Consider the following 53,277-nt stretch of genomic DNA (forward strand, 5'->3'; position numbering starts at 1 on the left):
ACTTGGCAACTCAGTATCTAAAAGATGCCAAGTCATTTGTCTCAGCTTCTACAGCAGCATTTATTTTATGTAATGTACTTTATGCACAGTAACTTACAGATCTACACGGGAAGAAAATTATGATTTTTCTCTCTATGAAGAGAAAGTAAAATATGTATCTCAGGCCAAATATCAGAAAAGTGAAAACTGAGTAACTAATTAAACAAAATGGTCATAGATAGCACACACAGACAAAGGAAACAGTGATATTCTTCTAACTCAATAGCTTCTTGGTTCTCATGTAAGAATTTGACCAGAAATGACTCACCTCTAGTACAGCGCTAGCTGTTGTTGACCAAGACCCAGCAACTGTCTGAAGCCACAGAATGATCACTCACTTCCTTTCAGCCCTGGGCGTAAAATAAATGTGATCTGCTGTGGGAAGAGTGAGATTAAGCATTCATTGACTTCCTTGCCTCTGCATAATCAAACTGAGACAAGCAGCCTTCAGAGGTTGTTCTTTCACTTTTTATTCCTTTCCATACTGCCATTCAAGAGACAGCAACAATACTGAGATTTTACAAGGCCTTTTATTTTCACATGGAGATGAAATGCTTACATCAGATTAACTTTACCTACAGCTACTATGAGGAGTTTTTACAAGATTTTTTTTTTCTTCTGTGCTATCAAACCCTCAGTTCTAGCCTCAGGGATGGAATTTTTGCCAGAGCAGAATCTCAGTAAGAGAGATCTGTCTGTAGGACAGCGCTTTTGATACATCTGTACCCTAACTGCTGTTTTCCTGGCAAAGTGCTGGCCTAATATCTGCACCTGAGTGAGATCACCCTTGGCAGTTGAAAGTTCATGAGGGATAGGTCCTGTTTAACCAACTTAATTTCCTTTTATGATAAGCTCACCTGTCTAGTTGACCAAGAGAAACCAGCTGATTTTTTTTGGATTTCGATAAAGCTTTCATTACTGTTTCTTGTAGTATAATTCTAGAAAAATATCCAGTGTATGGCTAGACAAATATATATGATGGGTTAGCAATTGGCTGATGCATCTGACCCAGAAGTAGATGGTAACAGTGTAGTACAGCGTAGTAAACGGGGGTTACATCAGGCTGGTGGACAGCCACTAGTCAAGTTCCTTAGGACTTTATTTTAGGTTCTTATGAATGTTTTCATAAATAACTTGGATGCAGTACTAAATGTTTTTAACAAGTTTTCTGACAATAGTAAATTGGGAGGAGATGTTGATTCCATCAAGGGTGCTGATGGCTTGCAGAGAGATTCAGGTAAATTAGAGAGTTGGGCGATGACCAGACACATGAAATTTAAAAAGAGTAAGTGCTAGATTCTGTACCTAGGAAGGGGCAACCATGTCTATACTACAGACTGGGGAATGAGAGGATGGATAACTGTCCTGCTGAAAGGGATTTGGGGATCCTAGTTGACAGCAAGTTGAATGTGAGGCAGCAGTGTGCCCTGGCAGCAAAAAGGGCCAAATGTACCCTAGGGTGCATCAAGCATGGCAGAGCTGTATGGGCAGTGGGAGGTGTTGTCCTGCTCTGTACTTCATGGTCTCACCTCCTGCACTGGGTGCAGTTTGGTTGCTACAGTACAAAAAACATAAAACTATTACATAGTGTTCAAAGGAGAGCTACAGGGGGTAGTGAATGTTCTGGAGGGAAGATGTATGAGAACTGGCTGAGGTGCCTTCTTTAGCCCAGAGCAGAGGAGCTGATGGGAGGCTTCTTAATGGCTATGGCTCTAAGAGAGAGTGGAGGGGCAGTGCTGAGCTCTGCACACTGGTGGAAGTGATAGGATAGAGAACAGCAAGGAGCTGTTCAGGGGAGGGTCAGGTTGGATATCAGGAAAAGATTCTTCGCAGAGAGTTCAATTGGGCACTGGAACAGGCTGCCGGAGCAGCGGTCATGGCAATGAGCCTACTGGAGTTCAAGAAGAGTATGGGCAACTTTCTCATTCAGATGGTTTGATTTTTGGGCTATACTGTGTGGGGCCAAGAGTTGGACTTGATGGTCCTCATGAGGCCCTTCCAAATCACGATATTCTATAATTCTCTGATTCTCATCTGGCCATGTAGGCTGTGGCGTAGTCTTCAAAGGCTATACTCTATAGCCATTAACGTATATAGGCCAGAGACTTCATGGACGTAATCTACGTAAAGCAACAGCAATCATAACACTTTCTGCTGTGGGCAAAGGCACTATAATCAGTTACTGACATGGAGCTGAACTGAAACTATGTTACAGATTCTTATTTCCCCTATAAAATATATTCTGGCAGAGTGTTTTAAATTATGTTTTTAAAACAGCTGAAAAATTCTGACTGATCTTCATTAGTTATGGGTAAGAAACAAGATTCATTTCAGCAAAATATTTTTCCTATTTAATTTGTTTGCTCTTTCTGTTTTTTTTAACATAATTGCTCTCACTATGTCTCTTGATGAATTTATCTGAACACAGTTATTTAGTGAAGCAGCAATATTTATGCTACACCTTTTATAGTCTTTATGTGAGGAAAATTAAGTATGTGCCAGACAGCGCTCCAAATTCTTCTCTTGGATCAGAAACTTTTCTAAATAGGTACAGAAGAGATTCCTTTCAAGGGAACTGCAGCTTTACAACATACTAGTTAAAGGGCTTTGACTACCAGGCTGGATGTGCTGAATGTAGCATCCTTGATTTGATTTGGAAAAGTTTCTTTCAGAACGTGACAGCAGTCACAGAATTTCCTTTGGTTCAATGCATTTTTTCCATCATTTATACTTCAATTTTATTTAGAAGGAACAATTTAGAGGAATATGCTGTAAATAACTGAGGCCAAAGATCTATGGAATAGTTTCCCTAGAATTTGTTTTTCATCATTTGTCCTACCCTTTTAAGATTTAGGACTCTTTTGTTGAGCGACAGCTTTTAAAGCTAACTTTAGCTACTCTGACAGCTGTATTATTAAATTCTTATTTCAGCACAATGAAAACTCAAATGTAAAACCTGATGTAATTAGTTTTTAACTGACAGTGACTTCATAAATTACCATGTTTGCATTAATAATTCATTTAAAAAAGAGAATACAGTTGTTTTAAATCAGCATTTATATATTTATATAAATATTTATATATCCATATAGTGTACATATCCAGTGACATCTTGCAGTACTTCAGAAAATTAAGTTCATAAGGGTATTTTGCTTTCTTGTGAAACCATCAAGACTTTCACTATAACAGTAAAGAACTTTCTAAGAAGTACCTTAGCAATTTTCATCTATTTTTTTCAGCTCATTGACATCCTCCTTAATCTACTCTATTGTATTTATTTATTTATTTACATATTATATGCATATATCATTATATTTTATATATTTATATTATTTATATGTATTATTTATATATTTATATTATTGCATTATATTATTTACATATTATATGCAATGGTTATAACCTTAGTATATTAGAGAAGAGGAGAAATCAACTTCCTGAGTTTACTTTCATTCAAAACAAAGGTTGACTTTGGTTTAATCAATTGATATTATAGGGAAAAAAAAAAACACATTTTTACCAGTACAATTCCTGACTCTGATCCTATCTCTTAGCCTGAAATTTGAGAGAAGGTGGGACTTTGAAATTGCGAAGATAAAATGTCTAATACATTGATATTTTAGTATTAAATATTAAATGACAAATAACTGCAAAGTAGTGGTGCTGAATGAAAACAGTGCATTGAAGTTGCAAAAAACTGTCACAAGGACTAGATATGATTAAAAACAAAGGATTTCTTTTTGCTGTTCTATTGTTTTTTTTGCTTCAGTTGTTGTTGCTGCCATTGTTGCTCCATTTTATTAGCTAGACTGGCAACAGAAATATGTCCTTGTTCCAAAGGATTAAGCTGTTATTGTTGTGATTTCATAAAGCTACAAAAACAGTGTCATGCACAAAAACAGAAGCTTTATGTTAACAAAGAAACCCTGACTTTGCACTTCCATATTTAAGTAATTTGGGCAAAGGGAATTGGATCAGATAGGTTTCGAGAAGTCATTATAATAAGACATGAATTCTTTTTGGAGACTAATAGCCAGATAATGGAATTTTATCAGGAAAATGAAATAAGAGTATGACTTTGGAATCCTGCCAGGGATTTGAAATTCTGCCATAAATTAGCAGCATTCCATGTTGTCTCTGCAGAGACCAATGTGAAATGAGTAGTAATACAGATACTTTTTCTTCAGATTTGTTCCAAGGAATCAGTATTGACGAACATGGGAAAACTTGGATTGCTCTGAATTGTTTTGCACTCCTGAAGTGAATTTATTTTTCTCGTCAATGCTGTTAATTTGGCAAATTTGGTGAGTGCTAAATTTGCCATTAAAGCTAAATAGAAAATCAATAGCTGATGGTCAGCAACAATATGATCTACTCACTTTGACTAATGATGTATTTTCCGCTAATATTGTCTGAATGCTGAAGGTCTCAAGGCACTTTCAATAGAAATTGTTCACTGTGGGAGCAAGAATTTCTCTTTGAGTTTCTATTGTTTGTCAGGCAGGAGTCCCTCAATGAGATGGCACATTAGCAAAATTCTGTGCCCTCACAAAATGCCAGAGATATCTGAGAAACTATTTGCAAGTTTTTTGTTGCTAACTGCAGGAGGTGCACTAACTTGAGTCTTCTGTCAAGTCAGCTTATGATGTGGTGAAATGAAATATGTGCTCTGTGTTCCCAGAGAGAGCTTTTATGACAAATGGCGGAATAATAGCCCACTGCTAATTTGTATTGAGGTATACACGCTGCTGGCTTGGTGGCATCACTGCAGCAAGCTGTGAATCATGCGCAAAATGGAAAAATCCCTGTTTTTTCTGTACAAGGACTGAATACAGAAGAAGCTGTTGTCTGCTCTGGGCTGTGGGCACTGGTGCTCCAGATTTAGCTTTTCTTTTTTAACAAAAAAATGCAAGAAACCAAAACTGCCTTGAAGAATAAGAATAAAAGGAAGTTCTGTTCTGTCCTTTATTCTATTCCTTTGTTTATATTTTCAAATACTATCCTAAGACTTAAAAGTTTAAAAATCCTTGTTTCCCATTTCAAACGCTTTAGAAGCTTTAAATACATGTTTGATATGTGGATTCTGCTTTTTATCTGCTCCTGTCTCTCCTTCTTTCCAATCCTGCAAATATCTAGTTCAAAATTTGTATACTTGGTATGGAGAAGAAGCAGTCACCCTCACTTTGAGGGACAGATAGAAAAGGGCTGTCTTCAGCACTTAGGAGCCTCCTAATCACTTTTCTGGGATATGAATCTTCTGTAGTCTTTTATGTAAGAATATTTACCCACAAAGCAGTATTAAAGTACAATGTGTACTTTTGTGTATTCTGAATTAAGAACTATGCAGAAGTGACTTGCACTGGGTATGCAGAGAGGAACATTTCTACGGCAGGGCTGTGTGTAGAGTATGAAATTGTCCTGTGCATTTTTTTAAGTGAGATCAACCATATGGTCTTGGAAAGCAGGCCTGAAACACTCAGCATGAGATCTATTGCACAGGCACAATTTTCTCTTGGGCCACTGTTTCTATAAATCAACAAAATTGATTTCTGGAAGCCTGCAATATTCCAATAATTTCCCTCTCAACTATTATTCTCATTTTGGCCAGCTCACTTAGGTGAAGAAAAAAGGACTTGTGTATAAACTTGGGATAGCAGGAACAGGAGAACTGTTCTAGAGTCATGAATAGAGCTGTATTTTTTTTCATTCAGAAACTTCACCGTGCTGGAAGAGTACTCCTATAGACCAGGCTTCACCCCTGGCCAATTCACGTCATTCAGAAAATGGTCCTTTTGAGTAAGTTTACTGTATTTCTTTTAACTTGGAGGGAAGCAGGTAAGATGAGCCCTTGGGGGTTTCCACCAAAGTCAGATGATGTACAAAAGAATCTGTAGTTTTTAAATAGGTCTTCTGCATTCAAGTTGCCATTTGTCTTTGACTGGAATTATTTTTCAAAAAATACTAAAATTGTCTTAAAATAATACAATTTTTTTTGTAAGTCATTTATTATTGCCATATGATTTTACTGCAACTCATCTTTTTCATTTAAGCTGTTTTATGATCTTCTTTGGACTTTTATTTTGACTTGTTTCACATGTAATTACTTTGGTAAAGCATTTTTATCCTCTCTATTCCTTGAATGAGAATGAACATAAATTATCTTTTCTGCAGTACATCTATACGCTACTTCTTTAGGCATAAAAATTCTGCCTTTGTAAAATATAAGTATTTTTTTTTCTTTCTCTGTTACATGTGTGTAGAATTTCTTTGCAAGATTTCAAATAAAGACCAAATCTCAGGTTATTTCTTCCTGATGAGCCAGTTACTGTGCATGGCTGTAGAGATATGCTGAACATCTGCATTTCTTAGTTTCATCAATAGTGGGGATTTTGTTTTCTATTCTTCATTTCTTTTTCTAGAGGAATAAAGTAGCGGAAAATGATTTTCCAAGTTCCTGGTTAAAAGACTTATTTTTTTCAGTTGAAGCATTTTCAGTTGCATAAGAATCTTAGTTTGATCTTTAGAATATAAATTCTATCAACAAATTCATATGTATTCTCCACATCTTTTTAAGAATGCTTTTTCTTTCAGTATTAATACTCAAGACAAGTTTCTGTTGTATATCTTACAGGGAACCCTGGATCAAAAATTCTCTAAGTTCAGGAATGCTACTTCTGTCTAGATTATAGAACTTTATGAAAAGAATCTCTAGAATTTTAGTTTAAAAAGGTATTGCCACAGAATGTAAACAGGATGTAATCAATGCATTTTTTTCATTTATTTCTTGTTGAACACCTTTGTCACTATGAAGATTTGCTTTTGTTTATTTATACTGACTAAGTAACAGTTTAGAAAAATGGAATCTTTTGAATTTGGTAAGTTATTCTGAAAAGGAAAATATGTGGATGTTTCTTATGTATATTTGCATGTATGCATATGTCTGAGAACTGGTGAGTCACTATTAGAAAAATAAATGAGTGTGTTTCAGCTGATTGTGGAACACTTCTTCTTTCTACTAAAATTGTTCATTACATTTAGGAGTGTCTGTTTTGGTTACTTTAAATAAAAAGTCAGATTCTGGGAATTACTTTTGAGGATTTCCTGGGCATATATTATCCTCTGCTCATTTTCCATTTGCTTTAACATGCATGTTGACATGTAATTTTTAGATTGTCAACTTATAGTTTGTGACCATAGGTGCTCTACAACTGTAAATTTTAAGTGTCAGACCTATCTTTTGAAGTCTAAATGTAAGTGTACAGAAACTTAAAAACACGTCTAACTTAGAATGATTGAATAACTTCTTGCTTACAGAAACACAAAGTTATTTAAAGTATTCTTGAGCTGAACATATATTTTTATAACTATTTTTTCCCCTAGTTTTTTTCTTTTTTTTTGGCTGTTCTTTCATTTTGCACAGGATTACAAAAAGATTCATCCACTCTGCTTCACTGAAAAATTAATTTAGTAGAGTCCTTGCCAAAGTGCTAGGGAATCATTCTCTTCTGGCAGAACACTTCAGGAGTTTTCTGGCCACCTCTTTTTTTTAACTTTTCTTCTTTCCCTGTTCTTATGTGTGGCCATTGCTTATCTTCAGTTTGTCTCTATGGCAGTAGTTGACGCATACGCTATGTACTAGCTGGTATAACAGCTCTCTGACCTGAACTAACCCTTTTCCAACTGTTCTTCACTTACATTGTGGCTATTCTAACTTCTCATCCAAGTGAGGCTTTATGTTTCATCTAGTGAAATACGATGCAGTACCAATGTGCTATTTTTTAAATGCTTTACAGAAGAGCCTGCAAACGAGGCAGAAGTTGTGCAAGAGAGCTGAACTCTGAACTCAGTTCTTATCTAACCATAGAATAACAAACAATCCCTTGCATCTTGTTCAAAAGTTGAAAGAATGAAAGGCTCCTGTTGCTTACTGCAAACAATGTATATGCTGTCTGCCTGTGTTTACATTTAGAATCTAAAGCTCAAATTAAATGGAACAGGGGAAAAATGTGGTTGTCAAGTATTTTTACAGGGGTAAGATAACATGCCAAAAAGCCAACAAGGCATGTCAGCTGATTAGGGAACTGAAACAACAGAAATGGAGTTATTCTCTAAATTAGCTACTGTTTGTTAGGCGTAGAGATTTCTTTTTTTCTTGAAGGTAATATTAAGTATTTTGCCTTTTCAGAACAATGGAAAGATTTCATAATAAAAAGACCACAGAGTATTATTTCTTCTTACTTATGGCTAAATGTTTGCATTAACTCAATTAATGTTTTGTCATGCAATTTGTATGAGCTAAAGAAATTACTGATTCTACTACAGTCCATTTCTACATCTATCCTACTCCATTCTTCCTCCAAAAGGCTGTAAAACAGGAAAATGCTGGTTGTTTTCTTAAAATTCAACCACTGTCTTGTTATGCTACTATTTCTCTGAAGCCTTACTTATAACTCAATATGGTTGGTGCTATAAAAACATTAGAAAAGATGGGATCATTGGGAATGTTTGGTTATGCTTCTTCTAGTTGTTAGGATGATAGTCTAGGGCAGTAAAGTGCAATGAGAGTAGTATCTACCCCTGGAGAGAGAGAGAGAGAGAGAGAGAGAGAGAGAGAGAGAGAGAGAGAGAGAGACACACACACACACACACACACACACACACACACACACACACACACACACACACACACACACACACGGATTTTGGCCTCATGGGATCCAGAGCCCCCATTTAGAAAAATAGGCTCCTCATACTTGTATAAATTTGATATGAACTACAATTAGCCAAATTGTCTGCCAATTTATATAGATCCCAATGAAAATTCCCAGTTATAACATGCATTTTCATTGTTTCTCCTGGATCCACTGGATTTCATCCACTGTTGGTAGTCACAGGGAAGCGGATAGAAAACATATGGATGCCTTTTTCATCCACTCAACATCCAGTCTTGCAGGATGCCAGAGATTATGCAGTTCAGGTAAATTAGAACTGCATTTGTTTGTCTCCTATGAATTTTCTAACAATAAGACTAGAAGTGTAAAGGTCACCATGGCTTCTCCTGATAAGGATATTCTGTGATACTTGTGATAATTGAAGTTCATTGGAAATGTGGTATCTCTGTGATTAGGACATTTTCCCTTACTATGTGGAAGACTCATGCAGTCAATGTCTGATGTAAAATATTTTGTTACTTAAAAATTAATTCCCAGGTGAATACACTAGTTATCAACCACAAAGTCATGTTTCTTCTTGACCAAATGGAACATTTAATTAGACTGAGGGGAATAGTTTTGATAGGAAGGACTGAGACAACACAATGCAGCAATGCATAGCTGGGTAGTTAGAGCATTCCCCAGAGAACTGCAAGCATAGAATAGAAGCATAGAAATGCAAAGTACCTTGTTTCCCTTGATTTTTTTTTTTTTTCTTTTGACTTTTTAAAATTTAAATGCTGGGTTTATCTTGCCTGGTAAGCACTAACGATGCCTATTAGATTGAAAACTCTAAAACATAAAGGCAGAAAAATATATCTGCCAAGAATCTGTGTCCGTGTATTATCCTTACTCGGTTTAAAGAACTGTAGCATACAGTTGTCTGGGCTTTTGAATGATAATTAAGCAGAGTTTTGAAGATGTTATTCACTAAACCAAGTGCAGACCAGGCTGTGTGCATGTACAGTTTAACACAACCACAAAACTGCAGTCAAACTTAACCTGGGATGTGAATGTTATACTGGTAACATTAAGAGCTACGGTGTCTGTCTAGATACAGATCTGAGGAAAATCTGAAATTGCTTTCTTAAAAGATCTTAGGTAAGACAGAATTTAAGCCACAGGAAAATAAGAGAGGAAAAAATAATTAAGGTATAATTAAGGTATTTATTATATACAGAAATCAAATAATCCACAAAACTCTAAGAAGTTAGTCAACATATTTTTAAAAAGATATAAATGTTTTAGGAAATGATTTGTACTGAAATCATATTTCACAACTTGAACAGGTAGTTAAAAAAAAGTCTCATTTGGATCTGCATATATAGGTGCAACAAAAAATTTAGTCATTTTCTGATTGAAAACGAAGCAAGGGGCTCTAGCACATGTGTTCCAGTTTTCCTCCACTTGCGTTTCTAGGTGGACAGTGATATCGTCTAGTTGGGAACTAGAATTTCCCAGGATAGCAGGTCAGGGTGGAAGGCAGCTTTCTCTGTAAGCTTCTGCCCTGACTTTTATTTCTCAAACTGTAAATGCTTTAGACTTTTGAAGGTTTGGATAAGATCTAAGCAGATCTTGATGATATCATGTATGTCATATTTAAACAATTTTCCACTAATGTTCTGATTTTTGAGAAAATTTTTCTACTTTTCCTTTTTTTTTCTTTTTCTTTTTCCGCCCCCTCATCCCCCATGGAACCAGCAAGTACCAGTTCTGTTAATGAAAATGGGGAGACTAATATTCTGTTTTCTATTACTTCATTAACGTAGTTAAAATTTTCCTTTAGATTTTCACTCATTCAGAAGCAAGTGGCAATGTAATATTTCTTATAATGATTTTAGTCAGATAGTTTGTCCTGCCAGAGTAGACACCCAATACAACTCCTCTCCATAAATAATCTTTTTGTCTGTAAAGAGTGAAGTCCTTGATTTATTTTTATATTTTTTTTGTTATGCAACTTTATCTGTTGCAGCAGAGAGGAAAGCTATACCACAAATAGATACAATCATTCTTATAATATGTTGCTTCCCAAAAAGCAAGAAAGTTTTCTGAATTATTCTGGAGTATTAGAAGGTTTTAGCCCAGTAGGAGGCACCCAGCACTTCAGGTTTTGTGATTATCATGGATATGAATGGAATAATTTGGTAGAACTCAACAGTTACTTTCAAAATCAGACAACTGTCTAATGTAAAAGAAAATACGCATTTTATGCGATTCCATTATTATGACAAGTTACCAGATTTAAAAACAGATACAGATATAGAAGAATACTACCTCTTCTTAACCTCTTTGTTCTGTATACTGTTCACAGTTCAAGTGATTTGAATTTGGAGAAAAAGCTCTCATCTTTTCGTTTGGATTGTTTTATATTCAAATCTGTTCTGCAAGAATTCTCAGTTTTTGTAACCTAACGGTAATGATAGGAAATGCTGGTGTCCCTTGGGTACGGATAGCTGGAGCCACCTCCTGTTCAGACAGTAGACAGACTGTACTAATCACCATCATTTTTAACTAAAACTTGATATTTTATTTATTGGTTTGGAGTTGTTACCATCTAATATTGGTGGGGATCCAAACCTTATTGCAGTCTTTTGCATACAAAAGCTGTAATTCAGTAGAGTGTATGTGCTGGTTAAATGCAAGTTTGGTTATACAGATAAATATCCTAAATAAATGCATTTCTGAACCAAAAGTAACAAATTTTTATTCTCTTCAGATTTGTGTTTTTATTTTTTTTAAAGGTGAATTAAAAAATCAGAATTAGGCAAACATGACTTATTTATCTTTTTTCTAAATACCAGATTTCTCCATTAGCATTAAATTAGCTTGATTGAAGTATTTCATTTGTTTATGCAATAAAGTTTCAACTGTCTTGTTTTCCTTGTGCAAGAATGGATTACAATCTGATGAGAGATTCAACGTGAACACTGAGTTCACTGTATCTCATAGCTGGTAGTAACTGAACTATACTTAATTTATGGACGAGAACTCCTAAAGAATTAGGATTTAAAAACTCTTTATGCATGTGATCAGAGTGAAGAAATACTTCACAAATATGAGCTAAGTAAGCGTGTATTCACAGAAAATGATAGAAAGAGCAAGAATAGCTGTTGTCATGGAGTTTAGAAGCAGAACATGAACTTCAGGTCATTAAGGTTAAGAAATTTCCCTGTACAATTCTAGTCCTTCAGCTGCTTCTTAACCATCTAACCTTATCCTGAGGAGCAAAGGGTTTTCATTGTTTCCCAGTGACCATATTTCTTAGGTCAGTTCAAGCAAGTCAGAAGTACAGAAAATAAAGCAACCGTATATGTTCAGAGAAGTGAGGTAAAATGATTAGAAAGAAAATAAAATAAGCTCATACGGAATGAAACCTTAGAGCAGATGACATATTTTCTATGATCACTGAATAGGATTCAATACAACAAAGCAGAATAACCACAGTTCTATTTTCCTTAGACTATAGAACAGGAAACCCTGACATAATTTCAATGCTAACTTTATGTAGCATTGTTTTAGGTGACTCCAGCTGTATTTTAGAGATCCACTGTGTCATCTTACAAATCGGTCTCTGAACGCAGGGAATGGCTTTAACGAATAAGGTTTTGATGTTAGATTTGAATTGTATATATTAACCAAATAACAATACAGTTGGTATAGTTGCTAGAAAAAGTGTATCGCATAATTTGTAGCAGAAATATCATATCATCCATACAAATATCACTCTGACTTGAGACTCACAGGAGAACACTTAGGAAATTCTCAGACTGCGTGCAGCTAGGGACAACAAAAGAAAGAGATTATACAATAATCCTGATTTTTTTTTTTTAATGAATTATGGTTATGAATGAATCTTAAAAGTTAATCAAGACTCTGGGGTTCAGAATTTTACTTCAACTTTGCATAGTTCTGTCTTAATTCTAATAACTTAATTCTAATAACTCTTTCAAATTCATATATTCATCTCCTCCCTTTTACTGTGAGAAGTAAAGAATCATGACTTCACTCTCACTTACAGACAGCATATGGTTGATATTTGGGGGGGGGAAGGCTGTTTAAGGACCAGCCACTAGTGAACGTAACAAATTTCCTATCCACCATGTGTTCCTTTTAATGTAGTCATAGATTTTTTGAAACCTTGACTAATGCTTGCAAAAGATTATTAAAATTGTTGTTTTTGAGATGCTTTAGAAGTATAAAGGAAACGTGGAAGATTATTTTGTTTTCTTGCTTAAGTTGAAGTTATCATTTTTTGAAAAAGTCATTTTTGAGCCAACATCATGTAAAATTTAAAATACTGAGTATATTCTTGTGCATAATACAATGAACATAAAGCTGTGATGGAAATTTGACAACTCTGCGCAGCATTTACTGTTAGTATATTTAAACACGTTTAACAAATCCACTACTAGCTATTGACCAAACTTGTGAGATCACGGGAAAAATTACTTTAAAAATTTCTTATTAAACATGATTTCATTTACACTCTTGTGTAGTGTGAGGCATCTGTACCTGTTAACTGCACTTCAAAAGTAGACTTTACTATGAAGAAGCCTGCAATTCAGAACAGCTTATTGTATCAGTAGCGTGTCCTTACACAGAAACACAGAAACAGTGTATGGGATAGACCGTCCTGAAATGAATCTCTCGCTGCCTCCCCAACAGTAGCAATAACAGGCGCCCCTGCAGGCTGCTCTACTAACTGTCCATAAAGGCATAGGAACTAAAAGCCATTCAGGATACCTTTTTGGAATACTGTTGTCTCACAGACTGGTAAAGGACTTTTCTCTTAATTCTTGGAACTGTTAATTTTTATATGCCTGAACGTACCAGATGCCAGCTGAATTGCATCCTAGCTTAGCAGTAGAATCTGATGAGACCATATCAAAGAAGACTGAGCCTTTAGCCTCATTGATCAGCCTCTGAAAGCTGTCTCATTTACTTCTTGTTTTCCTGTCATCTCCATACACTGTGCAGCTTACTTTTGCTCTGATTTTTTAAAGGAATTACTAATATTGACTTTTATTTCTTCCTTGGGGTGGCTTAAAATTACATGGATCTACTTAAGGAAGGACTATGTGGCTGAAATGAGATGTGATCTATCAGTGTTCTCTTTAATGGACACTTTCAAAGTCTTATGAAGAGACAAGGAGAGATGATGAGGACTTTTGTAAACAAGAACCCATGTCTAAGTTAACTTCTATTTGGTGGCTGTTGGTGAAAGCATGCCAAGAATCACCTTGCTGAGAAGTCTACACTGAATGCCTTGGCTAAATGAGGAGGGGAAAAAAAACGCAATGCAAGAAGATAACATTTAGTATTTGGACAACATTCTCACAACAATTTTACAAGGCAGCACAGCAGTCATTTTGACTCTCTCATAAGGCCACCCCCTGCACCTGCTCAGCTGTATATCTGCTAGAAAATTAAGTGCAGTTAAGAGACTACCAGCACTTTACAGCTATTCTGTTTTACTCATAGGTTTGTGTGCTGTTAATTTGGAAACAAAGCTATTATGCTTCAGGTGGTGTTACAGTTCTGATAAAGAGGCAGTACAGTCGACTAAAATACCCTCCTTTTAGGCATTGCAAATTGCCATAGCAATAGTATTTAGGCTCACTGGGTCATTTATCTTCAAACCACACAGCTGACTCAACACTTGGGTGGGTTGAGAAGTAAGTGGTTTTGACATTTAGCAGCCCAAGGCTTCTTTTCTCCTTGAGAGACTTGCATGTCAGCTCTGTTCGGTTTTTGTCTTCAGTGGCTGTTTTGAAGCAGATGGCAAAACCTCACCTCAGCTGGATGATTGGGACCCTTGCTGCATTTAGCAAAGCTTACCAACTGAATTATAACTGATTGTGCCTTCAGGTGTTGAGTAGCATATGATTTATGGTGTTTTAAATATAGTCTGTGGAAGGTACTATAAGTAGCACTGAATATATTTTGAAAAAATAATACGAGGAAAAACACTCAGAAAATGAAACAAAATAGTCTAGAATAAGATAAACTTCCTTCTGTTAGAAACAACTATACCACAAACTTTTTTTTTTTTTTCCATCTGTAGATGTGCTGCTGCATATATTTAGTCTACAAGCTTGGTATTCTTTGTATCTTGAAATTATTTATACATAAGATTTGCACAGGATGTAGTTCTTCCCTGTAATACACACAGTTCTGAAAATGCAGATTTCAAAGATGGGGTCTGTATAGGTGCTGAAGTGATAAGCCTGAAACAACAGAGTTGACCACTGAAGTGAGGTTGTTGCACTGGCACCTCAGCAAGCTCTTCTGTTCAGCTAGACATAAAGCCTGAGAGTAAAGTAACGACCACTGTGGGATCAGCAGATCTATTTTTAGACTGCTCTTTTCCAAACCTCATCCTCCTGCAGCACAATATTTGGCAAATTGGAAGTAGTGCATCCTAAACAAGCTATGTGGTTAGAGATTCAGAGTATTCATGCCACAGTATAACAGCTATATATGTTCATCTTTTTTAAAAGAATACCGGTTAAAAAATAAGTTAAAATGCTTATTTATAACAAATGTCTTCAGGTAAAAGCCTAGCAAAGAATATCTTATTTTCAACCATTTAGTAACCCTGCTCAGTTATGCCTCTGCTGAAACTGGGAAATATTTGAGAGGAAAGTGATTAGAAGCTGAGTATTTGCTGCAAGCTACTATAGTGAATACAATCAAAAAAAGCTGCCAGTCTCTCAACAAAGAATTTCTAATAATATACAGGATCTAATCCAAGGTGTACCTTGCAAATAGCATTTTGACTTGCTATTGACTTGTTCTACATTTCCTTTGCATCAGCAGAAGGCAGCTGAGATCAGTAACAATTAAGCAAGAATAAACTGAATGATTTACTGAAAATAATGTAGAAGACAAGTGTAGCAATTTTTAGTTCCCAGGCAATCGGTGAGTGTGTTGCAAAAAGTGTTATACTGCTGAAAGAGGTACTTAGACTCTCCGGGGGGAGCATGCATTAGCAGAAGATAAATATCCAGTACTTATGATGTGTTATTTGTGAGTGTTCACTATGGGAACTATAGGTTTTATCATATATATTATCTTCTTATTGTTTCTGCTTCTAGGATAACCATAAATCTGAAATTCTTAGGAATATTTTGGGAACATTCAGTTCTTTAACAGCATTTTGTGAAGTCTTCTATCAGTTCAGAATGTCTGTGAATATTTGCTCATTTTAAAATTTGTGAGCAACCAAGTGTTATGTAAACTGTATAGTTTGCAGATATAGGCAGAGCAAACCAAATAAAATATGAACAGATTTTTTTGGCAATACTTTCTCTAATTCCTACATGTATTCTTCTTTAACAATCTGTTCAGATGTGTTTTGTTTCCCTCAGGGTAAAGAAACCAGGCAAGTGCACATATCTTGCTTAGCATGCTATTTGTGCTCTCTGAACACAGATACATACTTTGTGGGGTACTTATATTTCTGTTCTTGGAACAGATTGAAAAATCCCCAGTTTAGTAAATGAAGTCTCAAAAATAGTAACATGTCACAGGCACAGAGGAGGAAATAGAAAGGCAGCCCTTCCCCCTCCTCCAACCTGCCCACAAACTCTATTCATCTGACTAGGCAAAAACCACAGCCTTGTTCTCAGTTTGGTCCTGAATGTGTGGTAACTGTGCCCTGCAAATTACCCAGTTTCTTGCTACCAAAAGAGAGCAAAAATCTCATCTGTAATTATGTCATGTCCTCAACACTCTACTACAACAGGAGCTGGCCTGAGCTGCTTACTCAGATCCAGAGTCCTCACAACAGTGACTGTAGTTCAATTTTTGGTTTTGATCTTCCAAGAATAATAGAGAAAACAGACAGATTCCCAAAGAACATGCCGCACAATGGCATCTTACTGGCTTAAATAACAGTATTTCTTCTGATGGAAACATTCCATAGACAGAAGTCAGCTATTTGCAGTGATCAAAGAACACATTTTGCGGTTGCATCTAAACAAATGTTTTCTCTAAGAAGCAAACTGCTTGCATGTTACAGGAGGTGAGCAGAGACTGTATAAATGAAACAAAATGTATTTGCTTATATTTCTAGAGTACTAAGCAGCCCTTCCTGTGAACAGTGGAATTTCATTTTTGAGAACTGAATTATTGAACTTTCTAATTCTCTAAGCTGTCGGTTTCAGAGGCATATTGAAAATACAAATTCAAGAGCTAATTTTAAATTGAAAAGTAATGACGCGGCCCCACATAAAGAGAAGCTGAAAAAGTATTGTAGATTGAAATATACTGGAATTTTCACTAGGTGGAAACTCAGAAGTCTTCAGAGTTCTTTTTGTAGCATCAAACAGATATTCTTTGCAAGGAATTACAGTTTGTTCTGAATTTGAGAAAAGGTCTTAAAGATTTAAATTTATACAGCTGACAATTGATGTGTTTTATGGGCTCTGGTGGATACCTTGCTCCATTTCTATTTACCGTTGTGTGTACTCTTCCTCAAGGAAGGTGTACCATGATATTAATTATGTACACTATATCCATGATTCAGGCAGTGGAACAGTTTTCCCAGAGAACCTGCAGATGCCCCATATCTCGAGGTGTTCCAGGCCAAGTTGAATGGGGCCCTGGGTAGCCTGATCTAGTGTCTGACACCTTTGCCCATGGCAAGGAGGATAGGAGCAAGAGGTCAGTAACAAAACTTTTTTAAGATAAAAAACTTTTTATAATCAGCAGTATAAGGAATTTTATACACATACACATATATAAAGGTTATTGAACTGCAGAACTGTTTTTATTCCTTTCATTTCATCTGTTTTGTCTCTCTCAAGTCACAGTTAGTTTCAAGGGATAACCAGTGCTTTAGTCAAATAACTTCTTCATTTTTGCCAGGAAGTCAAATTTTCATTATTACTTGTGAGTATTTCTGTTTTAGTAGGCTTTGATTTTTGACTCAGTTCTGGAAAGCTGGATCTAGTTCAAGCTTCTACAGTTTGACAGGATAAAAACTCCAAAGACACAGAGCACAAAGGATACAGACATGCTGACCTTGGTAGGATCTTTGTGATGTCATACTTTGAAGGCCTTTGAGAATTATATGACAGGTCATATTTTTTCTGCAGTTGGTGGTGCAGGTAGCCACCGTGTGATGTGGCCTTTGTCCTGTCACTGTCTGCACCTTGGCCCACAGTTATCCTACATCCCACATGCACCCTTTCTGCCTTTGATAGTGGGTGCATATCAGTGTATTGTAGTATTGTACCAGGTCTTTCTGACTTAAAGGCGTCTTTGGAAATAACATGTGACTTGTCCAAATCTGCTGTAATAAACATTTCTAGTCCCATGGAGGATTTTTCAAATAAGAGATTTTATTTCTACATGCAGTTGGATAAAATATCATCATTTTAAGATGCCTCAGTGGAAACAAATAATCCAATAGAATGAGGAGTAGATATTTACTTTCATCAGTGCATTCTTCGGGATAAAATAGAAGATGTTCCAAAAGTATGATGGACAATGATTGAAATCTCTCCTGTTGCTAAATAAGGATTCACAGGAAAAACACATGCACACATGAGCCCTACTCATTTCATCAGGGAGAGAAATATATATCCCAAGATAATAGGGCAAATAGATTTTATGAGAAGCATTTGACCAATGAATCTAAAACAAGCCTCATATTACACTAATCATACCAGATCATATAGGAAATCATTCCTGCTATCTGTCCTTTCCCATGTATATTATTATGCTATAATACAGTGCATGAGAAATAACACTTGCATTAATTGTGAGGAATTCTGCAATAAAATAATGAATTATTAGGCGTTGCATTGTTAAGTGCTAAAGCGCTTGATTTTTTTTTGCTTTTATAAATTGTGGAGATTTTTATTTCTCCTTCAGCTTCTGAAATACCTATGATCTCTCAGTTAATCTATCTGTGTTCTGTATCTTTTTCTTTTCTGCTACTCTTTTCTATCATATTCTTTTTTTGTATCTCACTGCTTATACGCAAGCTGTTTGCCACACCTTTCAAACCAGATGCTTGGTTTGACATACACATTTGTTTAAGTGTAATTTAAAGGACTTGACTAGACTCTGTAAAATCTTCTGAACAAAGAGTTTAGTATGACAACTGAGTAATATAGATATTTGTATTTTAAGTGAATCATATTTTCTTTACTTTAAAAAGTAAGATACTAGTTATTTTCATAGTCCATTTTCATGATCTGAATCTTTTTTTTTTTTGCTACTTCTTAAAGTTAGAAATTAACACTTTTGAAATGTGTTTAACCATGCTCTCAATCCTGATGCTTAAAAACTATGACAATATCCTTCTTTTAAACTACCACTAATATTGAATTTCATTGGTATTCTTCAATCAAATTTTTTCTGAGTCATATGTACATCTGCCTTGTTTCTGGCAACATGATGAGGTTTTAGAGTTTAGAGAGATTTTCTAACTTTTCTTAAATGACCAAAATCTTGCTGGATTTGATCTATTGCTCTAGAATTAAGTCCAATAGTAGAAGTAGGGTCCTAGACTTATGTATAAAATTACAGAATACTGCTCTGGAAGTAAGTGCTGTATGTAACAGTCTTTTGCTCTAGAGTTATTTATTGCCAGTCAAGGGCTAGAAATAAGGTTTTAAAAAGTGTCAGAGGAGTGCTGAGCTGTAATTATGTCTGTGTTTGGAAAGATTTAGAAGGTAGGGATGATCTTTGGCCGCTTCATGTCCAAAACCAAAGTCTATTCTTGAACGCAAAGCTTTGGCTTCAATTGTGAAACCTGACTAGCAGAGAGCACAGTAAGTTCCTAAAGCAATCAGTCTGATAGGTTCAATCTAAAGATCACTAAATTTAATTAAAGCCAGCACTGATTACACTTCAGGCCTTCCTGTTTTTCTGAATCTGAACCCTGACTCTAACCATGAGTTTATACTAGGCTAAGTGATGGCCAATGCATGAAGCTCAGTACAGAATCATGGATCTTTAAACTTACAGTACATTATTCTGGAAATGGAAAATATGTGGACCTCATGTTATTCGCTTGCTTGTAAGGTTAGGTGACTGGACTTTTAGTGAAATTACTCTTAAGTGAAGGTGTAGAAATTTGTTATGACACTGAAATGTACTAAGTTCTGAGTTGTAATCAGTTCCTGATTTAGAAATGTTCACCAGTGTAACTTTAGGGCTTGTCATGCTGTATGTGAAGGGAACTATGTCTGGTAAGTGGCTTCTATTAAATTGCACTTGAGTTAAATCTGAGGCTTGGAGCAAGGAATGCAGAGAGATGAGGGTTTGTTTTAGTGTTGTGCTTAGACAAAATGTCTGGGCTAAACTTAGGAGGAGTGTTATTTGGATCTAAAGGATTTTATTGAGCTTTTTTGGGCTAGTACCAGTGTTATTTAGACCTAAGGGATTATGAGTTTTTTGAGCTAGGCACAATTCTGCTAGGCACCTAACTTTGGTATGTATTCTAAGCCTCAGTGGAACCAGACACAAAGTAGGAGTGCCATAACCCTTCTGATCTCATTATTACCTACATCTTTTAACTCCCTCTATTTTTATGCACTCACTTAGCCATAGGTTGAACCTTAGAGAATATGGTTTTGTTGCCTAAAACTCAGAATTTTTCCATAGACCTCTGAGAAACTAGCTCTGATTCTAAAATGGCAGGCTTACCTAAGGTGATCCTTCATTAACTTCAGTTCACAAGCCTGTTTTGTAACTTAAACCTTAACCTTAATTTTAACCCCTGCCCCAATGTTATATTTAACTACAGAATAATTACCAAAACTCAGCATGCTCCTAATAATCCTGTCATAAATTTAGGTCAGATAACTTTTCCCAAATCAGTATTAAGCATATAACATTAGGCTCTTGTGTTCAAACCCTCAACTCTTATAGTATTTCCAGCCTTACTTCTAATCAAACACTGCAGCCAGTAGTCTTTCTTCTCTAACAATGTTTCAGACCAAGATAATAAATTCCATATATTGAACTCTTATTTTGTTTTCACTCTTATAAAAGGATTCTCATGCAGTTTATGATCAATATCTGGTTCCTTAAAATGATAACTTGCACTCTGTGGATAGCTATTTGGATTTGTGCATGTTTGCTGATGAGCTCAAGTACTCTTTCAAATCTGAACAAATCATTTCTAAGATGGCAGAGAGGAGGAGGAGGAGGAGGAAAAGGAGATGGAGGAGCAGCAGCAGCAGGAGTCCCAGTCAAGCAGAAAGAGCTGTAAACCTATTTGAGTTCTGAGAACTTGATGTACACTGCATTGGCTAGGGGTCTGTAGAGACTGATATCTTTATTTATGATAGTAAATTTGCACCTGAGCACTTACCTTTAATTGTATAAAGTGTTCCTGCATGCATTTACAGGGGAAATATTAACAAGCTATGCTAGTAAATAGGTGCTTTTGTGTGAACATTTATTTTGTGAACTCTTCCTTTGCATGCTCAGAAAAGAAGAAATTCCTTTCCCAAAAGATAATAAATGTTTAAAACATACTGTGGTTCTCTATATGGACCACAATTTTCAATTATCACTAGATTGAGATGCCTTTTTTCCAAAACAATACTAATTCTCTCTGGGACTCTTAATTGAAAAAATAAACCAATTTGTATGTGCAGTGAGCAAGACGGAGTTAACTTTCTTTGAAACAGCCCATATATGTTGTATTTTGGATTTGTGCCCAGAATAGAGTTAATAAAACAGTTTTGGGAAATGTTGAATAGTGCTTGCACAGCACCAGCTCATTTCTCTCTTTATCAATTGAAACTTTCTTCTTCCTCCCATTCCACTCTGTAAGTAGGCTGGTGATGGGCATGAAGCTGGGAGGGAACACAGCTGGGACAGCTGACCCAACTTGGCCAAAGGGATAATTTATACTATGTATAACACCAGGAACAGCAATAATATTGGATTAGAGGGAACATGATGGGGATTGCATTCCAAGATAGCCATTGTTCATGGCTGGGCATCAATCTGCCTGTGGGAAGTGGTAATTGATTCACTTTGAACCATTTGTGATTTGTGGGGTTTTTCTGTGTGCCTTTTCCTTTTCCTTTTCCTTTTCCTTTTCCTTTTCCTTTTCCTTTTCCTTTTCCTTTTCCTTTTCCTTTTCCTTTTCCTTTTCCTTTTCCTTTTCCTTTTCCTTTTTCTTCACCTATTGGACTGTCTTTACCTAAGCCTACCAGTTTTCTCACTTCTGGTCTTCCTTTTCTCTTCCTTATCCTGCTGGAGAAGGACTGATGGATGAGAAGCTGTATGGATGATTGGCTGCTGAGTGTGGCCAACCCACTACATTATTGTATGGGGAAGATGATAAGGTGATTACCTTAAGAATAATAATGACTCAGTATTAAGCAATTGGAAGTATTATCATTTCAGATTTGCCTGGTATATCTACACTGTGGATTGTCTATATTTCATAGACCTCTTAATAATAAGTGTACAGATAACCTTTTTTGAGGATTAGTATATTTTGCTACACATATATGCTAGCATGAGTATTTCTTCCAAAATTATTTGGCATCTGGGTAATTCTTGCAGTCCAGGAATCTAAGTTATGAAGAACATAAACTGCAATTTGTTTTCATTGTAAAATTTTGTTAAGGCATCCTTTTTTTTTTTTTTTTTTCCACATACATCTAATTATATGTGTTTATTTCCAGGCTGCACATAAAGTTCTATTGGATGAACCTTCAGCACTATGCAAAAAAACCCAAATGTGTAGGTATTTTACGTACATGTACAGCTCAGGATATCAGTTGAAAGAATTCTGAATTAGACTCATCCAATGATGTTTCAATTGCATTAGTTTCTAATGACGGGGAAACATCAGATGGAGTCATTAGTTTGGTATAAAATAATTTTCAGGTTACTATGATTTTCTCTTATGCGAAGTTATGAAACCAATCACATAGATATTGTATTACTGCCTTCATAGAAAGCACAATTGGACTGGAATAATATAAAGTAGATGCCACTAAATTCCTTCACTTTTGTTTATCAAGTAACTTAAGTGAGGTGAGGAAGGAGAGAAAGAGGGAGGCTTATTAATAAAGCACCAAATACAGAAATGAAAATGGATGAAGCATTAATAATGTTTCTGAATCTTGTGTTTGCTCTCTCCCACTTAATGGATGGCCAATTCCATGCAAAAAACAGATTAGCATCAGTTTAAATGTCATTTTCTATCCTAATCAACTAAGGTGTGACAATCTCATGCAACGTCTAGGTTTGGTTCATTGCCCCAGATACCTATCACATCTGATGTCAGTAAAATGAATGCTAGGATCAGCAAGGTTCAAAGTGGAGCTGATGTTTGTGCTCTTTCTCTGGGAGTAGTAACTGCCACGATCCTCATCTTCTCAACAGCTCAATACAGTGCATGAGTGTGGGTGGATAACATGTATACAGAATGTGTCAACACTCATTTGGCTAGGGGTACAAAAATAGGTTTGAGAACGCTGAAGCTAGCACCAAATGTCTGGCTTCCAATCTTCATGCATAACACCACCTTCTCTGCTTAGAAAAGCTGAAATATTGTGAGAATACAAATGCGTGCTATTCTTTTCCATACATCAGTACTTCCAAAATCTGCAGAGAGGCCAACTTGAAACAGTACTAACTGAACTATTTAGGGAGAACATGCTACTCTGGACAGAAAAAGTCATTACAGACTTGACAAAATACATCTTTAAGATTAAGATGCTGTGATTTATGAATCACCCTAAAGTTCATTAAACTATAACATAGACACTGCGGTCACCTTCTACGCAAGTGAAAAATGAAAGACAAGGTCATTTCAGCCTTCAAGGCAGCACTGATACAAAGGATTGTGTAAATAAACCAAAGCTCCTAAACTCAGGTTTAATTTAATTCTACAAAAGAATGAACTGCAAAATCACCCGATTGCCATATTTCTCTTTATAGGCACTTCAATTATCATGTTTCTGCTACTATTCAAATGTGCTAAATGACAATTAAGAAAAAAAAATGGCTGTTTATAGTACTGCTGCCCTGTATACATTCGCCTGCATATAAAAGAGAGAAAACAATGGGCAAGCAGGTACTAAAAAGGCAATGAATTCTTTAAAATGTTTGTGAAGAGGACTTACATACATGATAACTTGATGACTATCTCTTCTATAAAGTAAATGAATTCTATGTTTACAGAAGTGAAAGGCATCCTTTGAATGGCTGACCTTGAATTTAGATACAGAAAAGGTAAGTAACTTGTGGAATTCTGAAAATCTATTTATACAGACAACTCTTCTCTAATCTTTTTTTCTAGCCTTCTCCTGCATAGAAATCATGATCCAGAGCAAGTTGTCTTATTTGGCAAGTTGCAAGCAGGAGTAAGTTTTAAACTGGGACTTGAAATTGCAAAAGAAAGTTGAGAAGTGTGTCCAAAGTTGTTATACATAGATTGTCACAGAAGTTCAGAGTGACTGAACATGAAGTTTTCTGATATAAATGATTGAATTGAGTATTTTGCTACAAGTGCATTTATTGGAGAACCTTTTAGTTGCTATCTGAAATGTACATAATCTGCTTTCAGTGAGTTTAGTTAATTTCCCTTTTTTTGGGGGGTGAGGTGTGGGGGCAGGTTCATGGGCTTCATGAATTACATGAAGAAGTTGACCTCTACAATTACTATTACAGAATGCTAGCAAAAAAATACTGGAAAAGATTTGTTTTGATATGCAGAGTTCTTCATGATGTATCCATCATTATTCTTCTCTCAGGGAGTGATGCTTCTGGCTAAGTTCAAAGAAAATGTACATCTGTTGCACTGACCTATTTCCCCCATTTTCTGTAATAAAGTTCAAGTTATGAAAACTTGTAGTTTAAAAGAAAAAAAAAATTGAATCCTGGCTTAAAGAGTAGCAACTAGTGAAACTGATACAAAACTGCGAGTACTGAAGGTTTCCTTGGAATTGCATGCCTCTTGCTTTTTGGTTGTTTTATTTTCTTTCTGGACCATGATATTATAGTTGAAATCATTCACTGTGATAGTGTTCCTGTCAGAGCTGTAACTGGTTTGCTATGCCAGGCTCATTTTGATTAAGTGTGAAACAAATCTCAATGATAGTTCTCACAATGAAGATACATCTCTCACTCAACCTTTCAGGCAAATATTATTTCAGTCTTTTCCTGAATCTTCATTGCTTACAGGTCTGTGTCATTTTGAGCCTTGCTCTGCAATGTGTCACTTTATTTTAAAGAGGTTATTCTTAGAGCTCTGCATTGCATGAAAATTTACTTCCACCTAAGCAAATGCAAGACTAATGTAACAAATATTTAATAGATTTTACTTAACTTAGTTGGAAAACATTGCCATTTGCTTAATTGGGAATGGTAACATAAAATTTATAAAAGCAATCCAAAGAGATTAAGTATAAAATCACCAGATCAAAAAGCTAACTTATAGATATATTCATAGCTGCTCTATTACACTAGAAATTAATATAAAAGTCCTAAACACAAAGAGATCCAACTTTTTATCTTGTATAAATTAACATGTATAGAAAAACTATCTTGGCCAAAATCAATTATCAAAGAAGCTATCTTTGATAAAATAGAAGGAAAATCCAAATCACATAACATTATGTGATACATTTAGGCAGTCAACATTTAACTTTGTTTTAGTACCTAAATATCATTCTACAAACAGGTTTATATTTAAAATTTATAATATCTACCATTTTCCTCAATGCTTTTCTCCTTTCATATCATCTCCATCATTCTGTATAACGAGGTATACATTTACCTTCTCTTTGACACTCTCTTAAAAGAACTTAAAATTATCTTTCCAGAATTTGATTCACAGAATTAATTCACCATTGTTGAGGGTATTCTCAGTTTGGTCAAATCAAGCATTTATAAGAAAATTTAAAACAGGAAAAGGATAAGGATTTTAAGAATTTCCAAGTACAGCTGTCATCTTACGTTGCATCAGAATTCTGAAGGTGTAATGGAGGATTCTGGTGAAACTGCAGATTAACTTTTCGTGCATTGTGCCATTTTTATATTTTGTTTTTCTTTAGTTTTTCCTATTTCTGCTCTTAGATCATTTCTATGAAATTGTTGACATGATTCCCTGAAAGCTGTTTCTATTGCTCCTTCTCAGAAATCATAGCCATTAGTCTCAGTAACTGATAGTATTTGTCACAATATGAGAATAATATTAAACATCATCCTCCACAATAAAAAATGCTCTTGATATGCACTGGAAAAAAAAAAAAAATCAGGTAAAAAAAACAAATGTTCTTAGGTTGATGAAAGGCTTTTCTTTTCCAATCTACTTAAGTTTGTCACTGAACTATTAGTGAGAATGCTTGAACAGATTGAGAGAAGAAAAACTGCTTCTCATTGAATTGAAAGGCTAATAGCATCTCAGATAGGAGAGCTAAGTGTGTAATTATTTACCACAATAATATGTACATTTACAAAAAAAATAACAATAACAATATAAAATCGTTATTTTCATGCTATGCTGAAGTCTTGGATGACTTGCAAATCCTTGCTTAGCAGAAGGTCTTTTCTAGAGGCTCATAACTTTTGGCTGCTGATGGCAGGCTGGCTGCCACCAAAACGCTGCTAGTTTTGATTAAAAGCATTTAATAATGCTGCACATTTTTGTGTTAATTAAACGGAGACGGTCAGATATCTCAGAAGGAAGACATAAGATAAACCCCCCCAAGTCACATGTCAACAGTCAAGTGTGTATGTGACATTCTGTACCAAAACCCAGTAGATTTTGGCAGTTCTCTAGAGACAATTCCAGCCAGACTCAAAAACACAATAGCAAGAGGATATTAGTTATAAACTCTAATTTGATGCAGAACTTCGGTATGTTTCCAGAAACATTCCACAAACCAGAAGCTGGGTTAGACATTTATTTATTTCACTGCCGGACAGTTGCATTTATTTCAGTAATTCTGGTAGGGTTTTTTTTGGTGTAAGAAAGAAATAAATTTGGCCAAAGCTAAGACTGTTATGTAAAGAACTGAGAAAGCAGACATTACCAGTGCTTGTCTGAAAATGAAAAGTTCCCCCCAAGTCCAAAATACTCAATGAGAGGATAATGTAGTTAGACAGCAAGGAATCTGGAATAAGGAAATCAGAATAATGTTATCCACATGACTAATTCTGTTGCGGGCCTAAGTGATGTAGTGGCATTTAACTCAGAATAAATATGATCAATTGTTCTGTGTAAAGTCTGGTTCTCCATAAATTCCCCCCTCTGTAGTGATTTGTCCCCATGAAGATGGTTGTTTATCCAATGGAACTTGTGATTACCATGAAAAATAGATTTTGATTTTACAACATTTTATATTAAATTTATATAGGGAATACCCAAGTTTACTAGTGTTACAGTGAAGCTGTTAAGATTTCTCTGTTGAAATCAAGAAAGGAAGACTAGAAATTTTCTTTATTTTCTCAAGATTATCTTTTAGAATTATCCTAGTAAAAGCTGGGGAAATCCATTGAACAAGATTTTCATCCTACTTTATGAGTGAGCAAGAAAGGATGACTCAGCTTTTGCCTTAAAATGATTCCCAGCTCTCCTGAGAAGAAGCCAAAATGATCAGGCTCTTTTGAATTGCTTGTCATATTGACTTAATTATCACTTCCTGGGCCATGCTGTAGGCTGAAAAACTGAGCTACACAGCTTTGATTCTCACCAGCTCAGCCAATTCAATGTTTTCATTGATTTTGGAACAGTGATGAATGAGCCCCCAACTAAACTGGAGTGTTCTAGTTCTCCTAGGAATATTCTTCTGCCCAGAAATATTACAGTATGTTGTGCAATGCTTTCTCCTTTCTTATGCCATCTGGGGATTCCCAAATGCTAAGTTAATTAGCAGCTGCCTACATACAGCAGGTGTAAAAACTTTCTATACCAATGTAGCAGGAAAAAAAGAAGTAAAACCAGTAATTTTATGGCTTTAAGTTTGTTTGTTCTTGCAAATATCAAATGGGGACTTCAGCTCAAGCTGTGCTTTGGAAAAACAAAACTTTCTCATATTTGTTTCTGGTATTCTGTGTTGAAGTTTTTCAGTTGCTTGGGTCAGATTACCTGACCAATTTCCAACAAAAAATGTCCCATTCAGGCTGGCCCTGTTTATATGAAGAAAAAGGGTGCTTTTTTCTCTGGCCAGGTACAAATGGTTAAACTATATTTACATGTGATAAAAAGGGGAAGCAAAAGGGAGCTCTAATGCTCGAGGTTACAAGTATCCATTCCCATTCACAATCTTGAGGAAATAACTCTAAATTAGAGCAGCTCTAGAGTTACGTTGAGGCCAACGGTAAGCTGCAAAGTAAACTACATGCACTGCATCATGGAAAAAGTTCACAGTCAGAGGTCATGAATTTCTTTTGCAACAATTGGGTATAGGCTGAGGAAAGAATATGAGTCAGAGTATTGCACATTATGGGGCAGCTGTGGCTAGGTACAGCAGTTCACGCCCTTTATCTGTAGAGTTTTTTATGACTAACTTTCATACTGAATTGCTGCAATGTCAGTAGATTTGATTTCCTCACTCTGATACTTCTGATTTTGAAGTCAAATAGCTTGCTCTCATTTCATTAGTTTTAAAAATGAGGAACTACTGCTTTTAATTTCTGGACAATAATCAGTTTCTAACCAGACCCACCATTCTATAAAAATCTGCCATGATACTTCTGGATCAAGTGTTTATGAATATGTAAAATTTAGCTGATTAGGACTCTGGCAGAGATCATGCTGACCTGTCCCTGACAAGTTTGGTCAACTGATCTTCATGTACATTTTTTTATACTTATTAAACTCATTCTGTTTTTACTTCTGATGTATTTTAATTCTCTCTTTCTCCTCCCCTCCCCCTTTTACTTTAAAGTTGGAACATCTGTTTTCATGTTCCTTGTCTTTTCAAATCATCTGTGGCATGAGTATAATGGCAAACTTGTTGCTGGCAAAAGGAAAACCTCCAAACCCCAGAATTTACACAGCTGTGGATTTAATTTATGAAAGAATGACTTTGACGTTTGTAGTTTAGGTTAACTAATGCTTTTTAAATGGTATGTGAATCTTTTATATCTGTAGCCTTACATTTCCTCTTTGGAAATAAAATATTCATTGCAATGGATTACTCTCCTCCATATTAAATTCTCTTGAGTAGCCCTTCACGTTTTCAAGTTGTACTTAAATTATACTACTTTGAAATTAGTAATGCTTTTATTTCCCAGTGGTAACAGTTTCTAGATATTCAATAACCTTAAGAGGAAATGATTGTAAGAAAATTACATAAGCACATACCCTTGATAGCTTAAAATGATTGGGATAATTAGAAAGGAAGGAAGGCTATATAAGAAACCTGAAAAGAATTGCTAATACTGATAGAGGTTTTCTACAGAAATTATTTTAATTTAATCTTATTCAGGGATTTCTTTACAGGTTATGATAATTAAGAGACTAATATATTCATAGAGAGTTTTTTGTTCATTTTTCTTCTGGTGAAGTATATACAACTGATAATAAAGGAAATAAAAGTTGACTACTACTAACTTTGTCTTCATAGCTCTCTCTTGTATGTTTTCCAATCTAGATGAACCATGAGTTGTTTCTCTTGAAATTTACATATGAACACGTTAGCAGTAACTGAATAACAGTTAAGTCTGCTGAAATCAGAAAAATTTGCCTTCAATAGGACTTCAAAAAAACTTCCAGCAGCAGTTTACACTGTATTTGTGCCTCTTTCTGTGCTAATGCTTTGATAAGTGAATCCAATTTCTGTTAAATCTACCAGAACAATGACTTGCAAGAAATAATTACAAAATATTTTAATGGGAAGTTATTCTTCATAACAGTAAATATCCATGCTTGATTATGATTAATAAACTCACCCAGCAATGGAGCAGAATCATAACATATGAACTCCGTGCTGAGTCACCTCAGATTTGATTATTATTATTATGGTGGATATTGGTATATTTATATAAAACACTGACTCAGTTGTTTTAAAAAACAAAGTGAATCATTTTTAATGAAGTTTGAGGAACTTACCCTCTATGTTTGAGTTTGTTGGTTTGATTACTGTGGTTTACTTCCTGCATGGAAGAACTTTTCTGAGAAAAGTACATATTTTTCAGATTAGGGATGGATTAGGGACCAAGATAACCAAAAATCTGTAATGAGAAATATTTTCCTACTTATGTTTTTATGAATACACAGAGAACATTGCCCTAGAATCACAGGGTGATTCAGGTCTCTTGTCCAGCCTCCTCCTCAAAGTAGGGCCAGCCCACAGATCAAATCATGTTGTTCCAGGTCTTTGCATGGTCTTTCAGCGCAGTCTCTCTTAATTGGTAAACCTTTTTTTTTTTTTCTTTCTTTTTTTTTTTTCATATGTTATATCTAGACTGAATTGCTCTCTGAATTCTGTCATCTTAAGCACATTGCACCCCAGTCTTCCACTATGCACAAGTATGAAGAGCCTGATCCCATCTTCTCAATAACTTCCTTGTAAGTCCTGCCACAGTTCTGGCAGAACTTCTGAATCTATCTTTTCTCCAGGCTGTAAAAAGACACTTCTCTCAGGACAAATGTCCTGACTCCTCATAATCTTGACCTCTGCTGATCTCATTTTGATCAACAACTTTCTTTTACTGAGGATCACAATACTGGATACAATATCTATATATGGTCTAATGATTATCTGGAGAAGGGGAAGAATCTCTTCCCTCCCCCCACTGGCTCCGCTTCTGAAAGTAAAGCCCACAAACCTGCTAGTTTATATTCAGCCATAAACCACTCCTAGCTCATGTTCATTGTATGTCCACATTCCCAGAGCTGCAAAAGATTAGTTCAACCAAGGTGCAGACTATTAGCATTTGTCCGTCTTGTAATTTAGGTTGGCTTATTCCTCCAGCCTGTCTGGGTCCCTCTGGATGGCAATCTTTCCCTACAGTATGTTAGTTGCTCTCTCCCACTTGGTGTCACCTCCAAAACTGATCAGCAATGGTTAAAGTTGGAACAAACTCTGGATATCCTCTGGCCCAATCCTGCTGTATGTGTACCTAGAGCATGATGGACCATGTCCAGTCAGCTTTTGAAGATCTTCAAGGAGGAATTTCTCTGGGTGACCTATTTCAGTGCTCCATCACTCACATAGGAAAGAAGTGCTTCCTGATATTGAGATGGAACCTCTTGCGTTCCAGTTGTCCATTGCTTCTTGTCCTGTCACTGGATACCACTGAGAAGAGACTGCTTCCACCCACTTTTAGCTCACTCTTATGGCATTTATAGACATTAATAAGATCGCTCCTGAAACTCCTCCATACTGAACAGTTCCAGTTCTCCTTCCTCTTTACTTAGGAGAGATGCTTTGATCATCTCAGAAGCCCTCTGCTGGACTTTTTCCAGTATGTCCAAGACTCTAATATACTAGAGGACCCAGAACTAGACCCAGTATTTCAGGTATGGCCTCATCAATCCTGAATAGAGGAGGAAGATAACCTCTCTCAACCTGCTGGTAATACTTTGTCTCATACAGCCAAGAATACTTTCGGCCTTCTTAGTGGCAAGAGCACTTGCCAACTCATGCTCAACTTGGTGTCTACCAGGACTTCTAGTTTCTTTTCTGCAGAGCTGCTTTCTTAGATGGGTGGATCCCAGAATGTACTAGTGCCTGGGATTTTCCCTTCTCAGCTGAAAGGCTTTGCACTTCTCCTTGATGAACTTCATGAGATTCTTGTCAGCCTACCTCTTCAGTCTGTCATCCTCTGGATGACTGCACAGCCCTCTGGAGAGTCAGTCACTCCTCCCAGTTTTGTGGTCTGATGAGTGCTGGGACAAATAGCCTTGAAGCTGCATTTATGTCTTTGAACTCAGCTGTCCACTCAGTTTTTCACTCACTTAGTTTTCACTTATTTATATTGTAGTGTCCCAACTTGGATACAAGAATATTATCTGAGTTATTGCCAAAGCCTCTCCTAAGCTGAGGTAATTGACATTCAATGTTCTTCATTCATCCAAAAATCCAGTCATACCTACTCAAAGATATACATTTTATTTCAATTCTGTGACATGCATTTAACAAAGGCCAGAGAAAAATCAATTTTATAGATTTAAATTAGAAATAAACCTGTTGAAATAGTATTGAAATGTGGGTCGGCATTTGGTATATATTGACATTTGTGACAGCTGAAACATGAGTTCAAAATATTTGTCAACTCATTGTTAATTACAAACGTTAGTAAGATATTGGTTGCATCTTTCCCTTTTAGTCTGCTTTAATTAAACACTACATGCTTAAGATGTATATTTATCTCATAAGCTCTCAGCAATCAGATGTTGGGTTTCACTAATCTCAGCTGTAATTGAATTAAGATGTGTATCACAAACTGGTGTGATTACATAGACAGTAATGGATTTATGTTAGCAGTGAATTCGATGCAAGTTTTTCCTCTACTTCATTTCATTGTTTTAGATATAATCCATAATCCTTTGTCAATATTTTTGTGTGCTACATATGAAAGACTTCCTGTGCACAAATGCATGTAAGTGTGAAGACATGTATGCAATAGTGTCACTTAAATGAACATGTCCCCACTGTGAAGCTATACTATAAACCTCACTTCAGCTCGAGTTCATCCTTACTTCACATGAAGTTACTATGCACAAAAAACCATACAAAAATATATGTGATGATTTGGGGTTGTGACCTTTAGAGTGATGTTATCAATTATTTCTTAAGTGCATTTCACTATAGCTCAGGATTGATGGATTTAGATACTTTATTAGATGATATTTTATTCAGAGATTTGTTCTTGTACTCAGGTTTTTGCATTCATCAATAAATTAAGTGATCAGGAATTCTTCTGGTGGAGACTACAGCCTCCTCCTTTTTATTCCCTCTCTTATAATTAGAAGCCTTACATTGTTTTATTTTTCTTCCTCAGAGTGCAAAATCTTGTGCTTTTTAGTTTTGTTGACAGATTTGCTGAGCTGAGGGATGTCCTTGGTGATCAAAGTAATGCTACAAGTTTTTGCACTTGAAGAATTGTTTTGTAGTTTGAAAAAGCACAGCTTATGCTGTAGACCCAGTATGAAGTGCTTAGATTATCTATTGATACTTTTGTGATACCAAATAAAAAGTAAAAATGAAGGTGATGTTTACTTCTGCAGGTTATTTTTCATTTATTGCTCTTGAAATTGAGACATTTCTCACCACTTGTGATGTTTTTTTTTTCTTTTTAGATATATTCCTCCTTCACTGTGGGAGATTATGCTGATAATAAATGTTCCCTCTCCAATTCTTGAATGTGAGTAAGACTTTTCAAGAAAAGGACTTTAAAACCAGGCCAATGTGTTGTTCAGCTTGGTCGGTATGGCCTTGCTCCTACCACGTATGGAATCTTGCTCACAAGAATGGCGCTTGAAAGACAGGATTTGAAGAAAGACTGCAGTCATAATTTTTTCTCACTTCCTCAGCAATAAGATGACATTGTTAAAAAACTCATTCAAAACATGTGCTTTTCAAAGTCTGTTGTAGTGGGTGGAATCACCCAGCTGGATTGATGTGGCAGGATATTAGAAAAGAAAATTAAAATATTTTTCTAAAGGATTGGATTGCAGTAGGAATTTAACATTAATTTTTAAGAGGTGACATAATTATTATTCTTTCTGTATTGCAGTGCTACTTGAACTCCTAACAGATGGCCAATAATTTGGCCTCCAATTTATTTTGAGATCATTGAGGATTTGTGGCAGATCTCACAGTAGTTTTTTTGTTGCGTTTTGTTTCAGGTTCACCTCTTATTTGCATAGTCAATACTAGGATATCAATAACTGCTCTGATCCACAGAACAAGAAGAAGCTAGTAAAGAAGTTCTGATGAAGTAGCTTTATTTACCTAGCATTCAAGAGAGCTAAATGCTTCAGAAGAGAGAAAGATTCACATAATATATTTGACTAGATTTCTGTGAATCAGCACAGAGAACTGATTGTTTCTCAGGATGGTCTAAAATAACCAATCTATCTGACTTGTCTCTAGTATTATCTAGACAGATTCTTTCCTGAGGCAAGAAGATGTCCAAGTGTGGTTTATAGACCAGTCTGGCTATCCAGACAGATATTTATTCTCCTGGATAATATAGAAGAAGACCTATCTTCTCTATTCAACTAAACCTCTGCACTGTTAGACTCTGTCCAAAACTCTTTATGGCTTCATCAGATGGAGATGTGAAAACACTCAGCTTTGATCAAGCAGTTCCTCCCACTAAGGCCATTGACATCAAACTAAACCTCTGAAGGAGGAGCTTCTGAAAAAAGCATGTATCTTGTTGTGCTCTGGGCTATAACAGCAGATACTGTAGGTAGATATCAATTTATATCGGTTTAGTATTTGCATTCTAATAGCATCCAAAATATGTCCAGCTGTGCAATACCTCCATGAAGTAAAGGTTGAAAGACTTATTTCCCATTTCGGGCATTGGCTTAGTACCATCAGAATTTCCCACTAAGCCCTTGTTTCAAAGAGTTATCTTCTGCTGTAACAGTAGAAAATTTACTCACTATGTATAAAAAGCCTGTATTATGTTGACAAACTGTATTATGAATTGCAATTTTTTTCAAATTATTTTTATATTCTGACAGTGTGGTTAGGCTCTATTGTTTATGCATTTTAATGAATAAAGAACTGGCAATAAAATTCTATCATTAAATTGAAGAGAAATCATCTTCCCCCACAGACTTTTAGGACTACTATTGTGAAAGTTTTTCTTTTTGTATTAAAGTAAACAGAGGAAAAGTCTACAAAAGTATGTGGCTAGACAAAAAAAAAATAAGTGATTTATTGTGTTAATTCATGCTGATTTAATTAATTTTTAATGTGCATTTTGTAGAACAATGCTCAGTGCAAAATTTGAAACTAGACACCTTCTGTTCGAGAAGGATGATAATAAATGTGATTATTTAAGTAGGCTTGTATTTAAATTAAAAGTTGACCATGAGGAAATACAGTTTCCTTCTCATATTGTCACCTATTTGAAAAATGAATTCTGTCATTGGTATAGATCACTTGTCTAGAAAAGTTAAGCAGATAATACGAAGTTGGTGTTTGGAAATTTCACCAAAATAAACTGTAGGAATATAGTTAAGCTGATTTGAAAGCCAAGCAAATACCCAGAGAAGAGCAGTGATTAAGCTTTAGTGAAGAAAAGAGCACGAAGGTGCTTGTACCTCAGCACAGCTATCACATTACTATTTGATGGGATCGAGACTGAACATGTTGCACCTCTCTGAAGAAGCAGCAAACATCACAAATTCTCTTCCTGTACACATGTTGGATGCTTTGAACTGAACCAACCTGCCCTAAAACACTGATGAGATAATAATTAGTAGAGTAATTAACCATGTTTTTAACCTTATGAAGTGTACACAGCTTCTAATTTACTTAGAGTTTATTTAAGATTTTCCAAAATTAACATTGAGAAATACCAGTGCAGGATGTTCCATTATACATACAGCAATACAATTTTTAATTATCGTAATTAGATAATTGAAGCTCATGTGTATTGAGACATTAAATTGTAGAAAGGAAGAACTAGTTATTAAGAAAAACAAAAAGTTTACACTATTTCACTTTTATTTTTAATGAAGGTAAACCAAAGCACTTTCTTATCATCTTTGAACCTCTTATTTTCTCCCGTCCTTTGTGACTTTATTATTATTTCCAAGTGAGATTTTTATAGTGGGATTCATCTTCCCCTCTTTCCTTGGATTTGTCACCCAGCAGGTCATCACTATGGGGTCTTGCTCATGTGGAACATTATCTGAAATATATATAGGGCCTTATTTTTTAAGATACTTCTTTGTACTCCTGAAATATCCATTATCTAAATAGAGGAACAGGTACTTTCTGCTGCTCCCTGTTCCTTATTCTTTTCTTCCTCCAATAGCCACAGTCACATTGCTGGTATCTCCAGTCCAGAGTAGGGCATCTGGCTTTGTACTTCCTTTTCTCTAGGCATTTTCTATCAATTCCAATATACATTTTCACTGAGGTACCACAAACTCCTCTGACTGGTTTAGAGGAACCACAGATACTATTGATGGACTTACGAAAAATGCATGACAATTTTGATTGTCTGACTGATGTTTTACTCATATATAAAACATAACTTAGAGGGCACATCTTGCCAGAATGTTAGTACTGGCTGGTTCAGTATCTAACAAGGCCTTATGCAGAGTACTAATTTTAATCATTGGCCCTATAGTCCATGAAGAGCTGAGCTTAAGCAGAGGAGTTGGGTTAATGAAGCTGGAGAAATGAGAAGCTCTGCAGAGCTCAAGAGCTGACTCAACTGCAGCAGCGGTAGATGGCTTTTGTTCCCCTTTAGTGTCTGGCAACGTTAAATATACTACTGATCCAAAGATTGCAAAATTCTATGCTTATGTCATTGACAAAGACTGAAGTGTTACAGACAGGACAAACTGGTGCAACCAGTCTCATTATGGTGTGCATGTACATATTTGTGCAAATGATCTGCATTTTTGTAACAGACATGCTGTCAAAATCAACTTACAAGCAGGTACTCATTAGTCCCCTTCAGACACAAAGGATCTCCCACTGGCCAAAACAAGTTAAGTGCAAAAAAATGGAGTACGAGGCCAAGATATGTTTTTTCAACAAGCAGCGAGACAAAGTCTTCACAAGAATAATGAAATAATTAGCAATGTTAGCTATTTTAAACCACAAAGATTCAATCAAGCCTCAAAGATCCAACAAGTCAGTGTACTCCCTGGATAATTAACGGAGTGTAGGTAAATTTAAGGAAATGATTTTTATGAAAACAATGAGAAGGAAAAAACTTGTAGGTTGTTCTCTTTTTTCCACCTTTGTTTCATTCACCCACCCCAGCCACTCAGTCTTCTGAAGGAGCTGAGGCCTCAGCAACAGTCAGTTTGTGGAGCAGCACAGTGTCACTGAAGTGAAGTTTGCATGGGCCATACAGGACATACTGAGAGACAGGACATACCTGTCTGCATGGATGTAATGGAGACCAGAACTGTCCTCTGAAATCTCTTCTCTTTTTCCAAAGGTGCTTTATATTCTAACAGATAAAAAGGAAACTACTACCAGCTCGGGATCTCCCTGTATTAAGGAGTCCTGTGATGGCACAAAAAAAAAACCAACCAACTAATGTGAAATTAAAGGGTCAGTGTGTCTTAAAGATTTTCTTTACAAAGGCTTGTTAATAAGACTTATTAAAAACATTGAGTAAAAAACTATTTCCATTAAAATACATATTTTTAAGTAGCTGATACTGAGTCTCTGTTTAGAAATTTTATTATTCTTCTGCTATGCTTTAGATCAAGGGATTATCTACCTAAAAGTTCTCCTTAAAAATAAATAAATAAATAAATAAATAAATAAATAAATCCTGTACTTTGCAGAATCAGCATATAATGATATAATGCTAATAATAATGCTAATTCCAATGCTATTGCTAATAATAATAATAAATTTGGCTTGCTGATAAATGGGGAGCAGAGTAGGGCTGATCCCTTCACTCTGATGACAGCAACAGGTCTCAAGGGAATAGTATGGAGCTGTGTCAGGAAAGGGACGGGTAGAATCAGGGGGTGGTTGGGCATGGAACAGGCTACCCAGGGCAGCGATCACAGCCCTAGTCTTGCTGGAGTTCATGGACAATGCTCTCAGACATAAGATTTGGCAGACCTGTGTGGAGTCAGGAGTTGGATTCAATGATCCTTATGGGTCTTTTCCAACTCAGGATCTGTATGTGTGTCAATTTCTGCACAAACTTAACTGAAATTTTTAATTTATAACAGTTTTCAACATAATGGAAGTTATGAGAAATATTAAAGAGGAAGATATTCATCTAAATCATTTATTACAATGAGGAAAAGTATGGCTTTGGAAAAGTGCTTTGATGTCACAGAAACAATGAAAGGTTTCTCTTCCCTCTGCATACACAACATACACTTGATGAGGAGCTGTCATGATGAGGATATTTCCCTGCTTCAACTACAAGAGTGCCCTGCTGATCTGGGATCTAGAGTGGAGAATTATTACCACTAGTGAAGGTATAAAAGCATCTTAAATCCATCCTTGTGGTTTTTTTCTCTGCTACTAAATGTTGAGTAATACTTTAGGGAAAAAAATCACAAATTTGCTGGAATAAATACATACTGTATTCTGTGGTAGTTTGTTTTTTTTTCTATCTCTTTCTCTCTCTCTCTTTTTTTTTTTTTTCCCCATGTCAGTGACCACTTCCAAGCATTTTAGAAGTAAATGAGTTTGTAGGACCTTATCTGTAGGAATTTCTGAGGAAATTTTTTAAAGGAATTTTTAAGGAAATTGAAGTCTATCACCAGAAGCAAGATTTTAAGAGGCAATCTGAATTTACCTTTGACAGTAAAACTGTCACTGAAATTATGTGGCAGAAATTATAACTACAAGATATTTACCATAAACTGTTCATAGATTATACATGTAAGAAGAATTATTTTCATAAGCTACACAGGATATAAACTTGAACAGCGAACAAATCAGTTTGTTTGTCCATGACATGTACCATTGAGGTGAGAGGTCTTCATTCCAATTGGTGTCATTTTATAGTCGCTTTTTCTGAGCTTGATGAGTGCAAAGTACTAAAGAATGAGATAGAAGACCTCTGCTGCCAGGCATCAGACTTTACAAGAGACACCAGCTTTGGGAATGCCACATGCCTGTCTAAATAATTGACAACTACAAGGCAGTGAGAGCAAAAGTCATACTCATCCAGACTATATTTAAAAGTGCTAACTTGAGCAGGCTTCATACTTCAGGAAAATTGTCTGAGATTCATTTTAAAAGCCCTGCTGTGTATTTCCAAATTCAGTCATCAATTACAGTATATTTCTAAATGAGAAATTAACTGAGCCAGTTCCTGCACTGGCTGTGTAGAGGAATACACCGTATTAATGAAAACAAAATATCCTGCATAGTATTACAGCAAAGCTAACTTAGAAACTATCTGCTGTCAGCTGGAAGTTGTATGCATTTAAAATAATTAGTTTCATTTATGATCTGAGGTTTGCTTGGAGACTTATCAAGACCTATGGATCTGATGTTAAATTCTTACCTGTGTACAGTTAGAAGGAAGAAGACTTCTATACAAAGGGTCTAAGTGGTTGTGTATCAAACCATCAGTGGGGACCATGCTCAAGGGTCAAATTTTTCATTGAATGAGTATGCCATGCTTCTGCCAAAGTCAGTGGGAACTGGACACCTACATTTCAAGGAAGAGAATTTCACAAAGAAACAAAGATGTATCTCTGCAGAGAAATCTTTCTAAGTTTGCATTCTTTACAAGTACTGTTTGATTTTATTATAAGCCTGAAAAGCTGCAGGATATTGAGAATATAGATAATGGATGAAATCCTAGTTCCATTAAAGTCACTGGGAAAATTCATACTGGCAACTCCTGGATCATCTTCCTTGTACGGCATAGCTCCTCATGTATCCTTTTGTTGTGAAACCCAAATAAAATGTGCTTTGTTTACAAATAAAAACTGGGTGTTTTTTTTTTTTCTTGTTGTTGTTTTGTTTTTTGTTAAACTGCCAGTTCTTTCAGCTCAGCATGGTAGCTGAAATAAAGGCTATGCTCTTCTCTGCATCTTCTATTATTACCTGTCATAAAGAATCCACAATCAGGGTTTAGCTGGCAATTTCATTGCTGATACAAAAAGCAGATGAAAATCCAGATTGTTCCTTTAAAATTGTTTTAGCTGTATGTTGCTGATGTAATAGGTTTTTATATGTGTGTGTGTGGTCTGTTGGAACAATAAGAAGATATGTAACTCTATCCACACTGCCAGATCAGAAGTCCAAGGAAATCAGTGGGATGTGCTCCCACCTAATAGAAAATAAATATACTCCATAATATTGCTATCGTTTGATTTCTACAGTCTTGTAGATGGTTTTGCTGCAGCTGCTATTCCAATGTACCTGATCTCTGTGGAAATTTTTCAAATGACTTGAGAAACAGCAGGACTAACTGCAATACTTGAGGCAGTACCTGGAGACGTATACAGATAGTTTAAAATATTTTTTTTCAAACAAACGATACTTCGAAGCACACAAAGTAAAAGAGAAATATTTACAGACATGAGCATTTCTACAGTACCACTGTTAGCTGAGATACTTCTCTTTCATCTGCTGAACAGTGAGAGAGGGTGATGAGACATGACTAGGAAACATTCTGAGTATAAAGAGAAACTATTTTTCTTTTGTAGATTGACAAATGGAGCAGGAAATGTCCTTGCTCCTGGCTTCTCAGGAGTTTCATCTAGTGAATTTCTTTATACATGGAAAAGATTAGTTTTCAAGTTGCATCAAGTTGCATAGCAGATAAAGTAGTTTAACCATAAGTTAACATCTCCAGATAGTGAAGATGACAACTCATAGAAGGGGTCAGAAAAGTAATTGCTCTTTTTAGGATAAACACTTCCAAATTGATTTATGTCCTATCAGAACAAAGTCAAGTTCAAATGTTTCCATTTGCCGTGGGATGTCAGCATCAAGTTAATAGTTATTATTACACATAGAATAATTTAGCATCAATCAAAAAAAAAAAAAAAAAAAAAAAAAAAAAGGAAAACAAAGTGACTAAGAGGATATAAAGCAAATCTTTCACATTATTAATTTAAAAAAATGCTATTGAAATCAAGATATCCCCATGTAATTCATATTTTCATGAAAGAGCTGTTCTTTTTTAAATTGTTTGACCCAATCTATTTAATAGATATATTTTGTCCTTCTTTCTTTTTTTCTGTATTACTGCTTACATAATTTCAAACTGAGATTCATGCATATGGCAACACAAAGGATTGAAGCCAGTGACATCTATTAAAATAGCTTGTGTCAGAGATTATGCTTTATTTACCTTATCCTGAGGCATTATCCCAAGATCTCTTTGAATTAATTTAATTTGAAGAAATGCTGTTCTGAAGTTAAATACACTGAATAATAGTCGGTTGTTTTGGAAAATGAGCATCAAGAAATAATTTCAGCCTTCTTTTTCAGTCAAGCTACTAATTGTTTTATTTAAATTAAGAAAATTGTATGCCTCCAGGCATATTATGAATTTTTAAGATTATGCAGCATTTTCTCTGCCTAGCAGCAATGATTAAAAAAAAAAATCTGTGGTTCCTTTTTCCATTTGTAGATGGAAAGCAAAAAAGCTGAAACCCAAAAACACTCATTTATTTCCAAACAGTGAAAGGCTCACTTAGTGACACTTCAGTTAATAGGAACCCTGAATAGGAGACTGAAAAGAGAGTGGAAATCAGAACCATTGTCCTCAAAGGCCAAGGTGGCTATCATGAACCCTCTCACAAGGAAACCTTGCTTAGATTCAATAAACACTTGGGGACTTCCCTTTTAAGGAGGATATACTCTTGCTGACATGCTGGAGCATCATCATGTCTGTCCATGAACACAGAATATTATACCTTGAACTGGTATCACAGCACACCTTCACTGATTCAGATCTGAAAGAGCAACATTCACTGCCTCCGTGTCAACAAACTGCACTACAGTAAGCAGAGTACTGACACATAAAAAAACCCTCTGGGAAGGGTTTGCTTTCTAAATTGAATCTGATGAGGAGAAAAGCAAAGATGACTTAGGTTTTACAAGTGGGCAATGAAATCCAAAAATAACTTGCTCACTTTTCTGTGTTGCCCAGTATCAGGACAGGAGGCAATAGACACAAACTGGAACAGAGGAGGTTTCTTCTGACCATAAGGAAGCACTTCTGTGCCGTGTGGGAGCCTGAGCATTAGCATAGGCTGCCCAGCATTGTAGAGTCTTCTGCCTGGAGATCTTCAGAATTCACCTGGACATGGTCCTGGGCTTACTCTGGGTGGCCCTGCTGGGGTTGGACAAAATGACCTTCAGATGTCCCTGTCACTTCAGCTGTGATGGGGTTCTGGGATTCTGTCTCATAAGTAAATCTGGAATGCAATTTTGTCACTCCTTGCCCTTGATGCAATGGCACGCATTGTGTCATTGTAAGCCCTGTGTCACTGAGCTTACACTATCTGTGGAATAATTTTTATGTTATGGGAAAAGAGGTTCTTTTTAATAGACTCAGTGACCTAACGAGAAGCAAAAATTCTGATTCTTATATATAAGTGCTAAGAAATCTTTATCCTGCTCTGGAAATGCAGGGGCTATATATGATCAAAAAAGTAGACAAAGTAGGCCAAAAAAAATGCCTTTTCACAGAAGCATTTTCTTTCTTTTACATCTTTTATTTTTGCTGTTATCAGACTAATTTCAGTTGCATATTCCTTGTTCATAGTAATATAAGGAAATACAAAGTACATAAACATGGATCATTATGTAATTTTAAATGTGATTATGAATTTGTTCTAGTAAACATTTGTATTTCAGTAGATTTCCAGGCTTTATTCTGGTGAATGTTTTCTGAGTTGTTTGGTTTTTGTTTTGTTTCCAAATTGTGATGCACTGTTTTCTTCGTTATCAATTTTATGCACATAGAGCAAAAAGCTTATCTGACTTTGCATACTAGGAGGGTTTCAGAAAAGTCTTTTTTTAGGTTCTAAATAATTAAGAATATATTTGGTTGACGTATATGTCGCTAAATGAAGCAATAGCATTCCCTGTAAGTGGAAATCTTTCTAAATCAGTAGCCAGAAAGAGAAATATTAAATAATTTAAAGCAGTGTTAAAGCAGATATAATATAAAATACAGCCTCCTGCAAACAGTAACATAGTTTTTACTTTAAGGTCTGTAAATTCCTTACTGCTCTTTGTACTCTATACATACCATAAGAGGAATCATGAATGAAGAATGAATGATGATGGGGGTGATGTTCTTCCCTGAGATATTACAACTCAGAGAAACAGCTGAGGAATAAAGAGGTGTATGTGATGCAGTAGGTAAAGTTAAAAACCATAATTATTCTCTAGTTAAAATAAGGGTATGGAAAGCTTTTATTCATATCTATTCCCACAGATTAAATTCTTGGGTAATATTCATTGGTTCAGCCTCATCAGATTTAAAATAGATTCATACACTCAGTACTTAATTTTAAGTCTACTTAATTCTGTACGTGACAGCAATATATTTGTTTGATCTATATTGAATTTGACTTGAAGACATTAGATAGGAACCAATTAAAATACACTTATTTCAGTGACATACTGCCTGTTCTTTACAATTTCCAAATACCATGGAAGAATAATCAGAAATCTATGCAGTTATTTCTAGAATTCTAATGAAGGAAGATATATCATAGCAAGGAGGAAAAGGTATTTTTGGTTAAATATTTTTAGGTGGCCTCTTTCTTTTTTTTCACACACACACACACAAAAATAACTTTTTTTTTTTTAAGTATATATTTCTAAAATATAAACTTTTTTTCACTAGGTATCTATTTATTAATTGCATAATTTTAATTTCATTTTAGAAATAAATTTAGATCATATTTTTAATACTGTGTACATTTAGAATTTATTTTCAGTAGGAAAATATGATTTGGGTATATTTAGTTTATGCAGTTTAGATTACCAACTAAAATTTCAAACAAACCTTTATTTCAACTCTACTAGAAACTATTTCTAATAAACCTGTGGCTATTACAAAAGGCTCACATTTAATGTGCTGAAAGGGAAAAAAACTAAAATGGCAGGCATGTCATAAAAATAGTTTCTACAGTCAAAAGATGCAAAGCACAGTCACTGACTTCTGTGTGCATTGTTTAAACTGAGACCATTCAGAACAATGTTGAGGGAAATCACACTCTTCTAAGAAACTGTCCTTTCAGGCCCAGTGAAATAAAAAATGTAAAAAGTTAATGGGAAATTACTCTCCTAGAGAAGGCTGAGAGCATTCAGTCCAAGGCAGTGAGTGCTCTTGCTCTCCTGACAAACATCTGATAAAAGCACTCTCTCTGAGCAGTCCAGGCATAGTTTTAAAAGAAAATGTCACTTCTATGAAGGGAACACGCTCTGTTCCATTAGGGGCTCCATTGTTCACAGTAGCCTGTTAAAGACATGGTATATTCTAGGAAGGCTCCTTTACTTGGAGTAGTATTTTATTTTAAGATATTTTGGTTTTCTCTCTGCACATAAAGCTCTGAGGCTCCCAGCTCTATCAGCCCCAGCATGAGAGAGAGTGGAGCTGTTGGAGCAAGTCCAGAGGAGAGTCACTAGAATGATCCAAGGGTAGAGAACCTCTCCTATGAAGACAAGCTAAGGGAGTTGAGTTTCAGCCTTGAGAAAAGAAGGCTCCAGAGAGACTTTTTAGTGACCTTCCAGGACATAAAAGGGACCTATAGGAAAGATGGAGAGAGACTCTTTAATAGTGATAGGGCTTTAAAAGAGGATAGATTTAGATTAGAAATTAGGAAAAAATTCTTTACTCAGACAGCAGTGAAGTGCTGGAACAAGCTGCTCACAGAAGCTGTTGATGTCCTTTCCTGGAAGTGTTCAAGGCCACATTGGATGGGGCCTTGATCCAGTGGAAGACATCCCCGCTCATTGCAGGTAGGTTGCAACTAAGTGGGTTTTAAAGTCTCTTCCAACCAAAGTCATTTTTTGATGATATTAAAAAAAAAATTCAAAAATATTCATACATTAACATGCAGTTTTAAAAATAGTTTATTGTAATTATCACAGTGAAATAATATCAAAAGGTATCAAAAAACCTATCAGGAATACGTGTTGAGGAATGAGCTTTGAATCAGAAACCAAAACTCAGATCTGTGATTGCCTTTTCAAGACATAAAACATTAAGCAGAAGTGAAAATTATATTGTTAATATGACTGTTTTACTGTCATATTAACAGCTGATCATTATTCTGCTAGTTGAAAAGGTGAGTTTTTTGTATTTGTCAACTATAGTAATTGCTGCCAGATGGACATAGTTTTAAGATCATTATTTGTAATCCTTCCTGTGCCCTCAGTATTTTGTCTTGAAAGAATTGCAATTAAGATGTTGCTCAGCACTTCTTGCTGAGCTGTATTCTTTTCTTGCTCACACAGGTTAAAATGCTACTAAAGTAATCACTGAATTTAGCTAAGGAATATCGCACTTCCTTTGTTGATGTGTGGTTATTTTTAACATTTAATTAGAAAGAGTCAGAAAGCTGACTAAGAATGCAGTATAACTGTAGAGATCATTCAGTCTCAGATGCAGACCTAAATTAATCTTTTCCCACTACGTTCAGGTGGTGATTTAGCTCTTACCTGTGTAAGCAGAGCTATCCTCAAAGAGCAGCAGCATCCAAGTGAGGGGAGATCTGATTGTAAGACCTGGTTTCTTTCATATGTGTGAATTGATCTGATTGAAATCCATGGGAGACAAATGCATGAAGGACTAACCAACAGTGTGGAGGACTTACGTTGCGTTTCTAGCGATGAGTGTCTCAGATACCATAGAATGACAAAATATCCCAATTTCGAAGGAAATCACAAGGACCATGGAGTCCAACTCCTGGTTCCACACAGAATCACAATTCAAATCCTATGTCTGAGAGCCCTGTCTAAATGCTTCTTGAACTATCAGAATTGGGACTGTGACCACAGTCCTGGGCAGCCTGTTCCATGCCCACCATCCTTTGATGAAGAAACTTTTCCTGATATCCAACCTCTGCCCCTCCTCTGACACAGCTCCATGCCGTTCCCTTGAGCCCTGTCGTTGTCACAGATAGCAGAGCTCAGTGCTTCCCCTCTGCTCCCTGTGAGGGCTGCAGCCACCCTGGGGTCTCCCCTCAGCTCCTCTGCTCTGGGCTGGGCAAACTCAGGGACCTCAGCAGCCTCTCATACACCTTGCCCTTTAGACTCTTCACCACACTTGTAGCCCTCCTGGCTCTCTAATAATTTTATGTCCTTCCTATATGGTGGCACCTAAACTCTATCTATCTGCTGCTGGTAAAATGTCATAATTATAGATTATTCTCCAAAATGGGCTCAGTTTTACAGATAGATTCAGTGGGATTTTAGTCTAGCAAGATACCTTCTGTTGTTTCATCTTTAAAAGCTATTTCCATATATTGATCAAGTGAGAATAAACAGCTACACTCAATTCAACTTGTATTTTCTGCAGTAGAAAGATTTTTATCAACCAGACAAGAAATTGGATCAGATCTATTACGCTTAAATAAAATCAGATGTTACAGAAACTAACAATACACTGGATGTAGTCCAAGAAAAACTGATTTTCAAGCATGTTGAGAAATCACTCCTTCGACTCACTGACCCCTGAGATTTTGACTACTTTCTCACTTTCTCCAAGCTATGTTTCTTATAGAAATGATCATTACAGTTTGGAAAAGAAAAGAGGCCCCTATAGGCATGTCTGATTGAAGGAAAACTTTTTTGTTAACTACTCATTCTCACTTTTGCCCAACATATAAAAAAGTTGAATTTTAGTCACTAAATACTTTCAATTTTAATTTGTATTTATTTTTTAGAATTTTTTTTCTTTACCTTGGTCGCAAAATTTTTCAACTGTTTTGCAAAAGTGTAATGCAATGAAAGAAAATCCAGTTCCAAATCTCCTCAAGTAACAGTCTAGATCCCCCATGCTGAATGACTTTGCTCAATACAATGCATCAGCAGTTAAAAAAAATTACTCAGCAGAAGATATATTCTGATCTAATTAAGAGAGTTGGCATAGGGGAAATAACCACTCTCCTTATTCATCTGCAAAACCATCCTAATGGGCTTCAGGTTAAAGCTCTTAACAAGGTTCTTCCCAGCTGTTATCTCCTTCATGACTCATCCAAAGAATATGAGCAGGCAAAAACTGGAGCTTGGACTCTGCTTATTTCTACACTCTAACAGATGCCAAAAAATGGGAACAGATACTGGGCCTGAGATACTGAAGTGCAACTTTTTGGATTGGCACTATTCCTAATTACTGCAGCAGCGTAAACCCCTATTGTGCAGTCTATTAGGACACTTAACATGTGCAGGTTTGCTCTAGCCTTCATACAGGACATGCTCCCATTTCAGCAAATACGAGCTTTGTGAATCTAGATGATGGAGGCTGTTAAAACTAATTCTGCAAAGCCCTTGAGTGCACATTTAGTTGTACATGTGTTAGATACATTCTCATTCAGGAAACTGTTATTCATAAGGTGAATTTTGAACACACACTTGAGCACTGTACTGTATTAGGGCTGATATTAGTCAGACACTTTCTGACCTTTATTACTTGAATGCACTGCAAGATTCTAAAAAATGATGGGAGTTGTATACTTTACTAAGCTTCTTGTTCAACATTCACTTCTTGACATTTTAGATTTGAGAATGTTTTATTACAGTAAAAAAAAATCTTCACTGTATTCAGATTGGGAGAGTTTAATTAAATCTTGTTTTAATGGCTTCTGTGGGACATGAAACTTACCCCACAAAGTGAAGGCCAGCGACTGAAAAATGGCAGAATGTCAGATGGGTTATGTAAGTCATGTAATTCAAAGAGCACTTTAATTTACTACCCTGCAGAGACTGTTTATAAATTCTGTTTATACAGCAAGACAGTAATGATGGTATCTCACTTCTGCTTTGTTTTGAACACCCAAGGTTAATGTATTTAAAAAAAAAAAAATAAGATTACTATGTCAGGATTTTTCCTGGACATTACATGGAATTAATTATTTCGGATAAAGGTTTGTGTTCCATTTTTATTTTGGATCAGCACATTTAGTGCTTATCCCAATCAACAGAACAAATCTGTGGAGACTTTTAGCAATCAGAATCAGCATAAATGTCATTTAAAAACTGCTCATTCTATCACAGATGACAAGATGAATATAAGATGTGTTCAGGAGATGTCAGTGAGATTCTTGTGGCCTGGTTAGGAGCTGTAGCTGGTAACTTCTGTATGCTCATATTCAGTACAATACTGTATTACATAGCGTACAATAACTTCAAGACTGTATCAACATATTTAATGACTACTGGGCAGTGTATAAGAAGGCACTGCTTGTCAATGGCTTCCTTCTTTGTGGAGTTTCTATGTGCTTCCATAACACCTCTCTACAGTTTCACAGCAATCTCCTAGGCAAAATAAATAGGAGATCCTAAATAGGAGATCTCTTTCTAATGTAATTGGACATGATGTGAATATCCTCTTTTCCCATCCTGACTTTTTCAGAGCATCCTATCCTTTTAAGAAACTTTAAAGATATGAATTGCAAATATACATGTTAAACAGAGAAAATATGGAGAGTTCAACAAGGACTCACTCCTTTGCTTTGAGACCCTGTTCCTGACTTGGTTTCTCAGGAACAACACACGTAATAGCATAAGTCATCAACTTGCTGAGGAGCAGATTTCTTAGTCAGACATATGCCAGATGAAACAGGGACTGAATGTATCAACGTGAATTTCTGTTCCTGCTGATAAACAGATAAGATTGTACAAGGCAGTATTTGCCCCAACACATTTTAACTTATGAGCCTTTGACATCAAAATGAATAGTCCTCAGCAAAGCATTTCTAAGTTCTCTATTCCATTCTAATTCCATATTATTTCTTTTCCCTTCCTGTGGAAAGAGCAGTATCATCTTTTCTTATCCTCACATATTAAAAACATTAATGTGTAAAGGCTTAGCATTGTAGCAAGTTTGTGCATGCTTGCAAGGATAAGCAAGAGACAAGGAGAACCTGAATTACTGTCCAGACACTCTCATTTTCCCTTCATGCTCTACTGAACTGTCCCATTTTCTCTCCCACAGCTCCAGCCAACAAAAATAAACACCAACTCTTCCTACACTCTATGAACACTGGTGATGCTTCACATCATTGTCAGTTTCTGGAAATCCCTCTCTGGCCTTCTTCTCACCCTTTTTCAACAAGATTTGTTTTCATCATCACAAAATTGCATTTGTTATCCCAAAATAAGGACAAAAGTGGGTGGAGAAATGCAATACTTGCCAACACTATTAAGATGATGAGTATTGATTCCATTTTCCCTCCTTCCTCGTGGAAACATACACAAGACATTCCATTACAATGTTCTTCCCTTCTGGTTATTAGCATAAAATAACAGTTCAGCTCCAAATTAGAAGTTACTGGCCTCCAGCCTTGCCAGTCCTCAGTCCTCTCTACTTCTGTCCCCCCAAAGCAGATAGCTAGAAGTTTTTTGTTCTCCACAGCTGAGAGAATTTTTTTCCATTCTTCTTTAATTTTTAATCCTGTGGTGTAGCATGACCATTTTTCCATATATCCAGATGTTATTCAGTAGGATACTATCCTAGATGGATACTAGCTGCAGAAAACCCTCTACCAACAGCTTAAATGAATTCCTCCTACTAAGTAGAGAGTGCTTTTTCTCAAAGGAAACTGTGCTACAAGACCACCACTGGAAAGTGGATACAGCTAAACTTCCCTGTGTCCCTATTCAAAAGCTTATCTGACCTTCCTCAGATGGTAAATGTATTATTAATTACCTCATAAATACTTAGCAACTTTGTATACACAATGCTGGACTGCACAATTCTAAACAGTTCCCAGGGCAACTAGGCTTCCATTTTTCCTCAGATTGCAAAGTTGGTCCTACCTTCTTAAGTGCAACATAAATGAAGGGTCTATAAAAAACAGCCTAATGTCATTACCTAGTATCATTTAACTTTACTTTATGTTGCCCAATTCCCTATGAAAGCCTGTTTAACATGGTGCTTCTGCACTAAGAAATTGATAGGGTTAGTTTTACAATTAATAAATCTGTGTTAGTAACAGAGCACTTGTTCAATCAGAAATTTCTGTCCTGCATATCATACTAACGTTCAGAGATTTTGGGAGAACATGCTTTTGCTGCTTGTAGATGCATCCAGGGGGCTCCACTGGCAGAGTATTATCTGCTGTGGAGCCAAGAAAACACAGTTCTTGAGAAAACAGTAGGCTTTTCTGATTATCATAATTTCTCGCTGTTTCCACAGAAACCATATTAATGTGGCATCTATTTAACAGGATACTGATGTTGTATGAAAGAGATTTTCTCAGCTCAGCTGCAGACTTTAAGCATGCTGTTAGGTAAATCATTTTAAAATCATTTTAAAGATTCATATACTGACACGTAACATGGGTGTAAATAATTTCACATGCACTTGATTACTCCTTCAAGGAGTTGCAGGAGACTTAAAATTTGTGCACAGATTTTTGATCTCTTCTGCTGAAGGACGACCCTTCTCCCTCCTAATCAAACTAGAAAAAGGTGTCTTCAGGAAACAGACATTCTCTTGATTGCAGACCACAGGGAGTAGGTAAGACTAAGTCAGGGAAAAATTAATTCACGCCTGCTTTTAACTTGGACTAGAGATGGACTGGAGAGCCCATCCACGTTTCACTATCCAACCCAGACCTGAAAACAGGTGATTTTTTTCCACCTAACATCAGTGGCTCACAATTCCTCTAATTCCTTTTGACTGAAAACATTGAAAAGTAGTTTTAGGATATGTCATAAGATTTTGTGTGTGTGTATGTGATCCAAGAAAAGCAATTGTGACCTAACAACCTTAGAAGCCATGAAAGCACTAAAGATCCTAGCTTTGCAGGGGTAAGGCTACTTATTCAGCAGGAAGTTTATCTCAATATTGAATTTTAAACAGAAAAAAAATCAATGACAGTCCCTTCTTATCTTCTCCTGTATAAGATTCTGATGGAATTTTGCTTCCCATTTTAGAACATCAGCCATGCTTGTTTTGAGTATGAACAAGTTAAGATATAAAATAAACTACGAGTTAATTTCTCATGAAAATGAAGAGGAATGTTCTAAAGGCTGTTTTGTACACATTCCTATAGATAGGATTCAATTGACAGAACTGGTTTTAGAATGAAATCAATGGCTATCTCTTTGTAGAATACAAAGCAGTTATTACCCCAAATACTTGAAAACTATTAGAGTACAGATTTTCACTGCTTTTGCTTCTGTAAAACTTAATTGAAGAGATCCAGGTGACAAATCGGTGTAAAGAGATGAAATCTTATAAGCCAGGGGAAAGTAGAAAGTGTTTGTCAAAGAAGAGGATTTGAGAGCTGTCCCTGAGGCTGAATTTTTACATTTTGTAAATGATACCTTGGTAGCAGTCATTTAGTCAATGTCATTTATTGCAAGATAGCTCAACTGATATTTCTTAGGATGGGCTAGAAAAGAACATTCAAAAGCTGAAAGAGTAATACAGCTTCAAAAGCCACTCACATCTGTTTATTTATCCAGTATTGCTATAAAACACCCAAATATTAGACTCTAATGTTTAGGGGGTGAGTATCTCCCCTTTTGGAACTGTACCCACTACACAGTCATGAGATGGCTATAGAGTTACAATTTTATTCTCAATTTACTGAAGCTGGATTGGATTAACAGCCAGAAATCTGATTCAGTGATATGGGTCCTGTTCTTATTCACAATAATGATCTTTGTTTTAGAGACACATGAAATAACGGAGTAAATAAACTCAACTGCTTCTACAGGGTATATTCAGCTACACAAAGCAGCTCTGTCACATGCTCAAAAAATGGTTGTCTGCAATGGAGAGCCTATAACCTTCTTAGTGTTCCACCTTTCAGCCTTCAAAGCCACAAAAACTGAAACTTCATACTCTGAGTCCTATTTCTTCATTACAATACTGTCATCCAATTACTCTTCATTTCACTGTGTGACTAGATTTTTTTTGTCATCAATAATTTTTAAAACCTCCAATGATAAAAAACTGGAAAGGGTTTTCCTTCAAAGAAGTCAAGAAGAATAAGATTGATGACTTTTGTTCTTGAATCCAACAGTTTAAATTAAAAAAAAATATCCAAAGTCCTCCTGATAGTTAATTTTACTTTGAAGATGAGATTTCAATGTTTAACTGTCAGCAGTTGTAATGAAAACTTCTCTGCACATTGAATGATTTATTTTATTTTATTATTTCATCATAACCATTTTGTTATGGGAAACAGAAATAAAGGAAACATTTTGAAATGAGCCAGCTGAAACAGTAAGCTGTTAAATAACCCTGGAAAAGAAGTCCTTAATGCCGTAAAGATGTAAACATGTACTAAAATGTATGCATGAACAGTCCCATGTGTAAAGTTAATTGCCTAGATCAGCACATCATGACAATGCAACACCATAGTACAAATAAACTAAAATGATTACATGGACAAAGGCTGTATCTTTTCATTTTAAAAAGATAATGATTAGAATATTACATTTCCTTCCTGCCTTTATTTGAAAGGTGCAAAACAGAGATAACTCACACAGCTCCTCTTGGCCAGTCTTATTAACTCTGACTGAGGTCTCGCTCAGCTCTTCACCTCCCTGCAGTCTGCAGATTAGAAAGCAAGCACCCAGAGCTCTTCCTCTCCTGTCACTGGACTCCTGTTTTATATCCCTGTTGTAACAACTGTCACATGAAGTGATCGCCATCTAGGACACACTTTACACAAGGTCTCTTTCCCCCATCTTTCTGACAGCTTATTATGACTGAAGTGGAAATGTTACATAAAACAAGCTGTTTATGGAAATCTTATTTCTGTCACATGAGTTTTACCCTGGTACTCTCTGTCTGGAAGTATTAAATATATTAATTATATCTGTCATTATGCAATTCCTCTCTTATCACCAATGGTTTTTATAGTCCTGGTAAAATATACTCTGAGCAGTAAAACCATTGCACCTTAGGACACTTTAACGTTTATAACAATCTGACATAATAAGGATACTGTCATTGCAGAAACACCTTCCTACACCCATGTGGGTACTTGAAAATCTGTGCTTTCTCCATCCTCCCACATAAATATAGTAGCTTAGGAACTTTTATGCTGTGCCTTGATTTTTTAATGATAGGAGATGTCAGGTACCATTTAAAACACAAGAAATGAAAAGGGGACAATCCAGCTTTAACTATAATACAGGTAAAGAACTAGTCACTTACCTTGCTTCTGTGAATTGGGAAAAGCATGAGAAAATATAAAAAAGCTGAAGTTTTAAAGTAGAAAACATTGAGACCTTAATGAAAGGAGACTTTTCTTTCCATCTTGGATATGTAGAGAACATTAACAACTGAGGGTGACAGACTGATGCCAGCCCATTCCACTCACAGTAATTAAGTATGCAAGATTTCTACAAATGAGATCTGAACTCTGGATTGTATTGGTGAATCACAACTTCTCAAGTGTGTATAATGTATGTATACTGCTTGTTCTTCTCTTATAAGTGTGATTGAATGGATGGCTTTTCAAAACACAAGACAGAGACTTTGGAGGCCAAAGACATCAGGATCCTGCTGCTTTTATGCTCTAGCCTCCAAACTGTACCATCAAAAGGGGGGGTATGTCTAGACTACTATTCTGCATTCTTATGCCTGAATACAGGGTTTCCATACAGGTTAAGAATTTTCCATTTTTGCCTACAGAGAATAGCTCCATACATATTGTGTTAATAATAATAATAATATAAAATAATGCATAGAGAAAAAAATCTATATCGTGCAGGATGTTTAT

The 53,277-nt window shown here is 35.9% G+C and overlaps 1 long non-coding RNA gene across 1 annotated transcript; it reads left to right on the top strand.

The window, feature by feature from the left end:
• The first annotated feature begins 5,755 nt into the window (after positions 1-5,755).
• On the top strand, positions 5,756-34,740 carry LOC149917498 (uncharacterized). Its single transcript, XR_016467488.1, has 3 exons — positions 5,756-5,835; positions 32,998-33,062; positions 33,547-34,740. It is a non-coding gene; the product is annotated as an uncharacterized LOC149917498 (long non-coding RNA).
• Positions 34,741-53,277: the final 18,537 nt, after the last annotated feature.

This window comes from Phasianus colchicus, chromosome 6 (assembly GCF_987193195.1).
Source record: "Phasianus colchicus chromosome 6, bPhaCol1.hap1.1, whole genome shotgun sequence".
Taxonomy (NCBI): Eukaryota; Metazoa; Chordata; class Aves; order Galliformes; family Phasianidae; genus Phasianus; species Phasianus colchicus.